The sequence below is a fragment of the Heptranchias perlo genome, unplaced genomic scaffold, assembly GCF_035084215.1.
Source record: "Heptranchias perlo isolate sHepPer1 unplaced genomic scaffold, sHepPer1.hap1 HAP1_SCAFFOLD_52, whole genome shotgun sequence".
NCBI lineage: Eukaryota > Metazoa > Chordata > Chondrichthyes > Hexanchiformes > Hexanchidae > Heptranchias > Heptranchias perlo.
Window position 1 is genome coordinate 5,987,775 of NW_027139537.1, and position 72,089 is coordinate 6,059,863.

At 46.6% G+C, this 72,089-nt stretch overlaps 1 protein-coding gene and 2 non-coding genes across 3 annotated transcripts; 2 read left to right on the top strand and 1 right to left on the bottom strand.

The window, feature by feature from the left end:
- Nucleotides 1-2,174: 2,174 nt before the first annotated feature.
- trnam-cau (transfer RNA methionine (anticodon CAU)) lies at nt 2,175-2,247 on the top strand. Its single transcript has one exon. It is a non-coding gene; the product is annotated as a tRNA-Met (tRNA).
- Nucleotides 2,248-12,766: 10,519 nt separating this feature from the next.
- On the bottom strand, nt 12,767-12,929 carry LOC137314582 (U1 spliceosomal RNA). The gene has a single exon (XR_010961239.1). It is a non-coding gene; the product is annotated as a U1 spliceosomal RNA (small nuclear RNA).
- Nucleotides 12,930-14,399: 1,470 nt separating this feature from the next.
- LOC137314571 (NACHT, LRR and PYD domains-containing protein 3-like) lies at nt 14,400-40,314 on the top strand. The gene is made up of 9 exons (XM_067979889.1): nt 14,400-14,487; nt 21,224-21,319; nt 23,585-23,751; nt 24,068-24,410; nt 33,847-35,623; nt 37,164-37,250; nt 37,407-37,577; nt 37,721-37,888; nt 38,068-40,314. The coding sequence occupies exons 4-7, from the start codon at nt 24,365-24,367 to the stop codon at nt 37,528-37,530; spliced, it is 2,034 nt and encodes a 677-aa protein (XP_067835990.1). The 5' UTR covers nt 14,400-14,487; nt 21,224-21,319; nt 23,585-23,751; nt 24,068-24,364; the 3' UTR covers nt 37,531-37,577; nt 37,721-37,888; nt 38,068-40,314.
- The last annotated feature ends 31,775 nt before the right edge of the window (nt 40,315-72,089 follow it).

Consider the following 72,089-nt stretch of genomic DNA (forward strand, 5'->3'; position numbering starts at 1 on the left):
CCGTCTTTTGCTCCGATCAGCAGTCGGTCCACAGACTGATGGGCATCTGTGAACGATTCGAACTGGCCTCGGGGTCCAGAGTGAACTACGGTAAGGGTGAGGCCATGTTCTATGGCAGGTGGGAGACCCGATCCTTTGTCCCTTTCACCGTCAGGTCCGACTACCTGGTTCAGGGGGGCCCCAGGTCTCCAGCAAGCAATGGGAGGAGCGGGTCGTCAAGGCGAAACAGAAGCTTGTTACGTTGGGGGGCTCAATAACGGGCAGGAACCTGGTGATAAAGTGTGAGGTACTCGCGGTGTTGCTCTACGTGGCCCAGGTCTGGCCCATTCCCCACCGCTCGGTCGCCACAGTCACCCGAGCTATCTTCCACTTTGTCTGGAGGTCCAAGGTAGAATGTGTCCACAGGGACACCATGTACAAGTCCCCAGGCAAAGGGGGCAGAAGCGTCCCCAATGCTGCCCTGATCCTGATGGATATTTTTGTGTGTGGCTGCCTCAGGATGTGTGTAGAGCCCTGTTACACAAACACCAAGTGTCACTACGTGCTCAGTTTCTACCTGTCCAATACACTGAGAAAACTGGGTCTGGCCATGCTGGCCGAGCAGACGCAGGAGGTCCCGTCCAGCTAGACAGTCCCCCACCACTGTCCCAGGTGGAGAATTTCCTGAGGAGGAACCACTTCGACCACAAGGCCGTCAGACAGTGGTCGACGAGGAACGTTCTGGGGGTCCTGCAGGAAAATGAGAGGGTGGATCCATTCGGGCAGTTCAACGACCAGACGGTCGATGCCATTTGGCAGAACATCTCGTCGCTGGAACTGACCAACAGGCACCAGGATGTGGCCTGGATGGTGGTGAGAAGGGACCTCCCAGTGCGGTCCTTCCAACACGCACGGAATCTCAGCACCACCTCGAGCTGCCTTCAAAGCTGCAACAGGGATGAGACCGTTGTCCGTCTTCTGGTGGACTGGACCTTCACGCAGAATGTGTGGAGAGAGATGCGTTTGTCTCTGTCCCAGTTCATCCCCAACACCTCGGTAACACAGGACGCTGTGCTCCATGGGTTGTTCCCCAGGACGTACACTGAGACAGATATCGACTGCTGCTGGAAGACCATCAACTCGGTGAAGGAGGCCCTTTGGTCCACTCGAAACCTACAGGTTTTCCAGCTGAAGGAGCTGTCCACGAGCGAGTGTTGCCGACTGGCACACTCCAAGGTCCAGGGGAATGTGCTGCGGGATGCACTGAGGCACGGTGCGGCCTACACAAGGGCTCTATGGGGAAAGAGCACCGTGTAAAGCCATCCCACCTTTTATTACACAGAATGTATGACAAGAAATGCACTCTGCATTGTATCGAAATAATGGGATCAGAGTGTGTGCGATCTGTTTTGTATTGTTTAGAATTGAAATTGCGATTTTTACCCTGAACTGTATGCATCCTTAAATTTTATGAAATAAAGTATATTTTGAAAATAAAAAAAAATTGCTGCTCAACGGCACTCCTCTGAGCAGCGAGAGACCTGTCTGACTGTCTGAGAGAAGTCTTTTTTGCCTGAAAGTGAGTCCGGTTTGACGTGTTGTTGCACAAAGGCACTCCCTGCTGGTGAGCAGAGGAAAATGCTCGAGCAAATCAGCCATGTTCGGACAGACACAGAAAGCTTTCAGGTTTGAGAAAGGAAAAGCGCCAATATTTTAACCAGTAAGCAATCTGTAAAGTTAAGAAAGCGGCCTTGAGCTCAACACCATTCGCTCCAAAAGCAAGTTTGCTACTTTGCGCCGGAATTAAACCAGCGATTTAAGAGTAATTTTGCTTTCAAGATTTAATCTCTACAAGTTTTCCGCATTACCAGCTGAGCTATCGAAGGGAAGCAGCAAAGGTGATTGTTCACCGTGCGCCTTTTGACACTCCCGGACTCGTGGAGTTGCGTGGGCATGATCGAGACTGACTCGGTACCTGCTCATACCGCAGCGCTTTGAGAGTGTGAGCTGCTCCTTACTCTCCACAACCTGGGTTAGTGGAGCAATGGAGAACGTGTCTGGCCAGAATTCAGAAGATTGTTGGTTCGATTTCCACCTGGATGGAGAGTTTTTTGCAAACTGCCGATTAGTTTATGATTTTACAACTTGCAAACTGTCCTACTTGGTAGTGCTGCCTGGATATGTATGGATCAAGTGCCTTCTTAGCGCAGCAGGCAGCGCGTCAGTCTCATAATCTGAAGGTCCTGAGTTCAATCCTCAGAGAAGGCATCTTTAAGCTTTTTTTTCCATCTTTGCTCAAGACCAAAATCAAGAATTTTTGCTGCCTGCAGCACACCAAAAGATTTGCTGCCCCTTGACCCCTCTGTACCGTAGCACGCAGTGAAGCTTAAGAAGTACATGGACCATGGGCTCGCTGAAAACTGACACCACTTTTGTTTCTGGACAATTGACCCAAGTCAAAAGGTGAGTGGAGAATACAAGAAACGATCCTGCTATCTCTCACATGCTCAGCGAGCACTCTATCAGAATCATAGAAAGGTTACAGCACGGAATGAGGCCATTTGGCCTATCGAGTCCACACCAGCTCTATGCAAGAGCAATCCAGCTTGTCCCACTCCCCCGCCCCATCCCCGGAGCCCTGCAAATGTTTTCCTTTCCATGATTGAATCACCCCCTCGGGCAGTCCATTCCAGATCCTAACCACTCGCTGCGTAAAAAAGTTTTTCCTCCTGTCACATTTGGTTCTTTTGTCAATCAACTTTAATCTATGTCCTCTGGTCCTTGACCCTTCCGCCAATGGGAACAGTTTTTCTCTATCTACTCTGTCTAAATCATTCATGATTTTGAATACCTCTATCAAATCTGCTCGCAAAAGTTTCTGTTCCAAGGAGAACAATCCCAGCTTCTCCAGTCTATCCATGAAACTAAAATCCCTCATCCCTGGAATCATTCGAGTAAATCTCTTCTGCACCCTCTGCAAGGCCTTCACATCTTTCCTAAAGTGCGGTGCCCAGGAGTGGATACAATACTCCAGTTATGGCCGAACCAGTGTTTCATAAAGGTTCATCATGACTTCCATACTTTTGTACTCTATGCCTCTATTTATAAAGCCATGGATCGCGTATGGTTTTGAACTGCTTTTTCAACCTGCACTGTCACCTTCAATGATTTGTGCACATACACACCCAGATCTCTCTGTTCCTGTACCCATTTTAGAATTGTGCCCTCTAGTTTATATTGTCTCTCCTCGTTATTCCCACCGAAATGCATCAATTCGCATTTTTCTACGTTAATGTTCATCTGCCACGTGTCCGCCCATGACAACAGCGTGTCTATATCCTCTTGAAGTCTATCACTATTCTTCTTACTGTTTACTACCCTTCCACTGTGGGAGAACCTTCACCACACGGACTGCAGCGGTTCAAGAAGGCGGCTCACCACCACCTTCTCAAGGGCGATGAGGGATGGCCAGCGATGCCCACATCCCATGAACGAATAAAAAACAATTTCGTGTCCTCTGCAAATTTGGAAATTGTGCCCTGTACACCCAAGTCCAAGTCATTAATATATATCAAGAAAAGCAGTGGTCCCAGCACTGACCGCTGAGGAACACCACTATATACTTCCCTCCAGTCCGAAAAAACAACCGTTCACCACGACTCTCTGTTTCCTGTCCCGCAGCTAATTCTGTATCCATGTTTCTACTGCCCCCTTTATTCCATATTTGTGGTTGTTTATTGTAAATTGCCCTTCACAGTAGCTGCTTCGCACTCGCCTCCAAGCGGCTCCACGACCAGCAGAGAAATCTTGCCTTGGGTTGGCCCCCTCCCTGAATACAATCAATACTTTACTCCAATCGGCTGTATCGAACATCAGCAAGTGAGCAACAGCAGAACTGGAAGCCACAGCAATCGTGAATGATGCTGAGAAGAGCCCGAGCCTGCGGAAGGCAGACGAGGTCACCGGAAAGGAACAGCGGCCCCGAGTTTGAGGGAGCAGCGAAGGCCCTGTCTGTCTGTCTGACTGACTGACAGAAGTCTTTTGCCTGAAAGCGGTTTGAAGTGTTGTTACGCAAAGGCACTCCCTGCCGGTGAGCAGAGGCAAATGCTCGAGCAAAACAGCCGTTTTCGGGCAGACACAGAAAGCTTGAATGTTTGAGAACGGAAAAGAGGTGCCCTGTGCCTCAGCGCCAACATGTTAAGCAGTCCGCTGTCTGTAAAATTATGAGAACGGCCATGAGCTAATTGCTGCTTATTCCAAAAGCACGTTCACTACTTCGAACCAGCGACACTAAGGATGATTTTGATCTACTTTTGTATTAAACACTTCGATTCGACCAGCTGAGCTATCCATGGGAAGCAGTTAAGGTTTTTCCCTTTGGTGATTGTTCACTGTGCGCCTTTTGACACTCCTGGGCTCATGGAATCGTGTGGGCATGACCGAGATCGACTCGGTACCTGCTCATACCGCAGCGCTTTGGGAGTGTGAGCTCCTACTTACCTTGTATCAGTTGGGCCAGTGGAGCAATGGACAACATGCCTGTTTACTGATAAGCCCATTGTAGATTCGGTTCCCATTTCACACGAAGGTTTCTGTAAACTTTTTTTATTACATTACTACATAAAATTTAAGAATACACAGAGTTAAAATTAAATTTCACAATTTCGAAGCAATACAATACAATAAAGACCGTGTCTCACGGTATGGCCCGTCCAGTTAAAGGGGCCACACCATGAGATCTCACGGTGTGACATGTCCAGTTAAAGGGCCTCACCCTGTGATCATAAGACCAAAATAGATGGGAGTAGGAGTTGGCCATTCGGCCCCTCGACCCCGTTCCGCCATTTAATGAGATCATGGCTGATCTGATTTTTACCTCAACTCCACTTTCCCGCCTTTTCCCCATATCCTTTGACTCCCTTGCTGACCAAAAATTTGTCTGACTCAGCCTTGAATGTATTCAATGGCTCAGCCTCCACAGCTTTTTGGGGTAAAGAATTCCAAAGATTCATGACCCTCTGGGAGAAGAAATTCCTCCTCATTTCCGTCTTAAACGTGCGAACCCTTATTCTGAGACTATGGCCCCTAGTTTTAGATTCCTCCATGAGGGGTTCCATCCTCTCAGCATCTACCCTATCGAGTCCCCTCAGAATCTTGTATTTTTCGGTTAGGTCTCCTCTCATTCTTCTAAACTCCAACGAGTATAGACCCAACCTGTACAATCTTTCCTCATGAGACAACCCATCCATACCTGGAATCAACCAGGTGAACCTTCTACAGGCATTTGGAGAGGCAGGGAGTGATTAGGAACAGTCGGCATGGTTTTGTGAGAGGAAAATCATATCTCACGAATTTGATTGAGTTTTTTGAAGGAGTAACCAAGAAGATAGATGAGGGCTGTGCAGTAGATGTGGTCTACATGGACTTTAGCAAAGCCTTTGACAAGGTACCGCATGGTAGGTTGTTACATAAGGTTAAATCTCACGGGATCCAAGGTGAGGTAGCCAATTGGATACAAAATTGGCTTGACGACAGAAGACAGAGGGTGGTTGTAGAGGGTTGTTTTTCAAACTGGAGGACTGTGACCAGCGGTGTGCCTCAGGGATCGGTGCTGGGTCCGCTGTTATTTGTTATTTATATTAATGATTTGGATGAGAATTTAGGAGGCATGGTTAGTAAGTTTGCAGATGACACCAAGATTGGTGGCATTGTGGACAGTGAAGAAGGTTATCTGGGATTGCAACGGGATCTTGATAAATTGGGCCAGTGGGCCGATGAATGGCAGATGGAGTTTAATTTAGATAAATGTGAGGTGATGCATTTTGGGAGATCGAATCAGGCCAGGACCTACTCCGTTAATGGTGGGGCGTCGGGGAGAGTTATAGAACAAAGAGATCTAGGAGTACAGGTTCATAGCTCCTTGAAAGTGGAGTCACAGGTGTATAGGATGGTGAAGAAGGCATTCGGCATGCTTGGTTTCATTGGTCAGAACATTGAATACAGGAGTTGGGATGTCTGGTTGAAGTTGTACAAGACATTAGTAAGGCCACACTTGGAATACTGTGTACAGTTCTGGTCACCCTATTATAGAAAGGATATTATTAAACTAGAAAGAGTGCAGAACAGATTTACTAGGATGCTACCGGGACTTGATGGATTGACTTATAGGGAGAGGTTAGATAGACTGGGACTTTTTCCCCTGGAGAGTAGGAGGTTAAGGGGTGATCTTATAGAAGTCTATAAAATAATGAGGGGCATAGATAAGGTAGATAGTCAAAATCTTTTCCCAAAAGTAGGGGAGGCTATAACGAGGGGACATAGATTTAAGCTGAGAGGGGAGAGATATAAAAGGATCCAGAGGGGCAATTTTTTCACTCAAAGGGTGGTGAGTGTCTGGAATGAGCTGCCAGAGGCAGTAGTAGAGGCGGGTACAATTTTGTGTTTTAAAAAGCATTTGGACAGTTACATGGGTTAGATAGGTATAGAGGGATATGGGCCAAGTGCAGGCAATTGGGACTAGCTTAGTGGTATAAACTGGGCGACATGGACATGTTGGGCCGAAGGGCCTGTTTCCATGTTGTAAACATCTATGATTCTCTGAACTGCCTCCAATGCAAGTATGTCCTTCCTTAAATAAGGGCACCAGTACTGTATGCTGTCCTCCAGGTGCGGTCTCACCAGCACCCTGTACAGTTTTAGCATGACTTCCCTGCTTTTACACTCCGCTCCCACATAAATAAAGGCCAATATTCCGTTTGTCTTCCGGATTACCTGCTGCACCTACATGTTGACTTTTTGTGTTTCATGTACGAGGACACCCAGATCCCTCTGTACTGCAGCATTTTGTAGTATTTCTCCATTCAATTAATATTTGCTTTTTTATTTTTCCTCTCAAAGTGGATGTCTTCACATTTTGCCACGTTATATTCCATCTGCCAAATGTTTGCCCATTCACTTAACCTGACAATATCCTTTTGCAGACACTTTGTGCCCTCATCGCAACTTGCTTTTCCACCTATCTTTGTATCATCAGCAAACTTGGCCACAAGATACTCTGTTCCTTCATCTAAGTCATTGATATATATTGTAAATAGTTGAGGCCCCAGCACGGAGCCCTGTGGCACCCCACTAGTTACAGATTGTTATTTGGAAAATGACCCTTTTATCCTGACTCTTTGTTTTCTGTTAGTTAGCAAATCCTCTATCCATGCCAGTATATTACCCCAACACCATGAGCTCTTATCGTGTGCAGTCATCTTTTATATGGTACCTTATCGAACGTCTTTTGGAAATCCAAATATACTGCATCCATTGGTTCCCCCTTATCCACCCTGAGCATTACTTCCTGGTGGTGGATGGGGTGCCAATCAAGCGGGCTGCTTTGTCCTGGATGGTGTCGAGCTTCTTGAGTGTTGTTGGAGCTGCACTCATCCAGGCAAGTGGAGAGTATTCCATCAAACTCTTGACTTGTGCCTTGGAGATGGTGGAAAGGCTTTGGGGAGTCAGGAGTTGAGTCACTCGCCGCAGAATACCCAGCCTCTGACCTGCTCTTGTAGCCACAGTATTTATGTGGCTGGTCCAGTTAAGTTTCTGGTCAATGGCGACCCCCAGGATGTTAATGGTGGGGGATTCGGCGATGGTAATGCCGTTGAATGCCAATGGTAAGATAGTTAGACTCTCTCTTGTTGGAGATGGTCATTGCCTGGCACTTGTCTGGCGCGAATTTTACTTGCCACTTATGAGCCCAAGCCTGGATGTTGTCCAGGTCTTGCTGCATGCGGGCACGGACTTCATTATCTGAGGGGTTGCGAATGGAACTGAAAACTGTGCAATCATGAGCGAACATCCCCATTTCAGAACTTATGATGGAGGGAAGGTCATTGATGAAGCAGCTGAAGATCGTTGGGCCTAGGACACTGCCCTGAGGAACTCCTGCAGCAATGTCCTGGGGCTGAGATGATTGGTCTCCAACAACCACTACCATCTTCCTTCTTGCTAGGTGTGACTCCAGCCGATGGCGAGTTTTCCCCCTGATTCCCGTTGACTTCAATTTTACTCGGGCTCCTTGGTGGCACACTCGGTCAAATGCTGCCTTGATGTCAAGGGCAGTCACTCTTACCTCACCTCTGGAATTCAGCTCTTATGTCCATGTTTGTACCAAGGCTGTAATGAGGTCTGGAGCCGAGTGATCCTGGCGGAACCGAAACTGAGCATCAGTGAGCAGGTTATTTGTGAGTAAGTGCCGCTAGATAGCACCGTCGATGAAACCTTCCATCACTTTGCTGAAGATCAGTGGTCGAAATTTCGCTTTCCCCATGAGTGACCTGTGTTCGATTCGCGGCCAATGCACTCTCAATTTCATTTTAGATCTTTAATTCGCCAGCACCACTCAACCCCGCTTATAGCTGAAATTCACCATTTATTTAGGGCTGCAAGTAGTGTGGCCACTGTTTTCGGCCAGAATGGAGATGATTGGGTAATTCCCCCATCTTTCACTGCTGTAACTGACTGGGATTAATTTTACACACATAATTTGGATTATGTAACTATCCTCCCCGCATTGCATTTTACAAACATACAAACATACGAACAAGAACTAACAGCAAAAGATACTCTGGTGCATCCAGCCTGTCTCATGCAATTCTCATACCTTGTGTTTCACACTAAATAGAATCCCCACTCCACCCAAAACTACGCCATCTCCTGCGAGAGGCGAAAAAACAAATGAAAACTCAGGCCAATCTGGGGGGAGGGGGAATCTTGGAGTTTCCTCTCGACCCTTAGGAGATCGAAACTGGAGTAGGAGGTTATTCTGGCTCTGGATAATTCTATGCATTACCTACCTTTTGCATGCGATGATCTTCCCCAGCCTGAAAGAGGTCCAGCTCTCGATTGAAATATTGCTGGAGAAATAATCAATTTATATTATGTAACTATCCTCCACTCATTGCATTTTACTGGATCAATAATCAATATATATTATGTAACTATCCCCCACTCACTGCATTTTACTGGATCAATAATCAATTTGTATTGTGCAACTATCATCCACTCACATACTGCATTCTTCTGGCGAAATAATGAGTTTGTATTCTGTAAATCTCCTTTTAAAGTCCGACGTTATGTATTTGTTTGTCTATATTAGGAAGTGTATGCATACTTTGTTTAAAATTGTTGTAGATTTACAGTAAAGTAGTAAAATATCTGGCAATTTCTGAAGCAAGTAGAGTTTGTTGAAATATCAGAGGTTTTTGCAAACATGCTGAGAAGGTGGGAGTTGCAGAATCGAAGTTCTACAGCGTCACCTCTGGTGGACAGGTGTAATTTCAGCATTTCACATTTACAGAGGCAGTTTTTTATTGTAAAAATTAATACAATATAGGAATTTCTAATGGAAAGAGGTGACGCAGAAGTGTAAGTACTTTTTAAAAACAATATTAGGTGCAGGCATATGATTTATAATGTATTAGTAATTGAACTCGCTGGGCTTTGTTGTAAGGTGTCAGTAGTGGCCCAGTTGATAGCCTCCTTAACTCTGATATTGGACATTGTAGTTTCGACTCGCACTCCAGAGACTTCAGCACAAAATCTAGGCTTACTGGATTAGTCCAGTGCAGAACTAATGGAGTTTGGTACTCTGAGAGGATCTGTCTTTCAGATAAGACATTAAACAGAGGCTCCATATTCTCTCACAGGTGGACGTGAAATAGTCTAATGCACTATTGGAAAAAAAGCAGGCGAGTTCAACCGAGTGTCCTGGTCAATGTTTATCCCTCAACCAACATCACCAGTACAGATGATCTGCTTATTATTACATTGCTGTTTATGGGACCTTGCTCTGTGAAAATCGGCTGCTGTGTTCCTACATTACAACAGTGATTACCCTTCAAAAAACACTCCATTGGCTGCAAATCGCTTCCGGACCTGCTTTGATCGTGAAGGGCGCTTTATAAATTAAAGATATTCCTCTTTTATTGTTAAATAGCAAAACCTTTGCCAAATTGTGAAATAAAGATGTCGAGTTGGTTGGTGCATAGATTTTCCTGTACAGTACAGCAGAAGTAGGCCATACGGCCCCTGGACCCTGCTCCTCCATTAAATAAGATCATGGCTGAACTTTTACCTTAATTCCACTTTCCCACCGTATCCACATATCACTTGATTCCCTCAGTGTCCAAAAATCGATCGATGTCAGTCTTGAATATACTCAACAACTGAGCATCAACAGCCCTCTGGGGGGCAGAAAATTCCAAAGATTCACAACCCGCTGAGTAATTGTTTTCCTCTTCTCGGTCCTAAATGGCCGACCCCTCATCTTGAGACTATGACCCCGAGTTCTGGAGTCTCCAGCCAGGGAGAGCAGCCTCTCTGCATCTACCTTGTCAAGCCTTCTAAGAATTTTATACGTTTCAATTAGATCACCACTCATTGTTCTAAAATCCAGAGAACATGAGCCCATTCTACTCAATCTCTCCTCATAGGACAACCCTCTCATCCCAGGAATCAATCCAGTGAACCTTCGTTGCACGCCCTCTAAGGCAAGTATATCCTTCCTTAGGTAAGGAGACCAAAACTGTGCACAGTACTCCAGATGTGGTCTCACCAAAGTCCTATATATTTGCAGCAAGACCTCCTTATTCGTGTACTCCAACCCCCTTGAAATATTGGATAACATAGCATTTCCCTTCCTAATTGCTTGCTGTACCTGCATGTTAACTTTCTTTGATTCGTGTACAAAGAAACCCAAATCCCCCTGACTACAACATTTCTTAGTCTCTCACCATTTAAAAAAATATTCTGCTTTTCTATTCTTGCTACCAAAGTGAATAACCTCACATTTCCCCACATTATACTCTATTTGCCACCTTCTCGCCCATTCACTTAACCTGTCTATATCCCTTTGAAGCCTCTTTGCGTCCTCCTCACCACTTACTTTCCCACCTTTGTATCGTCAACAAGTTTGGATACATTATTCTCGGTCCCCTCCTATAAGTCATTGATATAGATTGTAAACAGCTGAGGCTCCAGCACTGATCATTGCGGCACCCGTCTCATTACTACCTGCCAACCCGAAAATGACCCATTTATTCCTTACTCCTTTTTTCCAGTCCGTTAACCAATCGTCAATCCATGCTAATATATTACCTCCAATCCTATGAGCCCTAATCTTGTGTAACAATCTCTTGTGTGGCTCCTTTCTCCTGTCCCAGTGGTTTCTGGACCATCAATAGATTACCGGAAGCCCCAATAGATATCTGGAACACCAATAGATTTCTCCCATCCCAATGGTTTACTCCAGCTTTTTTATTTCAAAAAAATGTACTTTATTAATAAAATTTGCAGCAATGCATACAGTACAGTTGTCATATCACATTCCAAACGTACACAATACAGATTATACAATTTGCAGGTTACATCAAGTACGGTTCAATGAACACATTGTACATAATTACAGTTCATCACACTATGGGGTGTCTCATTGCATTATACTCAACACAGATTGTTGATTACAGATTCATTACAGGTACATTACAGATTCATTACAGGTACATTACAGCAATTTGAATTTTACATTCTGCACAGGGTTTTTTTTCCCCTGATTTCAGCCCCTCGGTATACAATGGCGGGAAGGCTATAAACGGTTGCCTTTCCCCACAGAGCCTTTGCGGTGGCCGCACCCATCCTCAGTGCGTCCCTGAGCACGTCGTCCTGGACCTTGGAACGTGCCAGTCTGCAACACTCGGTCGAGGACAGCTCCATGCACTGGATGACCAGCAGGTTTCGGGCAGACCAAAGGGCGTCTTTCACCAAGTTAATGGACTTCCAGCAGCAGTTGATGTGTCTCTCGGTGTGCTTCCCCGGGAACAGCCCGTAGAGCACAGAGTCCTGTGTTACGGAGCTGCTCGGGACGAACTTGGACAGATACCACTGCATCTCTCTCCAGACCTTCTTTGCAAAGGCGCATTCCAGAATGAGATGGGTGACGGTTTGGTCTGCACCGCAGCCTCCTCGGGGACAATGTGCAGTGGCGCTGAGAGACCGGGAGTGCAAGAAGGATCTGAAAGGAAGGGCCCTTCTTGGTGTTTGTTTGAAAGTTCTGGCGATGTTTTTATTTATATATTTCAAAAATATTCTTTATTCATAAAAATTGTAAAGGTAAACAGAACAATGCAACTATCACAATACAACTACAGGTCATATATGATAAATACAGTTCATGACACTGCAGGGTGCCTCATTGCACTTGCAATCAGTATAGATTACAGTTACATTACAGCAATTACAGTCATTACAAGGAGTTTTTTTTGGTTTCCAGTCCCTCGGCCTACGATGGCGAGAGTGTCCTAAACTGTGGCCTTTCCCCATCGAGCTTTTGCGGTGGCTGCATCTCAGCGCCCAGTCCTGGAAATGCTTTAATATCTAAGGGTTACTAGGTATTTTACAGAAAAGAACGACGAAAACCACTGTTAATCGGCCAGCAAGTCCTTCGAGGTGATAGCTCAGATTGTAAACAATTTTACAACACCAAGTTATAGTCCAACAAATTTATTTTAAATTCCACAAGCTTTCGGAGGCTTCACCTGACGAAGGAGGAAGCCTCCGAAAGCTTGTGGGATTAAAAATAAAATCGTTGGATTATAAATTGGTGTTGTAAAATTGTTTACAATTGTTAACCCCAGTCCATCACGGGCATCTCCCCATCACAGCTCAGATAGGCAGTGATTCGAAGTTGCCATTAAAGTCACCGTTCTGGGAGCACACATTATTTCTGTTTTTAGTCATAAACCAGGGGAGAGCGCGAACGCAGTCCCCACTACCACAAATTTTGCAGTCGAGTATCCCGCATTTGGGGACATCGCAGGCGTCAGCACACCCGGAGTGCAATGGGTTAGCCTCATCCTGGGAGAACCTCCTTCCTGATCAAGGTCTCTCCCCTGCCAGGTAAGTATGCTCGAATGGTGTTGCAAATTTCCATCCAACGGCAGTCAACACTCTTTCACATTAGGGCAAATAAGAATTTTAAACGTTCATTTTCCATTTTTATAAGGAATGTTTACTGGAAATGTAAGAATCATTGTTTTTCCATCATTTCTTTGGTTAAATATGGTCGTTTTTGCAGATTCAACAGTATTCGCTGCCTCATTTGCATATCACCCATAAAAGGAAAGAGCGCCCCCCATTCGCCGGATGGAACGGAGCATTCCTGAATGGCTCTGCCCATTTACAGCTCATCTCTTGTTTCTTTACTCGTCCACCACCACCCTCCTTGCCTTGAATCATCATCATCATCCCTCTTGTCATTTAATCACTCCTGCCCTCCCACTCAATCTCAGACCTTGCCTTTTGTTCTTTCCTCCCCTATTTTGCCTGGCTCTGAAGTTGCTTAAAAACTGTTAAATCTTTTCAATTCTTCCAGTTCTGACGAAATATCATCGACCTCAAACGTTAACCTTGTTTTTTTCATAAAATTTGCAGCAATACAGTTGTCATATCACAATCCAAACGTGCACAATACAGATTATACAATTTGCAGGTGACATCAAATACTAGAACACATTGTACATAATTACAGTTTATGACAGTCTAGGGTGCCTCATTGCATTACACTCAATACAGGTGATTGATTACAGATTCATTACAGGTACATTACAGATTAATTACAGGTACATTACATCAATTTGAATTTTACATTCTGCCTGAGGGGGTTTTTAAGGGCATAAGAAATAGAAGCAGGAGTAGGCCATACGGCCACTCGATCCTGCTCCTCCATTCAATATGATCATGGCTGATCTTCTACATCAGCTCCCACTTTCCCGCCCTATCCCCATATCCCTTGATTCCCTGAGTGTCCACAGATGCTGGTTGACTGAATCTTTCCAGTATTTTCTGTTTTTATTCCTGAAGCTGAAATCACGGTTACTGTGCATATGGGAAATTTTTAAATTTCAAAAATGTACTTTATTCATAAAATTTGTGAAGGTACAAATAGTACAATCCGAATAATACAATGACAGATCAGATCTGATAAACACAGTTCATCACACTCTGGGGAGTCTCATTACTGACAATGGTCACATGACATCGCCGTCTTGAGCTCGGATCACATGTCGGTCCGCAGATTGACGAGTTTCTGACGTCACACACGCCCTGTTGCCTGGTTACTGACGTCACGCGCGCTCCCGGCCCGCGCTGATTCGGTTTAACGGCCGCGCAGTTTTCAAATCAGCCGCCACGTGACCATAGCCGCCGTCCGCCCCCCGCCTCGCGGTCAGTGAGTCGAGTTTGGGGCGTGGGCCGAGCTCCGATTGGTCAGCAGGGATGTCAATCAGCGGGTTCCGATCCAATCGCAGGGGCGGACTCTGGGAAGAGGGCGTTAATTGACGGTGAATGTCCGCAGTGCGCATGCCCCGACCCCGGATGGCGCGAAGTCGGCGGAGAAGAAGGTGGTTTGGAGGGAAAATGGCGGCGGAGGGTAGCGAGTGAAATGGAGAGAGAGAGAGACAGAGGGTGAGTGTGCGGGACTGGGGGCCGCTCCGAGGGACCCTTCACCCCCCGCGGACGGCCCGAGCCGCCGCCCTGTGGATGGATGGATTGAGGGGCGGGCGGGTGAGGGGAGCCTGCGATCGGTCTCGGTGATCTCCCTCCTCCCTCCTCCCTCCGGAGATGGAGGGGCGCGGGGAGATCTGTGGATCGGAGATTAGATCAGCCCGGGTCCCGGGACTGAGAGCCGGAGCTCCTTTAATCAAAACCCCGGCCCCGGGGATTGAATAAACTCCCGGGAAAAACAATCAGAGAGAAGAAGGAACTGAGGGGGGGGGGTCTCAGTATTTGATGAACTGAGGGGGGGGGTCTCAGTATTTGATGAACTGAGGGGGGGTCTCAGTATTTGATGAACTGAGGGGGGGTCTCAGTATTTGATGAAATGAGGGGGGGGGTCTCAGTATTTGATGAAATGAGGGGGGGGGTCTCAGTATTTGATGAACTGAGGGGGGGGGTCTCAGTATTTGATGAACTGAGGGGGGGTCTCAGTATTTGATGAACTGAGGGGGGGTCTCAGTATTTGATGAACTGAGGGGGGGGGGTCTCAGTATTTGATGAACTGAGGGGGGGGGTCTCAGTATTTGATGAACTGAGGGGGGGTCTCAGTATTTGATGAACTGAGGGGGGGTCTCAGTATTTGATGAACTGAGGGGGGGTCTCAGTATTTGATGAACTGAGGGGGGGTCTCAGTATTTGATGAACTGAGGGGGGGTCTCAGTATTTGATGAACTGAGGGGGGGGGGTCTCAGTATTTGATGAACTGAGGGGGGGTCTCAGTATTTGATGAACTGAGGGGGGTCTCAGTATTTGATGAACTGAGGGGAGGGGGGGTCTCAGTATTTGATGAACTGAGGGGGGGGTCTCAGTATTTGATGAACTGAGGGGGGGGTCTCAGTATTTGATGAACTGAGGGGGGGTCTCAGTATTTGATGAACTGAGGGGGGGTCTCAGTATTTGATGAACTGAGGGGGGGTCTCAGTATTTGATGAACTGAGGGGGGTCTCAGTATTTGATGAACTGAGGGGAGGGGGGGTCTCAGTATTTGATGAACTGAGGGGGGTCTCAGTATTTGATGAACTGAGGGGGGGGTCTCAGTATTTGATGAACTGAGGGGGGGTCTCAGTATTTGATGAACTGAGGGGGGGTCTCAGTATTTGATGAAATGAGGGGGGGTCTCAGTATTTGATGAACTGAGGGGGGGGGTCTCAGTATTTGATGAACTGAGGGGGGTCTCAGTATTTGATGAACTGAGGGGGGGGGTCTCAGTATTTGATGAACTGAGGGGGGTCTCAGTATTTGATGAACTGAGGGGAGGGGGGGTCTCAGTATTTGATGAACTGAGGGGGGTCTCAGTATTTGATGAACTGAGGGGGGGGTCTCAGTATTTGATGAACTGAGGGGAGGGGGGGTCTCAGTATTTGATGAACTGAGGGGGGGTCTCAGTATTTGATGAACTGAGGGGGGGGGTCTCAGTATTTGGTGAACTGAGGGGGGGGGTCTCAGTATTTGATGAACTGAGGGGGGGGTCTCAGTATTTGATGAACTGAGTGGGGGGGGTCTCAGTATTTGATGAACTGAGGGGGGGGGGTCTCAGTATTTGATGAACTGAGGGGGGGGTCTCAGTATTTGATGAACTGAGGGGAGGGGGGGTCTCAGTATTTGATGAACTGAGGGGGGGTCTCAGTATTTGATGAACTGAGGGGGGGGTCTCAGTATTTGATGAACTGAGGGGGGGGTCTCAGTATTTGATGAACTGAGGGGGGGGTCTCAGTATTTGATGAACTGAGGGGAGGGGGGGTCTCAGTATTTGATGAACTGAGGGGGGGTCTCAGTATTTGATGAACTGAGGGGGGGTCTCAGTATTTGGTGAACTGAGGGGGGGGGTCTCAGTATTTGATGAACTGAGGGGGGGGGGTCTCAGTATTTGATGAACTGAGGGGGGGGTCTCAGTATTTGATGAACTGAGGGGGGGGTCTCAGTATTTGATGAACTGAGGGGGGGGTCTCAGTATTTGATGAACTGAGGGGAGGGGGGGTCTCAGTATTTGATGAACTGAGGGGAGGGGTCTCAGTATTTGATGAACTGAGGAGGGGGGGTCTCAGTATTTGATGAACTGAGGGGGGGGGGTCTCAGTATTTGATGAACTGAGGGGGGGTCTCAGTATTTGATGAACTGAGGGGGGGGTCTCAGTATTTGATGAACTGATGGGGGGTCTCAGTATTTGATGAACTGATGGGGGGGGTCTCAGTATTTGATGAACTGATGGGGGGGGTCTCAGTATTTGATGAACTGAGTGGGGGGGGGTCTCAGTATTTGATGAACTGAGGGGGGGGGTCTCAGTATTTGATGAACTGAGGGGGGGGTCTCAGTGTTTGATGAACTGAGGGGGGGGTCTCAGTATTTGATGAACTGAGGGGGGGGTCTCAGTATTTGATGAACTGAGGGGGGGGGGGTCTCAGTATTTGATGAACTGAGGGGGGGGGGGTCTCAGTATTTGATGAACTGAGGGGGGGGTCTCAGTATTTGATGAACTGAGGGGGGGTCTCAGTATTTGATGAACTGAGGGGGGGGGTCTCAGTATTTGATGAACTGAGGGGGGGGGTCTCAGTATTTGATGAACTGAGGGGGGGTCTCAGTATTTGATGAACTGAGGGGGGGTCTCAGTATTTGATGAACTGAGTGGGGGGGGGGTCTCTATTTGTTGAACTGACTGGGCGTTTCGGTATTTGGTGAACTGACGGGGGGGTTTCGGTATTTGGTGAACTGAGGGGGGGGTCTCAGTATTTGGTGAACTGACGGGGGGGTTTCGGTATTTGGTGAACTGACGGGGGGGGTTTCGGTATTTGGTGAACTGAGGGGGGGTTTCGGTATTTGGTGAACTGAGGGGGGGGTTTCGGTATTTGGTGAACTGACGGGGGGGTTTCGGTATTTGGTGAACTGACGGGGGGGGGTTTCGGTATTTGGTGAACTGAGGGGGGGTTTCTCTATTTGATGAACTGAGGGGGGTCTGTGTTTTTGGTGAACTGAGAGATACTGATGAAACACAGTGAACAGTTCCGTTTTGTGGGAACTCACTTCCTCAAACTTTGGGTCGATCTGAGGAGGTGTTTTCTGATCCTTTGCCCCCCAGACACCACTTGCTGAGTCTGATCTAACCTGTCATATGGACACGTGTCTTCTGGCAATTTAACTTGTTCAGTCCCAGTCTGTGTTGGATTTTACAAGTTGTTGATGGTTAAAGGTTGGGTTTCATCATCCTGCCGCTTGTCCCCAACACAAAATACACGCGGATACTAAGTCACTCACTGATATACATAGGCATCCTCCCTCCCACACACTCACTGATATACAGAGGCATCCTCCCTCCCACACACTCACTGATATACAGAGGCATCCTCTCTCTCTCACGCACTTACTGATATACAGAGGCAGCCTCTCACAAACTCACTGATATACAGAGGCATCCTCTCTCTCACACACTCACTGATATACAGAGGCGTCCTCTCTCTCACACACACACTCACTGATATACAGAGGCATCCTCTCTCTCTCACACACTCACTGATATACAGAGGCATCCTCTCTCTCTCACAAACTCACTGATATACAGAGGCATCCTCTCTCTCACAAACTCACTGATATACAGAGGCATCCTCTCTCTCTCACGCACTTACTGATATACAGAGGCAGCCTCTCTCTCACACACTCACTGATATACAGAGGCATCCTCTCTCTCACACACACACTCACTGATATACAGAGGCATCCTCTCTCTCTCACACACTCACTGATATACAGAGGCATCCTCTCTCTCTCACAAACTCACTGATATACAGAGGCATCCTCTCTCTCACAAACTCACTGATATACAGAGGCATCCTCTCTCTCTCACGCACTTACTGATATACAGAGGCAGCCTCTCTCTCACAAACTCACTGATATACAGAGGCATCCTCTCTCTCACACACTCACTGATATACAGAGGCGTCCTCTCTCTCCCACACACACTCACTGATATACAGAGGCATCCTCTCTCTCTCACACACTCACTGATATACAGAGGCGTCCTCTCTCTCACACACACTCACTGATATACAGAGGCATCCTCTCTCTCACACACTCACTGATATACAGAGGCATCCTCTCTCTCACACACTCACTGATATACAGAGGCATCCTCTCTCTCTCACACACTCACTGATATGCAGAGGCATCCTCTCTCTCTCACACACTCACTGATATGCAGAGGCATCCTCTCTCTCTCACACACTGTGATACAGAGGCGTCCTCTCTCTCACACACACACTCACTGTGATACAGAGGCATCCTCTCTCTCACACACACACACTCACTGCGATACAGAGGCATCCTCTCTCTCTCACACACACTCACTGCGATACAGAGGCATCATCTCTCTCACACACACACACACTGCGATACAGAGGCATCCTCCCTCTCACAAACTCACTGATATACAGAGGCATCCTCTCTCTCACACACACACTCACTGCGATACAGAGGCATCCTCTCTCTCACACACTCACTGATATACAGAGGCATCCTCCCTCTCACAAACTCACTGATATACAGAGGCATCCTCTCTCTCACACACACACTCACTGCGATACAGAGGCATCCTCTCTCACACACACACACTCACTGTGATACAGAGGCATCCTCTCTCTCACGCACTCACTGATATACAGAGGCATCCTCTCTCTCTCACGCACTTACTGATATACAGAGACGTCCTCTCTCTCACACACTCACTGATATACAGAGACGTCCTCTCTCTCACACACACACTCACTGATATACAGAGGCGTCCTCTCTCTCACACACACACTCACTGCGATACAGAGGCGTCCTCTCTCTCACACACACACTCACTGCGATACAGAGGCGTCCTCTCTCTCACACACACACTCACTGCGATACAGAGGCATCCTCTCTCTCACACACTCACTCATATACAGCGGCATCCTCTCTCTCACACACTCACTGATATACAGAGGCATCCTCTCTCTCACACACTCACTGATATACAGAGGCATCCTCTCTCTCACACACTCACTGATATACAGAGGCATCCTCTCTCTCACACACTCACTGATATACAGAGGAATCCTCTCTCGCTCACACACTCACTGATATACAGTGGCATCCTCTCTCTCACACATAATTCATATATAGTTTGGAGAAATTACTGATCCGAAACTTATTCACTCTTACATTTCCACAGTGGGGAAAAGAAAGGACACTGACTGATAGTTTGATTGGAAGCACGTTCGTGAGACACACACAGGTGATTGGATAACAGCAGTGAAATCTACCACTTGAATATTTATGGTGTTTATTGAGATTGTGAGACCCCTGGCGACATTCTGTAGATAAATGCTGTGCATCACCTAAATGTTTAAAGTTACATGATTCATAACATCATACATTAATGTTAATATTAGAACAGTGGTAAATCTCCTCACCTCCGACAGTGCACATTAATGTTAATATTAGAACAGTGGTAAATCTCCTCACCTCCTACAGTGCTCATTAGTATTAATATTAGAACAGTGGGAAATCTCCTCACCTCCTACAGTGCTCCTTCGTGTTAATATTAGAACAGTGGTAAATCTCCTCACCTCCTACAGTGCTCAGTTGTCATGTGCTGACAACATGAGTGATGTGGTAAATATATTCTAATAGAAGCACCAACCAGGACACATCTCCATGAACACACGGACAATATCGCTGCCCACAGCGACCAGAGGAATTAAACCCAGCTCTATCTATCTTTCTATCTATCTATATATCGATCTTTGATAGATATATAGTTAGATAATCTATCCATCTATATATATATATATATATATCTATCTATACAGAGGCATCCTCTCACAAACTCACTGATATACAGAGGCCCTATCTATTTATCTATCTATCTATCTTGTATAGATAGATAGATACATAATCTGTGTCCATTCATTCTTTTTGAAGATGTTGGACCTTCTCCCCTGTTTGAACCTTCAGCCATGGTGGTGACAGACGTTACCAGATTCTGATGCTCTGTAATAAATATAATATCTATCTATCTATCTATCTTGTATCGATAGATAGATAGATAGATAATCTATCTATGGATAGATAGATAGATAATCTATCTATGGATTTGTTCCGTATTCCTAGTACATCCTCTATACAAGATAGATAGATAATCTATCTATCTATCTTGTATAGAGGATGTACTAGGAATACGGAACAAATCCAAAATATTAAACACTTCTGTGAATACAATAATACAATAGCACCAGAATGTAAAACTGGGTGAAGGGCTATTTCATTCATCAGTGATGATCCTGCTTCATATTTCCTTCCAGAATGTTCACTACCTCAGGTTGTAAGCTGGTACTGTGTGAGTAAATTGCACCAATGGGCGCTCCCAGTGCAGAGTCTCGGCCGACGGGAACTGGGTTGTGGAGATCAGCGGGACTCACTGGATTTCACTGGGCAGCTGTCTGTGTCACACCTGATGTGGAGCATTGATCATAACACTTGAGAAATGCTCGATCCCAGAAATAACGGCTCTTGTACTGATGGGGTTGGGGGGGAGGAGGAGGGACTTGGTTTCATATTTAAGAAGGCAACGCTCTCCTACTCATTTTAATATTTCTGTCTGACACTCTTATTAATATTATATTTATTACAGAGCAGCAGAATCTGGGAACGTCTGTCACCACCATGGCTGAAGGTTCAAACAGGGGAGAAGGTCCAACATCTTCAAAAAGAATGAGAATAGACACAGGTAGGTTCAGAAAATTCATCAAAATATAATTTCTGTCCTGACAAAGGGTCCAGATCACGAGCAGGAACCTGCAGCTCACACAGGAAGAGGTAACAGTACAGATACTGTGTAGATAGAGGGAAGTGAGTGACCATCTAGAGGGACAGTGCAGTCACAGGTGGAGGGATCTCTTGAGTACTGGAACTGTCCAATTGTTACCTGGTGTTGGGGACTGTAAGGTGGATAGAGACAGTGACTCAGAGGATCGTCTTCCTGAGTAACAGTGAGAGACCGGGGAGCAGGGGGACACCCCGAGTGGGGCTGGGGGTGAGAGGTCGGTGGGTCACAGAAATAGTACAGTGATAGTGGTGGGAGATTTTATAGTCAGGGTATAGCCCAGAGCTGGTCCCGAATAGTAAGTTGCTGCCCTGGTGTCAGAGGGAAGAACATCCTGGAACAGGTGGGACCATCTCTGAAGGAAAGGAGAGCGCTGAATAGTCATGGTCGGAACCAATAACACGGATAGGGATACGTTTATAGAGGGACTATTAAGACTGAGGCTCTAGACTATAAAACAAGGCCTCCAGGTGGTGATCTCCGGATTGTTTTACATGAGGCCACTTGAGCGAAATATGAGGCAGGTGTGGCTGCAGGGCTGGAGCAGGAGGGAAGGGTTCACGGTCCTGGGGACTAGAGTGAGTTCAGGGAGAAGGGAAGGGACAGTCACGGTCTGAACCGGCCAACAATGGTTTTACAGACTGGGTGAATGGAGCAGGAGGGAAGGGTTCACAGTCTTGGGAACGAGAGTGAGTTCAGGGAGAAGGGAAGGGACGGTCACGGTCTGAACCGACCAACAATGGTTTCACAGACTGGGTGAATGGAGCCGTGGGAGTGTTTCAGCAGATATGACTGGAGGATGGGAAATATCCAGGTCTGAGACTAGAGAGTGGAATTAATAAAACTGTTGGAGCAGAACAGAAGATGTATGAAATATTGAAAAGTTATCAGCAGGAAAAAAGGAAGATGGTTTTGAAAGAGAGAGATAAAGTCACTTGGTATTAAAAAGAAAAGCAAATAAACGGAAACGGGTCAACATTCCAAAAAATCGGAGTTGGGATTGTGTGTTATGTCTGGGAATATACAAATCATTCGAAACATATTTGGAAAGTCAGAAGTGTAAGAGATGTGATCTAGTATCTGTAAGACAGGGCCTGAGTTTTCACAGGGCTCAGAGCGAAATGTTTCTGATTAAAACATTTTGAGGGGAGAGAAAAATAGCTCTGGACGCCAGTATTAATAAAAGGTTCTAAGACAGAACGAGAACAAAAACAACTTGTATTTATATAGCGCCTTCAATGTAGTAAAACGATACAGAGTGTGATTATCAAACAAAATTTGACACCGAGTCAAATAAGGAGATATTAGGACAGGTGACCAAAAGCTTGGGTAAAGAGGCAGGTTTTAAGGAGCATCTTAAAGGAGAAGAGAGAGAAGGAGAGGTTTCAAACTTAAGGATGTTCCACGGAGTGATGTTAAGAGAGAATCCGTATGAACGCAGTTAAGCAATAGGAAGGGAAATAGCACAATTTTCAGTGGGTTTTGCAGGCCAACAAGCAGTGGAGGTGAAATAGAGGGGGAACTGGGCGAAACTGGTTGTGGATGAAGTTTTGGGGAGATAAAAAATATTTCCTTTAGTTTCTAAAAATGGAAGTGAAAATGTTGGTGTACGAGAGGAGGATGTGGGCCCAGAGTTAGAGATAACTGTAGAGAGGATTTGAATCAGAGAAACATCGCCGAGGTGGATAAATCATTGGGCCGAGAGATAACACACCCGAGGCTGTTAAAGGAATTCAGAGAGGAGATAGGAGAGACTCTGATCATAATTTCTCAATCCTCATTTGTTATTAAAAATATCCAGGTGGACTGAAGGAGCCCAAGTAATGTCTCTGATAAAATAGGGAGAGAGGGTCAACGGATAACTGGAGACCAATTAGTCTCCGTCAGCAGTGGGCAAACTCCTTGAATCTGTAATTCCAGGTCGAATTAGTGAACATTTAGAGATTCAGGGGAGGCTGGAACTGATTCGCTGCAGACAAGTCGTATTTGACAAATTTAATACAGCTTTGTTGAGAGGTGACTTGATAGGTCGATGGAATGTATATGAGTTTTCAGAAGGTGTTTGATAATGTGTCCACAGGAGGCTTCAGCCGTTTGGTATAAGAGGAAATGTAGCTGCCTGGATAGAAAGTCGATAATATGTTTAGTTTTCTCCATTTATGTTCACAGATCCGAACACTGCAATCACTGAGTTCCTGACAAAGTGTGACGATTACCTGCTGTTCCAGTTGACGAAATTCTACCGGGACAGACTAGAACAGGCGATTGAAGGAGGGGTGGACGGAGTCAGCTCGTTGTTAACATACGAGAGGCATTTCAGTGGACAGGAACATCGGGTAAGTGGGAGGGACACAGAATGAGTTTGGATTATTTAAACATCACAGAATTAACAGGATATCAGATCGTGGAAACACAAAATTTTAAAGAACAGAAACAGGCCAAATAAGAAAGAAATGGGTCAAACTGAAAATACAGTGAATCTGATACAATGATACGAAGAGTTGAAAATACCCAGTGGATCGGTCGGTGTCTGTACAAAGGACAGGGGAACGGTTCGGGTATAACTCTTGTGTGGACCGAAAACAAAAGGGAAACAGTTTCTGTGGAAATGCGAAAAGGAGGGACCAATATATTAATTATTATTCTTTACAGAAAGTCGTTGATCTCGTGGAGAAGGGAAACAGGGCGGACAGTTCCAAACTTGTCCTAAATCTGGTGATGGAGAAAGGCTCTCGGGCCCGAAGGGTGATGTGGGAATCCTTTGTGAAAATGCACCATGCGGTACCAAAGTTGGACAAAATACTGAAAGAGATGCAGGAACTTGGTACAGTAAAATCACACACTGAATTCAATTTCAGATTGAAACACCACAGAATTTACTGTAATATTACACAGATCAGATTTCATGAAAGCTCATTGATTTAAACAGTTCCTGATCCTTTTGATTATATGAACATCGGACGAGGTTTATCTGAAATACCCAGTCACCTGAAAGGTAAGTGATGAAGTGGAGATTTTAAACCGTTTATTTCACTTCTGAGAATCAGAATGTTTGACTGTAGTCATTTGCTTAGAGATTGTCACAATCTGGGAATCATAAGTTCAAAAGGTGGAGGGAACAGAAATTAACCTCGTTTGGATTCGACATCAATACTCAACTATTCTGCGAAGATTCAAGTTACAATTGACAAGATTTTTGACACATCCTGTAAATATGCGGAGTTTGCATTTTTTCACTTTATCAGGCTGCTGATCGCTATCATTTGTTAAATCCCCATACACACCTGGCAGGATCCTGATACACTGAATCCCCATACACACCTGGCATGATCCTGATACACTGTGAATCCCCATACACACCTGGCAGGATCCTGATACATTGTGAATCCCCATACACATCTGGCAGGATCCCGATACACTGTGAATCCCCATACACATCTGGCAGGATCCTGATACACTGTGAGTCCCCATACACACCTGGAAGGGTCCTGATACACTGTGAATCCCCATACACAACTGGCAGGATCCTGATATACTGTGAATCCCCATACACACCTGGCAGGATCCTGATACACAGCGAATCCCCATACACACCTGGCAGGATCCTGATATACTGTGAATCCCCATACACACCTGGCAGGATCCTGATATACTGTGAATCCCCATACACACCTGGCAGGATCCTGATATACTGTGAATCCCCATACACACCTGGCAGGATCCTGATACATTGTGAATCCCCATACACATCTGGCAGGATCCCGATACACTGTGAATCCCCATACACATCTGGCAGGATCCTGATACACTGTGAATCCCCATACACACCTGGAAGGGTCCTGATACACTGTGAATCCCCAGACACATCTGGCAGGATCCTGATACATTGCGAATCCCCATACACACCTGGCAGGATCCTGATATACTGTGAATCCCCTTACACACCTGGCAGGATCCTGATATACTGTGAATCCCCATACACACCTGGCAGGATCCTGATACGCTGTGAATCCCCATACACACCTGGCAGGGTCCTGATACACTGTGAATCCCCATACACACCTGGTAGGATCCTGATACACTGTGAATTCCCACACACACCTGGCAGGATCCTGATACACTGCGAATCCCCATACACACCTGGCAGGATCCTGATATACTGTGAATCCCCATACACACCTGGCAGGATCCTGATATACTATGAATCCCCATACACACCTGGCAGGATCCTGATACATTGTGAATCCCCATACACAACTGGCAGGATCCTGATATACTGTGAATCCCCATACACACCTGGCAGGATCCTGATACACTGTGAATCCCCATACACACCTGGCAGGATCCTGATATACTGTGAATCCCCATACACACCTGGCAGGATCCTGATATACTGTGAATCCCCATACACACCTGGCAGGATCCTGATATACTGTGAATCCCCATACACACCTGGCAGGATCCTGATATACTGTGAATCCCCATACACACCTGGCAGGATCCTGATATACTGTGAATCCCCATACACACCTGGCAGGATCCTGATATACTATGAATCCCCATACACACCTGGCAGGATCCTGATACATTGTGAATCCCCATACACAACTGGCAGGATCCTGATATACTGTGAATCCCCATACACACCTGGCAGGATCCTGATACACTGTGAATCCCCATACACACCTGGCAGGATCCTGATATACTGTGAATCCCCATACACACCTGGCAGGATCCTGATATACTGTGAATCCCCATACACACCTGGCCGGATCCTGATACACAGTGAATCCCCACACACACCTGGCAGGATCCTGATATACAGTGAATCCCCATACACACCTGGCAGGATCCTGATACACTGTGAATCCACATACACACCTGGCAGGGTAGCTCTGCTGCACAGGCTGGGAGGAAAAAGAGTGGCAGAGCTATAGTGATAGGGGACTCAATTGTAAGGGGAATAGACAGGCGTTTCTGCGGCCGCAACCGAGACTCCAGGATGGTGTGTTGCCTCCCTGGTGCAAGGATCAAGGATGTCTCGGAGCGGCTACAGAACATTTTGGAGGGGGAGGGCGAACAGCCAGCTGTCGTGGTGCACATAGGCACCAACGATATAGGTAAAAAAGGGGATGAGGTCCTAAAAGCAGAATATAGGGAGTTAGGAGGTAAATTAAAAAATAGGACCTCAAAGGTAGTAATCTCAGGATTGCTGCCAGTGCCACGTGCTAGTCAGAGTAGAAATAGGAGGATATTTCAAATGAATACGTGGCTAGAGGAATGGTGCAAGGGGGAGGGATTCAAATTCCTGGGACACTGGAAACGGTTCTGGGGGAGGTGGGACCAGTACAAACCGGACGGTCTGCACCTGGGCAGGGCCGGGACCGCTGTCCTAGGAGGAGTGTTTGCTAGTGCTGTTGGGGAGGGTTTAAACTAAAGTGGCAGGGGGTTGGGAACCTGAGCAGGGAGAGAGAGGAAAGCGTAACAGGAAGGGACAGAAGGTATGGAGTAATAGGTAAAGTGTTAAAAAAGGAAAAAGCAGGAACTAAGCGTCACAAAACAGATTTGAAAGTTCTTTATCTGAATGCACGTAGCATTCGTAATAAAATGGATGAGTTAACGGCACAAATAACTACGTATGGGTATGATCTTGTGGCCATTACAGAAACATGGCTGCAGGGTGACAACGACTGGGAATTAAATATGCCAGGGTATTTAACAATCAGGAAGGACAGGCAGGAAGGAAGGGGAGGTGGGGTGGCTATGTTAATAAAGGAAGGAATCACTGTAATACAGAGAAATGATATTGGGACAAAGCATCAAGATAATGAAACAGTTTGGGTGGAGATAAGGAATAATAAGGGAAAAAAAACATTAGTGGGCGTAGTACATAGGCCTCCTAATAGTTGCAACTCTGCTGGAAGAAGTATTAATCAGGAGATAGTCGGGGCATGTAATAAGGGAACAGCCATAATTATGGGGGATTTTAATTATCATATTAACTGGACAAATCAAATTGGGCAGAGCAGCCTTGAGGACGAGTTCATTGAGTGCATCAGGGATGGATTTCTTGAGCAGTATGTAACTGATCCTACAAGGGGGCAGGCAACCTTGGACCTGGTCCCGTGTAATGAGTCAGGATTAATTAATAATGTCCTAGTTAAGGATCCCCTTGGAACGAGCGACCACAACATGGTTGAATTCCATATCCAATTAGAGGGTGAGAAGGTTGATTCTCAAACAAGCGTACTGAGCTTGAATAAAGGAGACTATGATGGTATGAGAGCGGAATTGATTAAAGTGGACTGGGAAAATAGATTAAAGGGTAAGACGGTACATGAGCAGTGGTGTTCATTTAGGGAGTTATTTTACAACTTTCAAAATAAATATATTCCACTGAGGAAAAATGGGTGTAAAAGAAATGACAGCCACCCGTGGCTAAGTAAAGAAATCAAGGATAGTATCCGACTAAAAACAAGGACATATAAGGTAGCCAAACTTAGTGGGAGGATAGAAGATTGGGAATTCTTCAAAAGACAGCAAAAAGTAACTAAAGGATTGATTAAGAAAGGGAAGTTAGATTATGAAAAGAAATTAGCAAAAAATATAAAAACAGATAGCAAGAGTTTCTATAGTTATATAAAAAGAAAAAGGGTGGCTAAGGCAAACATAGGTCCCTTAGAGGATGAGACCGGGAAATTAATGGTGGGAAACATGGAGATGGCAAAAATGCTGAACAAATATTTTGTTTCAGTCTTTACAGTAGAGGACACTAAGAATATCCCAACACTGGACAAACAGGGGACTCTCGGGGGGGAGGAGCTAAATACGATTAAAATCACTCAAGAGATGGTACTCAGTAAATTAATGGGACTCAAGGCGGATAAATCCCCTGGACCTGATGGCTTCCATCCTCGGGTCTTGAGGGAAGTGGCAGTAGGGATTGTGGATGCTTTGGTGATAGTTTTCCAAAATTCCCTGGACTCAGGAGAGGTCCCGGCAGATTGGAAAACTGCTAATGTAACACCGTTATTTAAAAAGGGTAGTAGGCAGAAGGCTGGAAATTATAGGCCAGTTAGCTTAACATCTGTGGTGGGTAAAATTTTGGAGTCTATTATTAAGGAGACAGTAACGGAACATTTAGATAAGCATAATTTAATAGGACAAAGTCAGCATGGCTTTATGAAGGGGAAGTCATGTCTGACAAATTTGCTTGAGTTCTTCGAGGATATAACGTATAGGGTGGATAAAGGGGAACCAGTGGACGTAGTGTATTTAGACTTCCAGAAGGCATTCGACAAGGTGCCACATAAAAGATTATTACTTAAGATAAAAAATCACGGGATTGGGGGTAATATTCTGGCATGGGTGGAGGATTGGTTATCGAACAGGAAGCAGAGAGTTGGGATAAATGGTTCATTATCGGACTGGCAACCAGTAACCAGTGGTGTTCCACAGGGGTCGGTGCTGGGTCCCCAACTCTTTACAATCTATATTAACGATTTGGAGGAGGGGACCGAGTGCAACATATCAAAATTTGCAGATGATACAAAGATGGGAGGGAAAGTAGAGAGTGAGGAGGACATAAAAAACCTGCAAGGGGATATAGACAGGCTGGGTGAGTGGGCGGAGATTTGGCAGATGCAATATAATATTGGAAAATGTGAGGTTATGCACTTTGGCAGGAAAAATCAGAGAGCAAGTTATTTTCTTAATGGCGAGAGACTGGAAAGTACTGCAGTACAAAGGGATCTGGGGGTCCTAGTGCAAGAAAATCAAAAAGTTGGTATGCAGGTGCAGCAGGTGATCAAGAAAGCCAACGGAATGTTGGCTTTTATTGCTAGGGGGATAGAATATAAAAACAAGGAGGTATTGCTGCAGTTATATAAGGTATTGGTGAGACCGCACCTGGAATACTGCATACAGTTTTGGTCTCCATACTTAAGAAAAGACATACTTGCTCTCGAGGCAGTACAAAGAAGGTTCACTCGGTTAATCCCGGGGATGAGGGGGCGGACATATGAGGAGAGGTTGAGTAGATTGGGACTCTACTCATTGGAGTTCAGAAGAATGAGAGGCGATCTTATTGAAACATATAAGATTGTGAAGGGTCTTGATCGGGTGGATGCAGTAAGGATGTTCCCAAAGATGGGTGAAACTAGAACTAGGGGGCATAATCTTAGAATAAGGGGCTGCTCTTTCAAAACTGAGATGAGGAAAAACTTCTTCACTCAGAGGGTGGTAGGTCTGTGGAATTTGCTGCCCCAGGAAGCTGTGGAAGCTACATCATTAGATAAATTTAAAACAGAAATAGACAGTTTCCTAGAAGTAAAGGGAATTAGGGGTTATGGGGAGCGGGCAGGAAATTGGACATGAAGCTGAGTTCGGATCGGTCAATGCCCTGTGGGTGGCGGAGAGGGCCCAGGGGCTATGTGGCCGGGTCCTGCTCCGACTTCTTGTGTTCTTTAGATTTGTGGTTGGGATCAGATCAGCCATGATCTTATTGAATGGCGGAGCAGGCTCGAGGGGCCGATTGGCCTACTCCTGCTCCAATTTCTTATGTTCTTATGATCCTGATATACTGTGAATCCTCATACACACCTGGCAGGATCCTGATATACTGTGAATCCCCATATACACCTGGCAGGATCCTGATATGCTGTGAATCCCCATACACACCTGGCAGGATCCCGATACACTGTGAATACCCACACACACCTGGCAGGATCCTGATATACTATGAATCCCCACACACAACTCCAATGTGCCCCACAGATGCTTTGGGCTCACAATTAATGCGCAGTGCTTTGAGCCAGACGTCACGGTTTATCTGCGCCACTAGAAAGCTGCTCACAATCACCTGTGGGGAAAGAGGTGAGAAATGCAAAATGTTAAAAATGTTATCATTTCACAGACGTCAAAGTGTTCGATCTGATCTGAGAAGATGTACAGATGTTCACACAATAGATCATTCATCCGTGGAGAAATGTGAGGGAAAGGCAATGTTCAGGGTAATTCGGAAGTTATGGGCTAGCTTCCTAATGGTCGTGAAAGAGAGAACCTTATTCTGCTCAAAAAATAGTCCTTTTACTCAGAGGTGTTTCGATCCAATGTAATTTCCCAAACCTGCATTGTATGAAATTCAGACCAAAATAAAACAACGGAGTATAATTACTGGGAAAACAGTTGAAATGAACTGTGAATCTTTTCTGCTCTAACATTAAACTGAGTGATGTGGGCAGTAGTATTTTTAATTCTAATCGGTGATATGACAGGACTGTTATAAAAGCACATTTGATGTTGGTGTAAAACGGCTGAAAAAATGTTCGCAATTTCTGAAACACAATATAACAGGAGAATGATTAGAGACAGGAAAAGGCCATTTGGCCCAAAGATGCTTGTCCCTGTTCGAGAGATGACCCGACCTACCCCTCCTCTCAGTGTACCCACAGAAACACGTTCAATTGCCTCTTGACCCCACTTACACTGCCCCTTTAATGTCCTTGCCAGGCTCTCTGGCCCCTTGGGTGAGAAAATTACCCTGATTTCCCTTCCCCGTTATTAATTTTGTTGATTGTGAGCCTGTTTCCTGTTTCTGTTGAGTATATTCAAGACTGAGATCGATAGATTTTTGGACACTAAGGGAATCAATGTATATGTGGACAGGGTGGGCAAGTGGATTTAAGGTAGATCAGCCATGACCTTAATGAATGGCGGCGGAGGCTCGAGGGGCCGTATGGCCTACACCTGCTTCTATTTCTTATGTTCTTACTAATGTTGGGAATTCCATTGAAACATTTCAATCCTGAATTCGCTTGCACAAACAAAATACACCAAACCCTCTCACCACTCCCTCAACCTAAAGTCCGAGTACCTTCCATCATCATTCTGATTCTCCTCTGTACCTACAGAATGGCAGTAATCATTACCTGTGAAAAAGTGATTATAGAAATGTACGTAACACCCCAGATAACCTGCCCGAGTCCTGAATCAACAGCATCTTAACTCCTGCCTATTCAATCTAACCTTCTCCCAATACACACAACACCCCAGATAACCTGCACCAGTCCTGAATCAACAGCATCTTAACTCCTGCCTATTCAATCTAACCTTCTCCCAATACACACAACACCCCAGATAACCTGCACCAGTCCTGAATCAACAGCATCTTAACTCCTGCCTATTCAATCTAACCTTCTCCCAATACACACAACACCCCAGATAACCTGCACCAGTCCTGAATCAACAGCAACTTAACTCCTGCCTATTCAATCTAACCTTCTCCCAATACACACAACACCCCAGATAACCTGCACCAGTCCTGAATCAATAGCAACTTAACTCCTGCCTATTCAATCTAACCTTCTCCCAATACACACAACACCCCAGATAACCTGCACCAGTCCTGAATCAACAGCAACTTAACTCCTGCCTATTCAATCTTAACCTTCTCCCAATACACACAACACCCCAGATAACCTGCACCAGTCCTGAATCAATAGCATCTTAACTCCTGCCTATTCAATCTAACCTTCTCCCAATACACACAACACCCCAGATAACCTGCACCAGTCCTGAAACAACAGCAACTTAACTCCTGCCTATTCAATCTAACCTTCTCCCAATACACACAACACCCCAGATAACCTGCACCAGTCCTGAATCAACAGCAACTTAACTCCTGCCTATTCAATCTAACCTTCTCCCAATACACACAACACCCCAGATAACCTGCCCGAGTCCTGAATCAACAGCAACTTAACTCCTGCCTATTCAATCTAACCTTCTCCCAATACACACAACACCCCAGATAACCTGCCCGAGTCCTGAATCAACAGCAACTTAACTCCTGCCTATTCAATCTAACCTTCTCCCAATACACACAACACCCCAGATAACCTGCCCGAGTCCTGAATCAACAGCAACTTAACTCCTGCCTATTCAATCTAACCTTCTCCCAATGCACACAACACCCCAGATAACCTGCACCAGTCCTGAAACAACAGAAACTTAACTCCTGCCTATTCAATCTAACCTTCTCCCAATACACACAACACCCCAGATAATCTGCACCAGTCCTGAATCAACAGCAACTTAACTCCTGCCTATTCAATCTAACCTTCTCCCAATACACACAACACCCCAGATAACCTGCACCAGTCCTGAATCAACAGCAACTTAACTCCTGCCTATTCAATCTAACCTTCTCCCAATACACACAACACCCCAGATAACCTGCACCAGTCCTGAATCAACAGCAACTTAACTCCTGCCTATTCAATCTAACCTTCTCCCAATACACACAACACCCCAGATAACCTGCACCAGTCCTGAATCAATAGCAACTTAACTCCTGCCTATTCAATCTAACCTTCTCCCAATACACACAACACCCCAGATAACCTGCACCAGTCCTGAATCAATAGCAACTTAACTCCTGCCTATTCAATCTAACCTTCTCCCAATACGCACAACACCCCAGATAACCTGCACCAGTCCTGAATCAATAGCAACTTAACTCCTGCCTATTCAATCTAACCTTCTCCCAATACACACAACACCCCAGATAACCTGCACCAGTCCTGAATCAATAGCAACTTAACTCCTGCCTATTCAATCTAACCTTCTCCCAATACACACAACACCCCAGATAACCTGCACCAGTCCTGAAACAATAGCAGTTTAACTTCTGTCATCGTCTTATTCCTCTCTGTGGCTTCACACTTGCAATAATATTCCTCCAGTGACTACAAGTGCCCACAATACCCCAGCTAACCTGTCCAGGACCTGATACACTAACAGTGGAACTTCTGTCCATTCCCAGTCTGTCCCTCTCCCAGTGCCCACAATATCCCAGATAACCTGCCCGAGGTCTGATACAATAACAGTGGGACTTCTGTCAATTCACAGTCTGTCCCTCTCCCAGTACACAAAATACCCCAGATAACCTGCCCGAGGTCTGATACAATAACAGTGGAACTTATGCCCATTCACAGTCTGTCCCTCTCCCAATGCACACTATAACCTATTTCCCATTTCCGCAGAGGGTCAGCACCACTGACAGTTTCATAAATTATTCCACTAGAACTTCAAGTTTCGTATACCAGAATCACCTTTGGATTTGTATTGTGATGTCCATGGTACAGGGCAGGGCTGATAGTATTAATCATCAGAGGGAAAATATCACCTTCATCGAAATCTCCATGTTCAGTAAATATTAGAATCAAGTGAGGATTTGAAACTTTTCTCCGCCGTGATTCACTTTCAAGCGAGGTTTTCAGTAACTGAGTTTAATTTCCTGCTCGCACCTCCATTGAAGCTGTGAATTCAATCTCGCAACATTTTACTGAATAGTAAAGTGATATTGAGGATTTGTTTTTATGTCAAAGTAGCTAACATTGAGAACCACTTTCTGTCTGTTCTAATTGAAGATGTTCAACAGAAACACAAGGAAACACTCCGGGTCCAAACTGAAACACTGAGAGTGAACACGATCCTAATAAAGGAGAAGGTTAAGATTTTCCAGCTGGTCACTCTATACACTGAACTAACGGTCATTTCTACTGTTCGAGATCGGACACTTGTAGAACATGAACTGCTGGCAAGAGGCCGAGACCATGAAGAATGGAGAGAGAAACATCTCCGGAGAGAACTGGAAAAAATCCGAACTGATCAATTGTTCCACAGCAGTTTTTCCCAGAGAAAATCCAAATCTGGGAGTTCAGCAGCAGTGAGCGGAGTCGCGGGGATTGGAAAAACAACAATGGTACAAAAGATTGTTTATGACTGGGCGACTGGGAAAATATACCCACACTTTCAATTTGTTTTCAGTTTTAAATTCCGGGATTTGAACGCTATTAACTGTCGAATAAACCTGAGGAATCTGATACTGGATCTGTATCCTTACTTTGGGAATATTCTGGGAGAGCTCTGGAAGAACCCAGAGGGATTACTGTTTATATTCGATGGTTTAGATGAATTCAAGGAGAGAATCGATTTTGATAACAATCGGATAAATACAGAGGCTGATTACATCTGCACAGATCCTGAAGACTGGTGTGAAGTGTCTGACATTGTGTACAGTTTAATACAGCACAAGCTGCTCCCAGGATGTTCAGTGCTCGTGACCAGCCGCCCCACTGCATTACATTTATTGGAAAAGGCTGAGATCAGTGTCTGGGCTGAAATCCTGGGATTTGTTGGTGAAGAACGGAAGGAATATTTCAACAAGTTTTTTGAAGATCAGGCGGTGGCAGCAGCTGTTTTCAAACATGTGAAGGAGAACGAGATCCTGTACACCATGTGTTACAACCCTTCCTACTGCTGGATCCTCGGTCTGTCACTGGGTCCCTTCTTCACACAAAGAGACAGAAAACAGCAGCGAGTTCCCAGGACCATCACCCAACTATATTCCTACTATATTTACAACATTCTGAAAAACCATGGCCGAGAGATTGAATCCCCCCGTGATGTGTTACTGAAGATCGGTGAGATGGCCTTCACAGGAGTCTCCGAGAAGAAGATTGTGTTTAGAAATGGAGATTTGATCAAGTACAATCTGCAACCTTCCCAGTTCCTGTCTGGGTTCATGGTGGAACTTTTGGAGAGAGATGATTCTGCCCAGAGTGTGGTTTACACATTCCCGCACCTCACCATCCAAGAGTTTGTAGCCGCACTCGCACAATTCCTGACTCCAGATCCTGGGGACATCCGGAAACTCCTCAGTGAAGCCTACAGCAAGGACGATGGGAGATTTGAGATATTTCTCCGTTTTTTTGTTGGTCTCTCCTCCTCACAGTCAGCTCGGCCCCTGGAGGAGTTTCTGGGTCCATTTCTTCATCAAACAATCTGTGGAGTGATTGACTGGGTGAAGGCGAAGGTTGAAGGACAGATTGGAAACATAACGAATAAATTTGGAGACACAGAGAATGAAACCGGTGAAAGGGACCTCCTGAACACATTCCACTACCTGTTTGAGTCTCAAAATCAAACACTGGCTCGGGTCACAGTGGGATCTGTGGAAATACTTAAATTTGGACATCTAACTTCATGGAAAGCATTGCGACTGACCCTGATTGACTGTGCGGTGCTGTCTCATGTCATTGGACTCTGTGATACAATAAAACACCTCGATCTGGAGAACTGCTCCATTCAGTGTGAAGGACTCCAGCGGCTGGGACCCGCACTGCACAAATGCCAGGTGTTGAGGTAACTGTTTATTTGTCTCTATCTGTTAGGCCAACAGTCACGGATTGTATTGTTGCTCCGTAATGAAGCGGAACAAATAGTTCAGTTAAACCAGAGAGAAGCAGATTCAACACAAATATGACAAATGATAAGAGGATCGGTTTGTAATTCCCTAAGGACTGGAGAATCTAAAATGGATCCTTGTAAACAAGTGGGGATTTTACAGTCTTTATCGGATAAGTAAATACAGGTCACTGAAAGAGTCTGATAATTTAATTGCAATAAATGATATTTATTGCTGTTTGTCTCACTGCCTGAGATACGTCCATTGAAGAGACTCCTTCTCACTGTTACTTACACGTAGACCGACACTAACTGCAGCAGTCTGTGTGTTGGAGCATCCCACCCTCTGACCGAGGGGTGGGGGACAAGTGACAGTCACTGGACTGTCAACGTGTGTAGGAGAGGGAAGCAGAAACACCGCACATTCAGTAACAAAGAGCAAAACACAGCTTTCGGGCAGACAACCGCCAGTGGGCGAGCTGAGCTTTCCCCGCAGGACGTCGGTCCGTTATCTTAACTCATCAATGACACAGCCCTTCACACTCTCCAATACATCCACCATCTCTTCACCCAGCTGGCAGCACTCGTGCATCTGAGTCAGAAGGTCGTGGATTCAGGCCCCTTGCTCGTTAATCCAGGCCAACACTTCAGTGGGATTTGGGAACGAAAATCTGCCAGTAAAAAGGTTCCAATCTAATCGGTTGTGAGGTATTAGTCCAGGAGTACAGACACACACGGCCAACGGTGGGGCCTCACACACAGCGAGAGGCTCCTGGGTTAACCAGGGGACAGTGAACCCGGGAATTTCCCATAATCTGCCCCCCTGTGTGTGAGGCCCGACTCGGGGAGGGAACTTCAGAAAATTCCCCAAAAACTGTCGGGCCTGTTAAACCTGAAATAAATGTCGAGACGGTTTAATGGGAATAAAGTGAGAGATTCCCCTCCTTATAAACTAGGAGTACAGGGACATTTAAAACTTGTAACGGGACAGAATTAACTGTCCTTATCACATAAAATCCTGTGGGACGGATTTTACAGCAGCCGTTAGTGCCGTTTCACAATATAACTCACCCTGAGATATTATACAGATTAATATAAGACTGCATAACTTGTAGGTAATCAACGCTTTATCATTTAATTCGGCGTAAATCACCCCATTCCCATAAAATCTGGGATTTCAGAAGCAACAGAAATGAGACAAGTTTCCCCAAACATGACGGGACCGGTCACTGACCTCCAGGAGGGTAATTCTGATCATCAGGGAATGAGACCGGACTGAGGGACATTTAAAGGCTTCACACAGACAGCACTTTATTTAATAAATACATTTACTGACAGTCCCTGAATATGAGGCGTTGGGCAGAGTGAGATTCATTGTCAGTGACAGGGAAATCTGGTTATTAATTTCCTGAAGTTTTTTCCTGTGGCGTCAGAGAAATTTTGTCAGATCGGGGATTGAATTCAGTTTGTTTCTCACTCTTTGTCTGCTTGTGTTTAGACTGGGGGGAAATAAACTGGGAGATTCAGGAGTGAAACTACTGTCTGCGGCTCTGAGGAACCCGGACTGTAAAATACAGAAACTGGAGTAAGTATCAGACTGTGTGAGATTGTGTTTTTAATAACTGGATGTCTAACACTGAATATTATCAGTATAAGTAATAATAATATAAAAAAATACTGAGAATTTACTCTGATTCCTGTTATCTCTGCTTGTCTCTGTCTCTATCTCTCTGATCTCCAGGTTATGGGGTAACGATCTCACAGATTCTTGTATCAAGGATCTCTCCTCCGCTCTCAGGACAAACCGGTCACTGATGGGTCTGAACCTGAATTTTAATAAACTGGGAGATTCAGGAGTGAAATGACTGTCTGTGGCTCTGAGGAACCCGGACTGTAAAATACAGGAACTGGGGTAAGTATCAGACTGTGTGGGATTGTGTTTATAATAACTGGATGTCTAACACTGTACAATAATGTCAGTATAAGAAACAATAATTCAAATAAACACTGGGGATTTACCCTGATTCCTGTTATTTCTCTCCCTCTCATCCCCAGTCTGGATGGTGTCGATCTCACAGATTCTTGTACCAAGGATCTCTCCTCCGCTCTCAGTACAAACTCGTCACTGACGGTTCTCTCCCTGAGATCAAACTCCTTCACAGACCAATCTGTCCCCGCTCTCCGCTCCCTCATACTGAACCGCAGGAGTCTGGAGCGGATCAGGTGAGTGTTTGTGTTCATGTTTAATGTAATAAATAAAATATCACTGGGATTCAGTCCCTTTTATGGGTAATATTTGTCTGTAATTATTATTGAAATATTAACCGCAGTCTCCCTGTTATTTACACTGTTGTTCAATCTGTTTATTTCCTCTTTAATCTTTAATCTTTAATGTGTTTCAGGCTGGAGTGGAATCAGTTCAGTCCAAACGGAAAGAGACACCTGGAGTCACTGCGGGAATCCAGACCCGGACTGAGAGTGGGAGTGTGAACATTTCAATTGATAACCATTCCTTGTCTCATTATATGAACATTTCAATTTATAACCATTCCTGGTCTCATTATATGAACATTTCAATTTATAACCATTCCTGGTCTCATTATATGAACATTTCAATTTATAACCATTCCTGGTCTCATTATATGAACATTTCAATTTATAACCATTCCTTGTCTCATTATATGAACATTTCAATTTATAACCATTCCTGGTCTCATTATATGAACATTTCAATTCATAACCATTCCTGGTCTCATTATATGAACATTTTTGGCCGATTCTCTGTCCCTCCCCTTTAACCGGCCGCGCTCCAGGTTTAAATCCAAACGGCCCTTTAACGGTTTCCAGCTCGAGCTGAGCGAGCGTCGTCTCCCATTGTGACGTCAGAGGCCCAGCGACAGGGTCACGAGACTCAGTCACCCGGTCCCCCAGCGCTGATTCTGCCGGATATCCGGGACTGGATGGTCCCCAATGGGGCACTGGGTCAATGTACAGAGAGGAAGGGCCCAGGGTGGGGCTCAGTCTGGGCTGCAGTGGGACATTGGGTCAATGTACAGACAGGAAGGGCCCAGGGTGGGGCTCAGTCTGGGCTGCAGTGGGACACTGGGTCAATGTGCAGACAGGAAGGGCCCAGGGTGGGGCTCAGTCTGGGCTGCAGTGGGACACTGGGTCAATGTACAGACAGGAAGGGCCCAGGGTGGGGCTCAATCTGGGCTGCAGTGGGACATTGGGTCAATGTACAGACAGGAAGGGCCCAGGGTGGGGCTCAGTCTGGGCTGTAGTGGGACACTGGGTCAATGTACAGACAGGAAGGGCCCAGGGTGGTGCTCAGTCTGGGCTGCAGTGGGACACTGGGTCAATGTGCAGACAGGAAGGGCCCAGGGTGGGGCTCAGTCTGGGCTGCAGTGGGACACTGGGTCAATGTACAGACAGGAAGGGCCCAGGGTGGGGCTCAGTCTGGGCTGCAGTGGGACACTGGTCAATGTACAGACAGGAAGGGCCCAGGGTGGGGCTCAGTCTGGGCTGCAGTGGGACACTGGGTCAATGTACAGACAGGAAGGGCCCAGGATGGGGCTCAGTCTGGGCTGCAGTGGGACACTGGTCAATGTAAAGACAGGAAGGGCCCAGGGTGGGGCTCAGTCTGGGCTGCAGTGGGACACTGGCTCAATGTACAGACAGGAAGGGCCAAGTGTGGGGCTCAGTCTGGTCCCCAGCGGGGCACTGGGTCAATATACAGAATGGAAGGCCCAGGGTGGGGCTCAGTCTCGGCTGCAGCGGGACACTTGATCAATGTACAGACAGGAAGGGCCCACGGTGGTGCTCAGTCTTGGCTGCAGTGGGACACTGGGTCAATGTACAGACAGGAATTGCCCCGGGTCGGGCTCCGTCTGGGCTGCAGTGGGACACTGTATCAATGTGGAGACAGGAAGTGCCCAGGGTGGGGCTCAGTCTGGGCTGCAGTGGGACACTGGGTCAATGTACAGACAGGAAGGGCCCAGAGTGGGGCTCAGACTGGGCTGCAGTGGGACACTGGGTCAATGTACAGACAGGAAGGGCCCAGGGTGGGGCTCAGACTGGGCTGCAGTGGGATACCGGGTCAACATTGGTTCAATGTTGATCGGAACACCAGGGACTCCCCATCTCTTGTGTTATTGTTCCAGGATCTGTTCCGTCCACTGAAACAGACAGAGTGAGCTCTGGTTTCGCATCTCATCGGTGAAAGCAACAATCAATGGAAAATAAAATCAGTCAGACTGGAAAAAGAGCTGCCAATTTGCTATCGCCCGTTTTGCTCTAATGCCCGAGGTGAATTTATTCACTGATCTGTTGCCTAATCTGGCGATCGAATGGGGTTAAATTGTCAGATATCTGAATAGTGAATCCGAAATTAATCTCACCAATCCGTCGTCGTGTCAGACACTGATCTAAACTATAATGTGATAATCGGTGATCCAGCTCATGCTGAATTACAGTGACACTCTCAACTGCTTTTACAATCGGTTTTTCATTGTGTTAATTATCTGCATATTAATTAATTATTATTATCATTGTTCGGTGACCCTGTCCACAACTGTTTATATGTAATTCTTATTGGGATACTCAATGGTTAAATAATGATAATTATGAATTCCAAGTTAATAAATCACTGCTGTGCTTGATTTGCTGTCTGACTCCTTCTTCTTTGAAGATTTGGTAAGAAAGTGTTAATCCATTCATTCAGTATCTTGTGGGGATCCTAATTAATGGTCGGTGAGGTGAACTCATTCAATCTGAGCTGGGAGATCGAAGACAGTTCAGGGAGCAACATGAGGCATCATTCACTTCTAGACATGGGTCACAATCGAACAGGAACATGTTAAACCCAAGCCCCAAAACCAGGGCCCAGAGAGGAAATTAAACCCCAGGGCAATAAACAGACCGAACTCACGGGGGCCCTGTTTGGGTGCAGCCTGTGGAGGAGGCCTCGGTCGGTCCCTTCTGGGGGAGTCCTCATTCGGTCTTCTGTGGGGGAAACCATGGTCGGGCCCCTCTTGAGGAGACATCGGTCGGTGCCCTCTGCGGGAGGCCTCGATCAATCCCCTCTGGGGGAGGTCTCGGGAGGAGCCCTCGGTTGGCCCCCTCTGTGGGAGGACTCTGTCAGTCCCCTGTAGGGGAGGCAATAGGCACCCCAGATGGATCCTAGAGTTGCAGTCTTTATATTTAGACCGCCACCACAACAACTACTAGTGCAACAACAAATACTTATACACATAATATATATTATTTATGTGTATTTACACACGACCAGCACGGTGGCAGCTTGGACAAAACAACGGAAAATACGGCGGCCATCTTGGACAAAATGGCGGCAAGTAGGGTGGCCATTTTCGAAAAAATGGCGGAAAATACCACGCAGAATGTCCCCAGTGACCCCACAGTGACCCCACAGTGCACCCAGTCACCCCGGAATGATCCCAGCATGGCAGGCTTTATATTTAGACCACCACAACAACAACTACTACAATAACAACAACTTGTATTTATAATATATAACATATATATACTATGAATAAATTTATTTACACACGGCCAGCATGGTGGCATTTTGGACAAAATGGCGGCAAGTCCGGCGGCCATCTTGGACAAAATGGCGGAAACTACCACGCAGATTGTTGACAGTGATATGACAGTGACCCCAGAATGTCCGAGTGAACACACAGTGACTCCAGAGTGCAACTCGTCACATCAGAGTGATCCCAGAGTGCATCCACTCACCCAGACCTGACCCCAGAGTGCTCGCAGTATCCCAGAGTGAATCCAGTCACATCAGAGTGATCCCAGAGTGCACCCACTCACCCAGACCTGACCCCAGAGTGCTCGCAGTATCCCAGAGTGAATCCAGTCACATCAGAGTGATCCCAGAGTGCATCCACTCACCCAGACCTGACCCCAGAGTGCTCGCAGTATCCCAGAGTGAATCCAGTCACATCAGAGTGATCCCAGAGTGCACCAACTCACCCAGACCTGATCCCAGAGTGCTCGCAGTATCCCAGAGTGAGTCCAGTCACATCAGAGTGATCCCAGAGTGCATCCACTCACCCAGACCTGACCCCAGAGTGCTCGCAGTATCCCAGAGTGAATCCAGTCACATCAGAGTGATCCCAGAGTGCACCCACTCACCCAGACCTGATCCCAGAGTGCTCGCAGTATCCCAGAGTGAATCCAGTCACCACAGAGTGATCCCAGAGTGCACCCACTCACCCAGACCTGATCCCAGAGTGCTCGCAGTATCCCAGAGTGAATCCAGTCACATCAGAGTGATCCTAGAATTCACCCAGTCACGCGAGATTGATCCCAGAGCGCACTCAGTCACCTCAGAGTGATCCCAGCGTGCCAGTCTTTATATTTAGACCACGACCACAACTACACAAGTTGTATTTATAAGGTATGTATCATATATATATATTTGACATATATATGTGTATTTACACACGGCCAGCAGGCTGCAAATACGATGACCATCTTGGACAAAATGGCGGCAAGTAATGCGAGCGTCTTGGACAAAATGGCGGCCAGTACCGCTCAGAGCGTCCCCAGTGATCCCACAGTGACCCTACAGTGAATCCAGAGTACACCCATTGATCCCAGAGTGCAACGAGTGACACCAGAGTGATCCCAGAGTACACCCATTGATCCCAGAGTGCAACGAGTGACACCAGAGTGATCCCAGAGTACACCCATTGATCCCAGAGTGCAACGAGTGACACCAGAGTGATCCCAGAGTACACCCATTGATCCCAGAGTGCAACGAGTGACACCAGAGTGATGCCAGAGTACACCCATTGATCCCAGAGTGCAACGAGTGACACCAGAGTGATCCCAGAGTACACCCATTGATCCCAGAGTGCAACGAGTGACACCAGAGTGATCCCAGAGTACACCCATTGATCCCAGAGTGCAACGAGTGACACCAGAGTGATCCCAGAGTGCACCCATTGATCCCAGAGTGCAACGAGTGACACCAGAGTGATCCCAGAGTACACCCATTGATCCCAGAGTGCAACGAGTGACACCAGAGTGATCCCAGAGTACACCCATTGATCCCAGAGTGCAACGAGTGACACCAGAGTGATCCCAGAGTGCACCCATTGATCCCAGAGTGCAACGAGTGACACCAGAGTGATCCCAGAGTACACCCATTGATCCCAGAGTGCAACGAGTGACACCAGAGTGATCCCAGAGTACACCCATTGATCCCAGAGTGCAACGAGTGACACCAGAGTGATCCCAGAGTGCACCCATTGATCCCAGATTGCAACGAGTGACACCAGAGTGATCCCAGAGTACACCCATTGATCCCAGATTGCAACGAGTGACACCAGAGTGATCCCAGAGTGCACCCATTGATCCCAGAGTGCAACGAGTCACACCAGAGTGATCCCAGAGTACACCCATTGATCCCAGAGTGCAACGAGTGACACCAGAGTGATCCCAGAGTTCACCCATTGATCCCAGAGTGCAACGAGTCACACCAGAGTGATCCCAGAGTGCACCCATTGATCCCAGAGTGCAACGAGTGACACCAGAGTGATCCCAGAGTACACCCATTGATCCCAGATTGCAACGAGTGACACCAGAGTGATCCCAGAGTGCACCCAGGGATAACAGAATGCACCCAGTCACCTCGGAATGATCCCAGAGTAGCAGTCTTTATGTTTAGACCACCACCACAACAACTAGTACTATAAAACAAAAACCTGCATTTATAACATATATCTATATATATATATATATGTGTGTGTGTATTTACACACGGACCGCGTGACGGCAAGTACGGTAAGTATCTTGGACAAAATGGCGCCAAGCACCGTGGCCATCTTGGACAAAATTACGGCGAGTACGGCAGCCACCTTGGATGAAATGGCTGCAAGCACCTCAAGGCTGTTGGACAGGAACAGCAGGAGGCCATTCAGCACTTCGAGCCTGTTACACAGTAATAGGAGGCCAATCAGCCCCTCAAGCCTGTTAGGTCGGAACAGGATGAGGCTTTTCAGCCCTTGGAGCCTGTTATACAGGAACTGGAGGTCATTCAAACCCTCAAGCCGATGACACTGGAACAGGACGATGTCATTTAGCCCCTCAAGCCTGTTACACACGAACAGCAGGCCAATCTTCCACGCAAGCCTGTCAGATAGCAACAAGAGGAGGCCGTTCAAACCCTCGAGCCTGTTACTCAGGAAGAGGAGGCTAATCAGCCCAATTAGCCCTTGATGCAGGAACTGAAGGCCATGCAGCCACTCGAGCCTATTAGCTAGGAACTGGAGGAGGCCATTCAGCCCCTCAAGGCTGTTACATAGGAACAGGACTGGAGAATTCAGCTCCTTGAGCCTGTTCCGACATTCAGTTCGATCATGACTGATCTTTATCTTAACTCCATCTGCCGCCTTGGTTCCTTAATCCATAATACGCTTGGCGAACAAAAATTTATCAATCTCCGTTTTGAAATTTCGTATTGATCTCTACCTCAAATTTGTGGGAGAGAGTTCCAGATTTCCACTTGCCTTTGTGTGAAGAAGTCCTTCCTGACATCACCCCTGAACGGCCCAGCACTAATTTTAAGGTTATGCTCCATTGTTCTGGACTACCCCACCAGGAGAAGTAGTTTCTCTCCATCTACCCTATCAAATCCTTTAATCATCTTAAACACCTCAATTAGATCACCCCCTTAATCTTCTATATTCAGAGGAATACAAGCCGAGTCTATGCAACCTGTCCTCATAATTTAACCCTTTCAGACCCGATATCATTCCGGTGAATCTGCGCTGCAGCCCTTCCAAGGCCAATATATCTTTCCTAAGGTGCAGTGCCCAGAACTGAATGCAATCCTCCAGATGGGCTCTATCCAGAGCTCTCTACAGCTGTAACATAACTTCCACCCCTTTATATTCCAGCCCTCTTGAAATAAAGGCTGACATTCTATTAGCCTTTTAAATTATTATTGTAAATGTCCACCAGCTTTTAATGATTTCTGTACTTGGCCCCCTAAATCTCTCTGCTCCTCCACAGTTCCGAGCTCCTCACCATATAAAACATTCTCTGATCTATCTTTCTTAGATCCGAAATGGATGACCTCACATTTCCCCACATTAATCTCCATTTGCCACAGTTTTGCCCACTCACATAATCTCTCAAAGTCCTCGGAATGCTTGGTGCTTTTGTTTGGTTGGAGAATGCTTTATATCAGATCGTTATTGTAAAAAGATTAGAATTGATTTTTATTTTGTATTTTTTGAACAAGATCATTATTCCCCGATCAGTAAAATGTCTGTGTTTTTCAGATAGTGGCGACAGTTCAGAGATAGTTGCCTTTGTGCCTACTTTAATGAAGTGAAATTTTGCTGATTTAAAATCAGCTGTATTTCTAAGCTTGAAAAAGCAGCTCCTCTGTTTGGTGAGGCTTCACTCCCAATGTCTCAGTGTTTCCGCTTGTCCTGATATCAATGTAACATTTGAAGGGCTCCAGGTAATGAACAGTGAAACCCCTTCAGATTATCTCAGCCCACTCGTTCTATCCAGTGCTTAATAGTGCCTGCTCTTCAGAGGGTGACAGATTCACACTACACGAGGCCTTGTTTTAGACTTTAACTGCCAAACAAATTGATGAAACAGTAAGAGAATAAACAAATAGTAGCAATAAGACAACAGTTTTACTGTGAAGCTCAACCAGATCGTTATTGGAAAAGAAAATAATAAATAATTCACAAATACTATACGAAACTGTGACCGAACTTTTGAACATCCTGGTTCTTTGTTGTCTTTTTCTCACAAACTATGGAAGCTGTCGACTTGATTAATATTCTCAGAGATTCCAAACAGATTTACAAGTTTGAAAAAGACAGGCTGATAAATGCCTTCAAAACAGTGACTGGGAGCCAGTCATTTTAAGCAATGGTCTGTTTAATTCAAACGCAGCTGCCAATCAAAAATTTGACCCCGGAGGTTTGTATCTGAATCAAATGTTTGACTTTGTGATGTGCAGGCTGCCTTCAAGAGGTGCGAACCACTCACGCAATATCGGGGCACCCCTGCTGGTGAGAATCTGCTCAACAGCGCAGCCAGGCCTGACTGCTCGCAGGAATCAGGTAAATCACCAGGCAGCACCAATCTCACGGACTGTCTGCATCTCAACGACCGGGTGCAGGTTAATCACGTGGGGGTTAATCGACCCCCGCGCCCGGATTCGGAGGTTATCGAATTTAACCCCGTACATATCGTTATATATACATATATATATATATATATTGCACAGAACACAGAACGACACAGAAACAGGCCATTCAGCCCATCTGGATAAAGAAGTTCCTCTGAATTTCTTATTTGACAACAACTTCTGGAGTAGAAAATATAATACAATACATAATGTAATATTCTACGTATATATATTTAACATCGAATGTACAGTACAGCACAGTACAGTGTCCATTCGGCCCGACTACTATTTCTGCTTTACAACAGCTACTTTTTTTAACATAAAATACAACACAATATATCTTTATATAAATATTGCATAGAATTCCGCACGTCACCGAAACAGGCCATTCGGCCCATCTGGATAATTAAATATCCCACAGTGTTCCCACAGTGACCAAGTGATCCCACAGTGCACCCAGTGATAGTGCCCCATTGATCCACAGTGTCCCAGTGATCCTACAGTGATCGCAGCGTGACCCAGTGACCCTACAGTGCACCCAGTGATATTGCCGCAGTGATCCAAAGTGTCTCAGTGATCCCAATGTGCCCCAGTTCTCTCAAAGTGATCCCACTGATCCCACAGTGTCCCAGTGATCCCAAAATACCCCAGTGGACCTGCAGTGTCCCAGTTATCCCACAGCAACCTGTGACCCCACAGTGACCCAGACAAAACTCACGTGAGTCCCATTGGGTGCAGCCTGTGTTAAAGGCCTCGGTCAGTGCCCTGTGGAGAGAAAGCCTGCAGTTTGTGGTCAACCTACAGTTTGTGGCTTTTTCCAATCAGCTAAAGAGTTCAAACAAATTCATGACATGCAAAAGAGTCAAAGCAAAAAGCTTTTTAAAAAAACGAACGCACGGCAAGATCCCTCACTCAGTTACAGGGACAATCTCTCAGCAACATTCATTTACACAGAAACAAAGCCCAGTTTATAAAGGAGAAGAATCTAAGTAGTAAAAGATTGAGAGACAATCTTTATCGACAACAACTTGTATTTATATCTTACAGCAAATACGACAACATCAATTTGCATTATTACATATATATGTATTTGCACAATACAACTACTATTACAAAGCCTCCATAAAGGATGTGGGGAAAGAGCAAAGGGGGAAATGGGACTAATTCGACAGCCCTTTCAAAGAGCTGGCACAGGCACAGTGGGGCGAAAGGCCTCCTCTTGTGCCATAGTTACCATGAAACCTTAAATCTATGAACAACAACTTCAATGTCATGAACCTGAAACAAAATGGAAACCAGTCAGGCAGTCATCTTACTGAGGGGCAAGCTGGACATCATACTGAGGGGCAAGTCGACCATTTAACTGAGGGGCAAGTTGGCCAAATTACTGGGGGACAAGATGGTCATATTCAACAAATTGACCGCCATGAAGCTTAAACAAATTGGGCGCCTTGATCCTGAAACCTGATGGACACCAAAAAGGCAGCCATCTTACTGAGGGGCAAGATGAAGCTAGCTGTGGTGTGAGATATGGAGAGAGTTCATTTGCTGCTCCTGTTAAATCACTGTTGAACTATAGTTAAAGATACAAACGGAGTCAGAATGGCACTAGCTGGTGTTTAACACAAAGACAGCGGAGCAGTGAGGGAATGAAAGACCAAAATGTGAACATCTGCAAAAAAATGGATTAACATTTGGTTATTTGGACGTAATGCTTCTGGTGACAGAGAGACCAGACATTCAGAGGAAAAGTCAAATGAGCCATATTGTGCAGTGTCTGTAAGTCTAGCTTCTATTAAATAAATCAGAGTAAAATTGGACTCAATCTGAATGTAGTTCTGATCTAGGATTTGGTTAATTTCTCCATTATTCATATTTTTCTTTAAACTGAAACAATAACAGTATTTGTAACAGTAACAGAACAGGAGAGTGCTGCGGGACCCTGTCCAGTTTAGTAACACAGCAGAAGGAGTAAGAGTACATTGTGATTTATTACAGAATCCCAGCAGCTCACTGGGAAAGTTACACATGGTACAGATGGAGGAATAAAAAGGTGAAAAGTGATTTTACACTTTAATTTTGGGCAGTGCCTTTTTATCTCCAAAAGGTTAAAATTTATGTTTAAATAATGAGCTCTTTCTCCTAAAGAAACTTTAGGCACAAACCATGGCTTTATGAACAAAACAATCATTTATTATTCATAATACACTAGAAAAATTTACATTAGAATTTAATCAACATCTTGGGATTATACCCGATTTAGAATTGCTTTAACACCAATAAAACAACACATTCTGAATTCCCAAAATGCATAACCGTTTAGAAATCCAATGTCCATCTTCGGCTAAGCTGATAACGAAAGTTATATCCTTATGGTTGACTCAAGCTTGCCTGGAAGATTCCAGGCGTTTTGATGGATACCGTTGTAGTGTAGCCTGTCTCACTCTGGCATCCAGGTCATCTGCTTCACAGGCAATCTGTAAACCAGCATCGAGGCATCAAGCTGGGAGGTAGCGAGCAGTTAGGAAGATTCCAGGTGAGGTGGTGCTGCCAGGAAGCGAAAGGTGAGTTTGGAGCAGCAGTGGTGGATCTGCGTCTCTCCCCACTCAACTTCTGCCCAGCTTCTTTGTAACATAGAACCACACCTCTGGGACGTTAGCTTATCAAAAATAGGTTCCTACAAATACAACCCATGATTGATTGACACTTCACTTGTTTTCTCTCAGTGTCCACAACGTAGCCAAGTCAAGCCGGCAGGAGTTCATACCGTCTCCAGCCCTCCTGGAATCGTTCTTATTGCTATGGGGATCTATCGTCTGCTGTGTGATCTTTCACAACGTGTCAGTAACAATCCTTTTAACAGTCCTCCCTCCTTTTAATCGTCGTTTTCCTTCAGACATGCTGAAGCCGATTTAGTCTCAGGCTTTCGTTGATCAGATGATTTTTTACTGCACAGAGCAGCTGGGAAACTCCTGCAGTAAGTAATGGTCAGGGTCAGGTACACAAGGCTGAGTGACTTTAGTGTGCAGCCTCCTGGCATCACCTCTATCTTTGTTTCTCTCTGTGGATCTACTTTTCCCTTTTCCTTCTTTCTATCTGTCTCTTCCTCCTTCCCTTTCCATCTGTCTTTATTTCATTCTGTTTGCTTCTCACTCTCTCCAGCTCTCATTCTGTCTCCTTCTTTCTCTCTGTTTCTATTTGACTTCTCGAACTCTTCTTTGCATCTGTTTCTGTATTTCATTCCATCTTTCTCAGTCTCTGTTTTAATATTTGTATTTCTCCTCCTCTCTCCACTTTTCTATTTTCTTCCTCTTTTTCTCTTTCTCTTTGTCGTTTTATGTCTGACACTCTCCTGCACTGACTCTCCCTCAGTCTCTAGTTATTTCGAATTGATTTCTTCTGTCTATTTACTTCTCCTCTCCTATCACTTTGTAATTATTTAGCACTGCCTCTCTCGCTCATTTTATATCTATATATATATTATAAGTACATATATATATATATATATATATATATATGCTTTCTTTCTCTCTTTATCTGTCTCTCTTGTCTTAATAACTTACTCTTTATTTCTCTACGTCTCTGAGTAACTCTGTCTCTGCCCCTCTTTATTTCTGGTACATAATTGGTACATATATTTTGTCCTTATGTTCTCTCTCTGGCTGTCCTTCTCTCTGGCTCTCCTCTCTCTCCCTCTGCCTCTCTATCTATTTCTTTCTCTCCCTCTCTCTGCCCTCTCTCTCTCTCACTCTCTCTGTGTCTCTCTCTCCCTGCCTCTCTCTTTGTCTTTCTCCTGGTCTCTCTCTCTGTCTCTCTATGTGCCACTCTCTCTCTCTCTCTATCTCTCTCTTTCCCACGCTTCCCTCTCTCTATATCTCCCTCTCTGTCTCTCTGCCTCTCCTTCTTTCTCCCCCTCTCTCTCTCCCACTCTCTCTCCCTCTCTCGCCTTTCCCTGTCTCTCACTCCCTGTCTCTCCCCAACTCTCTTTGTCTCTGCCTCTCCCTCTCTCATTCTCTCTGTCTCCCTCTCTCTGTCTCTGTCTCTCTCTAATTGCCTCTCCCTTTCTCTCCCTCTTTCTAGCACCCTCACTCCCTCTTTCTCACTCTCTGTCTCTCGTTCTCCCCCTCCCCTCTCTCTCTATCTGTCCCTCTCTCTGTCTCCCCTCTCTCTCTCCCTTCCTCTCTCGCTCTCTCTCACCATTTATGTGAAGTACACACATCCTGATCAGATCCACAGAAGTGACTTTGATTTCCAGCTTTGCCCATTTTGCCTTGCGGTCAGTTAATTAAAGTCCAGCTGAGCTCTTTAGTGCTGTCATTTTGAACAACAATTCACGGATCATCTGCAAAGCAAATGCTGCCTCAATGGGTCAGATTATCAATAAAATATAATCTCAGAATCAGATTTAAGATCATTTCAGGACTCTGTGCTGCTAATATAAAATGTACTTTCCATCCCCCGGGAAGTGTAGGGGATGGAGAATGAAATGGGATTTAGTTCGAGTGCTTGAAACCCTTCAGCTCTTTCGATGATTTCACTAATTTAACAATTAGATTGAGTGGGTATTTCACCACGTTCTTCAGCTCCTCTCTGAATTTTGTCTGGGTCAGGACATAAATACACGTGTTTGTGCAGGAACTGAGGAGCTGCAGCATCATTGCTGTGTTTTGTGTGATAGAAACAGGGTCAGAGGCGGAATAATAATACCGAATGTCTGCAATTCGCAGATAAATGGAAAATACAACCCGTGTCAGCCACAACAGTATAAAACTGCCCGATATACTGAAGAGTAAAATGATGGATTTCTTTCGGATCTCCATCTCTGGATCACTCTGAATCTCTCCATTGCTGCGGCCCCGGAGTCCCCTGCGGACTCGACTGGACATTAAAATACGCCTGACCGTCAGAACATTGAGCACTAAAATCAGACAGAACGGGACACAAGGGGTTAAAATGATGTGAAACATCTCAAATACGGTCCATGCGGGGGAAGCACGGAAGCTCAGTTTAATATCACAAAACCAGGGAACATTATCAATTATATATACAGGTTCATATATAAAGTACACGGGGACACTCTCTGAACAGCCCAGCACACTCACTGTTCCCAGAACCACAGCCGCCGTTCTCTCGGTGCAATATTTAGTTTTCAGCTTCACACAACAAATGGCCACAAATCGATCAAAGGTGAAAGCGACTGTGAACCAGACAGAAACACCAATGGCTGCAAAACTCAAGAAGGCAATAAAACTGCACACGGGAGTAATGAACAGGAATGACACTGGGAGATACATCACATTAATCACCGTCAATATCGGATCAGCGATAACGACCATGAGATCGGCCACTGCCATTCCCACCAGGTAGACACTGATACATTTGGAGAGACCGCACTTTCCTCGGGACAGGATCACAATCGCCACCAAGTTAACTGTAAGAGAGAGAAAAGGAAGCAGAGAAATTATTGATCAGACCTGGAGCCAAAGCAGCAGATTGAGAGGATCTGGGGTGAAATTTCCAGCTCTGTTGCTGCATCGGAGGTTGGAAAGTGATTGATTGACCTGGGCAGCGCTTTCGGGCAGAGAGTTGTTTTTAAATACAATGATCAATAATGAATTGGGAGATGGATACAGAGAGTGAATAAAGTGAGCACCGGATCCACTGGAAGGGCTGAGTGAGGGTGCAGTGCCGGTGGGGAAGCGAGAAGGGGTTTTACACACCGGGAATCCAGCGGATTAAAGCCAGATTTGGGCTTCAGACTGACGGGACAAAGGGGGAAGTGTGGGGACTGTGAGGGGACAGGGGGAGGTACAGCTCGTTTATTTTTCTGGGTTAAGAGAGCCGACAGTGGCTGCCACTAAACGGGAAAGGCAGCTGGAGACCGAGCGAGTGAGTGAGATTGGGAGGGAGACAAGGAAAAGGACATGTAGGAGCTGGAGAGGAGTCAGGAGCAGATGGTTTGGGAAAGTGGACAAACTGAAGCAACGGATGAGGAGACAGAGGATTCAATGCAGTGAGAGGAGATCCTGGGATTAGCAGGGAGAGACTGCAGCAGAGTGTGAGAGGAAATCTAATCTATCGGTCCCACTAAAACAATCCAACTAATACATTCAACAGTTCATTTCTGTGGTTATTGATGTCAGGGAACCTGTGTCGTTACAAAATGTGTACAATAAATTTACTTTGTAATTCACTTGAAATTAAATTTAAAAGTATTAATTAAATCAACCTCGTTGTTTATTGAATTCACCTAACTTTAACGTACAGTATCCGAACAATTCATTACGATCAAGACATTTCTGATTATATTTTTTTCAGCAAATTTTAATTATGTTTCGTGTTAAGTTGGAAAACAAAGAACATTCACAAAAACAGACTGAGGACCTGACAGGGATATAAACATGAGGAGCGAGTCCCACAATAAAAACTCACCCAATCTGACCACATCATAATGACACATTCAAGTCATTTTTACTCTGTTTAATTGTACTGGAAGTTTCAGCAGTTCGTTCTGATGAATTATTCACACCACAGCCTCTCGCTTTCCCTCTCAGTCACCCTCTCTATCACTCACTCTACTCTCTTTCTCAAGTCCATTTTCATATCCGATTAAATCCTATCATCCTGTGCCTGCATTCTGTTCACCAGCCCCGTGTTCCACCGATCCTATTCTCAGTGTTAGTTTGTTAAATAATGAAGCCTCTGTGGAATAGTTTAATATTTCCACAGATCACCCAATCCTCCACCTGTTCACCAACACTGTTCACTTCATCTACAAATCATGGAATAAACGGAATCGAATCCCTCTCCCAGACAGATCTCACAATAATTGAGATTCCTTCTCCAGTAATTATAGGGTCTAGGGATCGATGGCGGGACTGTTCAATTTACAAAACGCCAACATCATACTTATAAACTACAGGTAAATAGAAGGGCTGCTGATTCCAACAGGGACAGTGCAAATTGAGACCACAAAACATCAAAACATTTCATTTTACAGTGAAGTCCAGTGACAGTCAGTGAATTCATCCACAGTGAAGCAGAGAAGGAGATGTGAAAGAGTCAGCAGTAAATTCAGATCAGTAACCAGACATCTGAAGCGGCGTCAGATACACACATAATGAAATAATATTTCATAACAGTGATCACCAATAAATACATTGAAATCCCAGTTAAACTGAAGCATGTTATTGAGGAGGGAGGACATTCCGCTGCCTCCTTGTAACACTGAGACCGTGAGCTGTCTCATTATCAATCACTGAAAACACATTGATGAAAACATATTCCAGGACAGCTTCGTTCCACAACAAGAAACTTTTATCATCTCCTGATGGTCTGATACCAACTCTTAGCCCAATACATTCAGTACAGAGAATAATGCAGTAACAGTGCCAGGGTTGGATAGACAAATTCATGACAGATATAATGCAGCGCCTCAATACCGAAAGAGCAGAGACTTAACACATTCCATCATTCAACCAATAGAACAGAACAAGTGACTGTGTGAAATATGCAGGGACAAAAAACAATTTGCCAAGTACAGCAGCAGAGTTAACACCGATTTGCACCTTTAACAGATGAGATAACAGTTTACCTGGAACTCCAATGGCCACAAGAACAGGATAATAAATACGCATTATCTGATGGATTACTGGATCTTCCATTTCTGTGAGAAGCACTGACTTCTGTTACCCTGGAAACCACAGCTCCAGCAGGCACTCTGAGCTGATCCATTCCAACAAGCCCTGATTTATACAGGGGAGAAGTCTCCACTGACACGGTTATACTCCTGATCATTGCTATTAGTTACAGTCAGTTTAACAAACACATTATATCAGCAGCTTTGACTCCGCTGTAAATAATGTGGTGAATAAAACACAAACATCTCAAATCCCACGATATTACTTAATCAGACCTCTCTCAGGAATAAAGTTTAAATCTGTTCTCATACAGGACTGATCCAATAATAATAAACGGCTTCATTTACAGCTTTTATGTAACTATATTGACCATGTTCACTCCTGGTGTTTCATTTATAATTTAGACAGATGTCTCCGCAGTGTAGACTGAACCCAGGGACACGAGCAGACCCGTTTCACTCTGTTCCTGCAGTTTCCCAGTTAAAATATGAATTGTGAGTCTCTGACACGAGGACAGTTAAAGGGCAGGTTGAGGATTGCAGCCTAGAAATGACTGTGGGTGATATTGGGGGACCGACACCTTGGACAAAATGGAGGACAGCGCGGCCAACATTTCGGAAAAAAGGCGGCTGTGCCGCTGCCATCTTGCTCAGATGGCGGCAAGTAGCCAACAGAGATCCCGCAGTGAACCCAGAATGATGACAGGGTGCACCCAATCAGCCCAGAGTGATGCCAGAGTGGCGGTCTTGATGTTCAGACCACCACTACAACAACAAGAACTACCACAACAATGTCCCAGTGACCCCCCCAGTGTCCCCTGAATGTCCCAGTGGCCCCCCGGCCAGTGTCCCCTGAATATCCCAGTGATTCCAGTGTGCACCCAGTGATCCCAGAGTAACCCAGACATTACTCACGTGCTCCCCATCGGGTCCAGGCTGTGGTGAAGGTCTCAGTCAGTCCGTCCCCAGCGGAGAGAACGATTCTTGGCCCAGGATTTCTCCCACTCCTCCTCCTCCTCACAAAATGTCTCTTTCTGGATCATCTCCTTGAAGCATTTCATCAAAAAGATTCCTGAGGGGAGAGAGAGGGAATTGATTAAAATACAAAAGCAAGGGATTAAAAAGGCACAGCAAGAGCCCAGAACTCCCTCCCTCCCTCTCCCTCTCTCACTCTCTCCCTCTCTCTCTCCACCCTCTTCCTCTCTCTCTCCACCCTCTCTCTGTCTCCACCCTCTCCCCATCTCTCTCACTCTCTCCCTCTCACCCCTATCCCTGTCTCTCCCTCTCACCCCCTCTCCCTCTCTCCCTCTCTCTCCCTCCCTCTCTCTCTCCCTCTCCCTCCCTCTCTCTCTCCCTCTCCCTCCCTACCACTCTCTCTTCCTCTCCCTCTCCCCCTCTCCCCCACTCTCTCTCTCACCCTCTATCTTTCTCACCCTCTCTCTATCCCTCTCCCCCCTTCTCGCTCCCTCTCCCTCGCTCTCCCTCTCCCTCTTCCCCCCTCTCCCTCTCCGCCCCTCTCTCTCTCCCTCTGCCCCTCTCTCTCTCTCTCTCCCTCTCCCCCTCTCTCTCCCTCTTCCCCTCTCTCTCTCTCTCACCCTCACTCTTTCTCTCCCTTTCCCTTTCTACCCCTCTCCCCCTCTCGCTCTCTATCTCTCTCACACTCTCTCTCTCCCTCTCCTCCCCTCTCTCTCTCCCTCTCCCCCTCTCTCGTTCCCTCTCCACCTCTTCCCCCTCTCTCTCTCACCCTCTATCTTTCTCCCCCTCTCTCTTTCCGTCTCCCCCTCTCTCTCTCCCTCTCCCCCGCCCTCTCTCTCTCTCTCTCCCCCCTCTCTCCCACCCTCTACCCCCTCTCTCTCTCTCACCCTCTCTCTTCCTCCCCCTCTCTCTCTCTCACCCTCTCTCTTCCTCTCCCTCTCCCTCTCTCCCTCTCCCTCTCCCTCTCTCACCCTCTCTCTCTCCCTCTCCCCCTCTCTCTCTCTCTCTCCCTCTGCCCCCTCTCTCTCTCTCTCTCCCCCCTCACTCCCTCTCTCTCTCCCCCCTCTCTCCCCCCTCTCTACCTCCCTCTCCCCCCTCTATCTCTCTCTCACCCTCTCTCTCCCTCTCCCTCTCTCAGCCTCTCTCTCTCCCTCTCCCCCCTCTCTATATCTCACCCACTCTCTTTCTCTCCCTCTCCCTCTCTCTCCCTCTCCCCTCTCTCTCACCCTCTATCTTTCTCCCCCTCTCTCTCTCCCTCTCCCTCTCTCTCTCTCTCTCACCCTCTCCCCCTCTCTCTTTCTCCCTCTCCCTCTCTCCCTCCTCTCCCTCTCTCTCTCCATCTCCCCGCTCTCTCTCTCCCTCTCCCCGCTCTCGATCTCCCTCTCCCGCTCTCTCTCCCTCTCCCCCTCTCTTTCCCTAATACAGGTCAGCAGCTTGGTTCTCCCCTGACCAGTGCCGCACTGTCTGGCTGCCTGTCTGTGCTGCTCAGTGTTTGCTGCAGGGTCCAAACCTCCCCTGGGTTTGTTTGTAAACATTGTTGGAGACGGAGTGAAATACAGTGAAGTGTTTATAAACACTGAAAGCTGATAGACCAGGGGAGGCCTCACAGTATTGGAGACGGAGTGAAATACAGTGAAGTGTTTATAAACACTGAAAGCTGATACACCAGGGGAGGCCTCACAGTGTTGGCGACGGAGAGAAATACAGAGAAGTGCGTTTAAAGACTGAAAGGTAATCCCTGGCCTGTGCTGATTCACTGATAGTTTACTGGGTAAAGGCCCTGATCCCTGGACTGTGCTGATTCACTGATAGTTTACTGGGTAAAGGCCCTGATCCCTGGTCTGTGCTGATTCACTGATAGTTTACTGGGTAAAGGGCCTGATCCATGGTCTGTGCTGATTCACTGATAGTTTACTGGGTAAAGGCCCTGATCCCTGGTCTGTGCTGATTCACTGATAGTTTACTGGGTAAAGGCCCTGATCCCTGGACTGTGCTGATTCACTGATAGTTTACTGGGTAAAGGCCCTGATCCCTGGTCTGTGCTGATTCACTGATAGTTTACTGGGTAAAGGGCCTGATCCATGGTCTGTGCTGATTCACTGATAGTTTACTGGGTAAAGGCCCTGATCCCTGGTCTGTGCTGATTCTCTGATAGTTTACTGGGTAAAGGCCCTGATCCCTGGTCTGTGCTGATTCACTGATAGTTTACTGGGTAAAGGCCCTGATCCCTGGTCTGTGCTGATTCTCTTGATAGTTTAATGGGTAAAGGCCCTGATCCCTGGTCTGTGCTGATTCACTGATAGTTTACTGGGTAAAGGCCCTGATCCCTGGTCTGTGCTGAATCTCTGATAGTTTACTGGGTAAAGGCCCTGATCCCTGGTCTGTGCTGATTCACTAATAGTTTACTGGGTAAAGGCCCTGATCCCCGGTCTGTGCAGATTCTCTGACAGTTTACTGGGTAAAGGGTCTGATCCATGGTCTGTGCTGATTCACTGATAGTTTACTGGGTAAAGGCCCTGATCCCTGGTCTGTGCTGATTCTCTGATAGTTTACTGGGTAAAGGCCCTGATCCATGGTCTGTGCTGATTCACTGATATTTTAATGGGTAAAGGCACTGATCCCTGGTCTGTGCTGATTCACTGATAGTTTACAGGGTAAAGGCCCTGATCCCTGGTCTGTGCTGATTCTCTTGATAGTTTAATGGGTAAAGGCCCTGATCCCTGGTCTGTGCTGATTCACTGATAGTTTACTGGGTAAAGGCCCTGATCCCTGGTCTGTGCTGATTCTCTGATAGTTTACTGGGTAAAGGCCCTGATCCATGGTCTGTGCTGATTCACTGATAGTTTACTGGGTAAAGGCCCTGATCCCTGGTCTGTGCTGATTATCTGATAGTTTACTGGGTAAAGGCTCTGATCCCTGGTCTGTGCTGATTCACTGATAGTTTACTGGGTAAAGGCCCTGATCCCTGGTCTGTGCTGATTCTCTGATAGTTTACTGGGTAAAGGCCTGATCCCCGGTCTGTGCTGATTCACTGATAGTTCACTGGGTAAAGGCCCTGATCCCTGGTCTGTGCTGATTCACTGATAGTTTACTGGGTAAAGGCTCTGATCGCTGGTCTGTGCTGATTCTCTGACAGTTTACTGGGTAAAGGCCCTGATCCCTGGTCTGTGCTGATTCACTGATAGTTTACTGGGTAAAGGCTCTGATCCCTGGTCTGTGCTGATTCCCTGATAGTTTACTGGGGAACGGCACTGATCCCTGGTCTGTGCTGATTCACTGATAGTTCACTGGGTAAAGGCCCTGATCCCTGGTCTGTGCTGATTCACTGATAGTTCACTGGGTAAAGGCCCTGATCCCTGGTCTGTGCTGATTCACTGATAGTTTACAGGGTAAAGGCCCTGATCCCTGGTCTGTGCTGATTCACTGATAGTTTACTGGGTAAAGGCCCTGATCCCTGGTCTGTGCTGATTTTCTGATAGTTTACTGGGTAAAGGCCCTGATTCCCCGTCTGTGCTGATTCACTGATAGTTTACTGGGTAAAGGCCCTGATCCCCGGTCTGTGCTGATTCACTGATAGTTTACTGGGTAAAGGCCCTGATCCCTGGTCTGTGCTGATTCTCTGATAGTTTACTGGGTAAAGGCCCTGATCCCTGGCCTGTGCTGATTCACTGATACTTTTCTGGGTAAAGGCCCTGATCTCTGGTCTGTGCTGATTCTCTGATAGTTTACTGGGTAAAGGCCCTGATCCCTGGTCTGTGCTGATTCTCTGATAGTTTACTGGGTAAAGGCCCTGATCCCTGGTCTGTGCTGATTCTCTGATAGTTTACTGGGTAAAGGCCCTGATCCCTGGTCTGTGCTGATTCACTGATAGTTTACTGGGTAAAGGCCCTGATCCCTGGTCTGTGCTGATTCTCTGATAGTTTACTGGGTAAAGGCCCTGATCCCTGGTCTGTGCTGATTCACTGATAGTTCACTGGGTAAAGGCCCTGATCCCTGGTCTGTGCTGATTCTCTGATAGTTTACTGGGTAAATGCCCTGATCCCCGGTCTGTGCTGATTCTCTGATAGTTTACTGGGTAAAGGCCCTGATCCCCGGTCTGTGCTGATTCTCTGATAGTTCACTGGGTAAAGGCCCTGATCCCTGGTCTGTGCTGATTCTCTGATAGTTTACTGGGTAAAGGCCCTGATCCCTGGTCTGTGCTGATTCACTGATAGTTTACTGGGTAAAGGCCCTGATCCCTGGTCTGTGCTGATTCTCTGATAGTTTACTGGGTAAAGGCCCTGATCCCTGGTCTGTGCTGATTCTCTGATAGTTTACTGGGTAAAGGCCCTGACCCCTGGTCTGTGCTGATTCACTGATAGTTTACTGGGAATGGCCCTGATCCATGGTCTGTGCTGATTCACTGATAGATTACTGGGAATGGCCCTGATCCATGGTCTGTGCTGATTCACTGATAGTTTACTGGGTAAAGGCCCTGATCCCTGGTCTGTGCTGATTCACTGATAGTTCACTGGGTAAAGGCTCTGATCCCTGGTCTGTGCTGATTCTCTGACAGTTTACTGGGTAAAGGCCCTGATCCCTGGTCTGTGCTGATTCACTGATAGTTCACTGGGTAAAGGCCCTGATCCCTGGTCTGTGCTGATTCACTGATAGTTTACTGGGGAAAGGCTCTGATCCCTGGTCTGTGCTGATTCTCTGACAGTTTACTGGGTAAAGGCCCTGATCCCTGGTCTGTGCTGATTCACTGATAGTTTACTGGGTAAAGGCTCTGATCCCTGGTCTGTGCTGATTCTCTGACAGTTTACTGGGAATGGCCCTGATCCATGGTCTGTGATGATTCACTGACAGTTTACTGGGTAAAGGCCCTGATCCCTGGTCTGTGCTGATTCTCTGATAGTTTACTGGGTAAAGGCCCTGATCACTGGTCTGTGCTGATTCTCTGATAGTTTACTGGGGAACGGCACTGATCCCTGGTCTGTGCTGATTCACTGATAGTTCACTGGGTAAAGGCCCTGATCCCTGGTCTGTGCTGATTCACTGATAGTTCACTGGGTAAAGGCCCTGATCCCTGGTCTGTGCTGATTCACTGATAGTTTACAGGGTAAAGGCCCTGATCCCTGGTCTGTGCTGATTCACTGATAGTTTACTGGGTAAAGGCCCTGATCCCCGGTCTGTGCTGATTCACTGATAGTTTACTGGGTAAAGGCCCTGATCCCCGGTCTGAGCTGATTCACTGATAGTTTACTGGGTAAAGGCCCTGATCCCCGGTCTGTGTTGATTCACTGATAGTTAACAGGGTAAAGGCCCTGATCCCTGGTCTGTGCTGATTCACTGATAGTTTACTGGGTAAATGCCCTGATCCCCGGTCTGTGCTGATTCACTGATAGTTTACTGGGTAAAGGCCCTGATCCCCGGTCTGAGCTGATTCACTGATAGTTTACTGGGTAAAGGCCCTGATCCCCGGTCTGTGCTGATTCACTGATAGTTTGCTGGGTAAAGGCCCTGATCCCTGGTCTGTGCTGATTCACTGATAGTTTACTGGGTAAAGGCCCTGATCCCTGGTCTGTGCTGATTCACTGATAGTTTACTGGGTAAAGGCCCTGATCCCCGGTCTGTGCTGATTCTCTGATAGTTTACTGGGTAAAGGCCCTGATCCCTGGTCTGTGCTGATTCTCTGATAGTTTACTGGGTAAAGGCCCTGATCCCTGGTCTGTGCTGATTCACTGATAGTTTACTGGGTAAAGGCCCTGATCCCTGGTCTGTGATGATTCTCTGATAGTTTACTGGGTAAAGGCCCTGATCCCTGATCTGTGCTGATTCTCTGATAGTTTACTGGGTAAAGGCCCTGATCCCTGGTCTGTGCTGATTCACTGATAGTTTACTGGGTAAAGGCCCTGATCCCTGGTCTGTGCTGATTCTCTGATAGTTTACTGGGTAAAGGCCCTGATCCCTGGTCTGTGCTGATTCTCTGATAGTTTACTGGGTAAAGGCTCTGATCCCTGGTCTGTGCTGATTCTCTGACAGTTTACTGGGAATGGCCCTGATCCATGGTCTGTGCTGATTCACTGATAGTTTACTGGGTAAAGGCCCTGATCCCTGGTCTGTGTTGATTCACTGATAGTTCACTGGGTAAAGGCTCTGATCCCTGGTCTGTGCTGATTCTCTGACAGTTTACTGGGTAAAGGCCCTGATCCCTGTTCTGTGCTGATTCACTGATAGTTCACTGGGTAAAGGCCCTGATCCCTGGTCTGTGCTGATTCACTGATAGTTTACTGGGTAAAGGCTCTGATCCCTGGTCTGTGCTGATTCTCTGACAGTTTACTGGGTAAAGACCCTGATCCCTGGTCTGTGCTGATTCACTGATAGTTTACTGGGTAAAGGCTCTGATCCCTGGTCTGTGCTGATTCACTGACAGTTTACTGGGAATGGCCCTGATCCCTGGTCTGTGCTGATTCACTGATAGTTTACTGGGTAAAGGCCCTGATCACTGGTCTGTGCTGATTCTCTGACAGTTTACTGGGAATGGCCCTGATCCCTGGTCTGTGCTGATTCTCTGATAGTTTACTGGGTAAAGGCCCTGATCCCTTGTCAGTGCTGATTCACTGATAGTTTACAGGGTAAAGGCCCTGATCCCTGGTCAGTGCTGATTCACTGATAGTTTACTGGGTAAAGGCCCTGATCCGTGTTCTGTGCTGATTCACTGATAGTTTACTGGGTAAAGGCCCTGATCCCTGGTCAGTGCTGATTCACTAATAGTTTACAGGTTAAAGGCCCTGATCCCCGGTCTGTGCTGATTCTCTGATAGTTTACAGGGTGAAGGCCCTGATCCCTGTTCTGTGCTGATTCACTGGTAGTTTACTGGGTAAAGGCTGTGATCCCTGGTCTGTGCTGATTCTCTAATTAGTTGACTGGTTGAAGGCCCTGATCTCTGGTTTGTGCTGATTCTCTGATAGTTTACTGGGTAAAGGCCCTGATCACTGGTCTATGCTGATTCTCTGATAGTTCACTGGGTGAAGGCCGTGATCCCTGGTCTGTGCTGATTCTCTGATAGTTTACTGGGTAAAGGCCCTGATCCCTGGTCTGTGCTGATTCACTGATAGTTTACTGGGTAAAGGCCCTGATCCCTGGTCTGTGCTGATTCTCTGATAGTTTACTGGGTAAAGGCCCTGATCCCTGGTCTGTGCTGATTCTCTGATAGTTTACTGGGTAAAGGCCCTGATCCCTGGTCTGTGCTGATTCTCTGATAGTTTACTGGGTGAAGGCCGTGATCCCTCGTCTGTGCTGATTCTCTGATAGTTTACTGGGTAAAGGCCCTGATCCCTGGTCTGTGCTGATTCTCTGATAGTTTACTGGGTAAAGGTCGTGATCCCTGGTCTGTGCTGATTCTCTGATAGTTTACTGGGTAAAGGCCATGATCCCTGGTCGGTGCTGATTCACTGATAGTTTACTGGGTAAAGGCCCTGATCCCCGGTCTGTGCTGATTCACTGATAGTTTACTGGGTAAAGGCCCTGAACCCCGGTCTGTGCTGATACTCTGATAGTTTACTGGGTAAAGGCCCTGATCCCTGGTCAGTGCTGATTCATTGATAGTTTACTGGGTAAAGGCCCTGATCCCTGGTCTGTGCTGATTCACTGATAGTTTACTGGGTAAAGGCCCTGATCCATGGTCTGTGCTGATTTACTGATAGTTTACTGTGTCAGGGCCCTGATCCTTGGTCTGTGTTGATTCACTGATAGCTTACTGGGTAAAGGCTCTGATCCCTGGTCGGTGCTGATTCTCTGATAGTTTACTGGGTAAAGGCTCTGATCCCTGGTCTGTGCTGATTCACTGATAGTTTACTGGGTAAAGGCCTGATTCCCGGTCTGTGCTGATTCACTGATAGATTACTGGGTAAAGGCCCTGATCCGTGTTCTGTGCTGATTCACTGATAGTTTACTGGGTAAAGGCCCTGATCCCTTGTCAGTGCTGATTCACTAATAGTTTACAGGGTAAAGGCCCTGATCCCTGGTCAGTGCTGATTCACTGATAGTTTACTGGGTAAAGGCCCTGATCCGTGTTCTGTGCTGATTCACTGATAGTTTACTGGGTAAAGGCCCTGATCCCTGGTCAGTGCTGATTCACTAATAGTTTACAGGTTAAAGGCCCTGATCCCCGGTCTGTGCAGATTCTCTGACAGTTTACTGGGTAAAGGCCCTGATCCCTGGTCTGTGCTGATTCACTGATAGTTTATGGTGTAAAGGCTCTGAACCCTGGTCTGTGCTGATTCTCTGATAGTTTACTGGGAAAAGGCCCTGATCCCTGGACTGTGCTGATTCTCTGATAGTTTACTGGGTGAAGACCCTGATCCCTGGTCTGTGCTGATTCACTGATAGTTTACTGGGTAAAGGCCCTGATCCCTGGTCTGTGCTGATTCACTGATAGTTCACTGGGTAAAGGCCCTGATCCCTGGTCTGTGCTGATTCACTGATAGTTTACTGGGGAAAGGCTCTGATCCCTGGTCTGTGCTGATTCTCTGACAGTTTACTGGGTAAAGGCCCTGATCCCTGGTCTGTGCTGATTCACTGATAGTTTACTGGGTAAAGGCTCTGATCCCTGGTCTGTGCTGATTCTCTGACAGTTTACTGGGAATGGCCCTGATCCATGGTCTGTGCTGATTCACTGATAGTTTACTGGGTAAAGGCCCTGATCCCTGGTCTGTGCTGATTCTCTGATAGTTTACTGGGTAAAGGCCCTGATCACTGGTCTGTGCTGATTCTCTGATAGTTTACTGGGGAACGGCACTGATCCCTGGTCTGTGCTGATTCACTGATAGTTCACTGGGTAAAGGCCCTGATCCCTGGTCTGTGCTGATTCACTGATAGTTCACTGGGTAAAGGCCCTGATCCCTGGTCTGTGCTGATTCACTGATAGTTTACAGGGTAAAGGCCCTGATCCCTGGTCTGTGCTGATTCACTGATAGTTTACTGGGTAAAGGCCCTGATCCCCGGTCTGTGCTGATTCACTGATAGTTTACTGGGTAAAGGCCCTAATCCCCGGTCTGAGCTGATTCACTGATAGTTTACGGGGTAAAGGCCCTGATCCCCGGTCTGTGTTGATTCACTGATAGTTTACAGGGTATAGGCCCTGATCCCTGGTCTGTGCTGATTCACTGATAGTTTACTGGGTAAATGCCCTGATCCCCGGTCTGTGCTGATTCACTGATAGTTTACTGGGTAAAGGCCCTGATCCCCGGTCTGAGCTGATTCACTGATAGTTTACTGGGTAAAGGCCCTGATCCCCGGTCTGTGCTGATTCACTGATAGTTTACTGGGTAAAGGCCCTGATCCCTCGTCTGTGCTGATTCACTGATAGTTTACTGGGTAAAGGCCCTGATCCCCGGTCTGTGCTGATTCACTGATAGTTTACTGGGTAAAGGCCCTGATCCCCGGTCTGTGCTGATTCTCTGATAGTTTACTGGGTAAAGGCCTTGATCCCCGGTCTGTGCTGATTCTCTGATAGTTCACTGGGTAAAGGCCCTGATCCCTGGTCTGTGCTGATTCTCTGATAGTTTACTGGGTAAAGGCCCTGATCCCTGGTCTGTGCTGATTCACTGATAGTTTACTGGGTAAAGGCCCTGATCCCTGGTCTGTGCTGATTCTCTGATAGATTACTGGGTAAAGGCCCTGATCCCTGATCTGTGCTGATTCTCTGATAGTTTACTGGGTAAAGGCCCTGATCCCTGGTCTGTGCTGATTCACTGATAGTTTACTGGGTAAAGACCCTGATCCCTGGTCTGTGCTGATTCTCTGATAGTTTACTGGGTAAAGGCCCTGATCCCTGGTCTGTGCTGATTCTCTGATAGTTTACTGGGTAAAGGCTCTGATCCCTGGTCTGTGCTGATTCTCTGACAGTTTACTGGGAATGGCCCTGATCCATGGTCTGTGCTGATTCACTGATAGTTTACTGGGTAAAGGCCCTGATCCCTGGTCTGTGTTGATTCACTGATAGTTCACTGGGTAAAGGCTCTGATCCCTGGTCTGTGCTGATTCTCTGACAGTTTACTGGGTAAAGGCCCTGATCCCTGTTCTGTGCTGATTCACTGATAGTTCACTGGGTAAAGGCCCTGATCCCTGGTCTGTGCTGATTCACTGATAGTTTACTGGGTAAAGGCTCTGATCCCTGGTCTGTGCTGATTCTCTGACAGTTTACTGGGTAAAGACCCTGATCCCTGGTCTGTGCTGATTCACTGATAGTTTACTGGGTAAAGGCTCTGATCCCTGGTCTGTGCTGATTCTCTGACAGTTTACTGGGAATGGCCCTGATCCCTGGTCTGTGCTGATTCTCTGATAGTTTACTGGGTAAAGGCCCTGATCCCTTGTCAGTGCTGATTCACTAATATTTTACAGGGTAAAGGCCCTGATCCCTGGTCAGTGCTGATTCACTGATAGTTTACTGGGTGAAGGCCCTGATCCGTGTTCTGTGCTGATTCACTGATAGTTTACTGGGTAAAGGCCCTGATCCCTGGTCAGTGCTGATTCACTAATAGTTTACAGGTTAAAGGCCCTGATCCCCGGTCTGTGCTGATTCTCTGATAGTTTACAGGGGAAAGGCCCTGATCCCTGTTCTGTGCTGATTCACTGGTAGTTTACTGGGTAAAGGCTGTGATCCCTGGTCTGTGCTGATTCTCCAATTGGTTTACTGGTTGAAGGCCCTGATCTCTGGTTTGTGCTGATTCTCTGATAGTTTACTGGGTAAAGGCCCTGATCACTGGTCTATGCTGATTCTCTGATAGTTTACTGGGTGAAGGCCGTGATCCCTGGTCTGTGCTGATTCTCTGATAGTTTACTGGGTAAAGGCCGTGATCCCTGGTCTGTGCTGATTCTCTGATAGTTTACTGGGTAAAGGCCATGATCCCTGGTCTGTGCTGATTCACTGATAGTTTACTGGGTAAAGGCCCTGATCCCCGGTCTGTGCTGATTCACTGATAGTTTACTGGGTAAAGGCTCTGATCCCTGGTCTGTGCTGATACTCTAATAGTTTACTGGGTAAAGGCCCTGATCCCTGGTCAGTGCTGATTCATTGATAGTTTACTGGGTAAAGGCCCTGATCCCTGGTCTGTGCTGATTCACTGATAGATTACTGGGTAAAGGCCCTGATCCATGGTCTGTGCTGATTTACTGATAGTTTACTGTGTCAGGGCCCTGATCCTTGGTCTGTGCTGATTCACTGATAGCTTACTGGGTAAAGGCTCTGATCCCTGGTCGGTGCTGATTCTCTGATAGTTTACTGGGTAAAGGCCTGATTCCCGGTCTGTGCTGATTCACTGATAGATTACTGGGTAAAGGCCCTGATCCGTGTTCTGTGCTGATTCACTGATAGTTTACTGGGTAAAGGCCCTGATCCCTTGTCAGTGCTGATTCACTAATAGTTTACAGGGTAAAGGCCCTGATCCCTGGTCAGTGCTGATTCACTGATAGTTTACTGGGTAAAGGCCCTGATCCGTGTTCTGTGCTGATTCACTGATAGTTTCCTGGGTAAAGGCCCTGATCCCTGTTCTGTGCTGATTCACTGGTAGTTTACTGGGTAAAAGCCCTGATCCCTGGTCTGTGCTGATTCTCTGACATTTTACTGGGTAAAGGCCCTGATCCCTGGTCTGTGCTGATTCACTGATAGTTTATGGGGTAAAGGCTCTGAACCCTGGTCTGTGCTGATTCACTGATAGTTTACTGGGTAAAGGCCCTGATCCCTGGTCTGTGCTGATTCTCTGATAGTTTACTGGGAAAAGGCCCTGATCCCTGGACTGTGCTGATTCTCTGATAGTTTACTGGGTGAAGACCCTGATCCCTGGTCTGTGCTGATTCTCTGATAGTTTACTGGGAAAAGGCCCTGATCCCTGGACTGTGCTGATTCTCTGATAGTTTACTGGGTGAAGACCCTGATCCCTGGTCTGTGCTGAATCTCTGATAGTTTACTGGGTGAAGACCCTGATCCCTGGTCTGTGCTGATTCACTGATAGTTTACTGGGTAAAGGCCCTGATCCCTGGTCTGAACTGATTCTCTGATAGTTTACTGGGTAAAGGCCCTGATCCCTGATCTGTCCTGATTCTGATAGTTCACTGGGTAAAGGCCCTGATCCCTGGTCTTTGCTGATTCAGTGATAGTTTACTGGGTAAAGGCCCTGATCCCTGGTCTGTGCTGATTCACTGATAGTTTACTGGGTAAAGACCATGATCCCTGGTCTGTGCTGAATCTCTGATAGTTTACTGGGTAAAGACCCTAATCGCTGGTCTGTGCTGATTCTCTGATAGTTTACTGGGAAAAGGCCCTGATCCCTGGTCTGTGCTGATTCCCTGATAGTTCACTGGGTAAAGGCCCTGATCCCTGGTCTGTGCTGATTCACTGATAGTTTACTGGGTCAGGGCCCCGATCTCCGGTCTATGCTGATTCTCTGATAGTTTACTGGGTAAAGGCCCTGATCCCTGGTCTGTGCTCATTCACTGATAGTTTACTGGGTAAACACCCTGATCCCTGGTCTGTGCTGATTCTCTGATAGGTTACTGGGTAAAGGCCCTGATCCCTGGTCTGTGCTGATTCTCTGATAGTTTACTGGGTAAAGGCCCTGATCCCTGGTCTGTGCTGATTCTCTGATAGTTTACTGGGTAAAGGCCCTGATCCCTGGTCTGTTCTGATTCACTGATAGTTTTCTGGGTAAAGGCCCTGATCCTTGGTCTGTGCTGATTCACTGATAGTTTACTGGGTAAAGGCCCTGATCCATGGTCTGTGCTGATTTACTGATCGTTTACTGTGTCAGGGCCCTGATCCCTGGTCTGTGATGATTCACTGATTGTTTACTGGGCAAAGGCTCTGATCCCTGGTCGGTGCTGATTCTCTGATAGTTTACTGGGTAAAAGCCCTGATCCCTGGTCTGTGCTGATTCACTGATTGTTTACTGGGTAAAGGCCTGATTCCCGGTCTGTGCTGATTCTCTGATAGTTTACTGGGTAAAGGCCCTGATCCCTGGTATGTGCTGATTCTCTGATAGTTTACTGGGTAAAGGCCCTGATCCCCGGTCTGTACTGATTCACTGATAGTTTACTGGGTAAATGCCCTGATCCCTGGTCTGTGCTGATTCACTGATAGTTTACTGGGTAAATGCCCTGATCCCCGGTCTGTGCTGATTCTCTGATAGTTTACTGGGTAAATGCCCTGAGCCCCGGTCTGTGCTGATTCTCTGATAGTTTACTGGGTAAAGGCCCTGATCCCTGGTCTGTGCTGATTCTCTGATAGTTTTCTGGGAAAAGGCCCTGATCCTTGGTCTGTGCTGATTCACTGATAGTTTACTGGGTAAAGGCCCTGATCCCTGGTCTGTGCTGATTATCTGATAGTTTACTGGGTAAAGGCCCTGATCCCCGGTCTGTGCTGATTCACTGATAGTTTACTGGGTAAATGCCCTGATCCCTGGTCTGTGCTGATTCACTGATAGTTTACTGGATAAAGGCCCTGATCCCCGGTCTGTGCTGATTCTCGGTAGTTTAATGGGTAAAGGCCCTGATCCCCGGTATGTGCTGATTCACTGATAGTTTACTGGTAAAGGCCCTGATCCCTGGTCTGTACTGATTCTCTGATAGTTTACTGGGTAAAAGCCCTGATCCCTGGAATGTGCTGATTCTCTGATAGTTGACTGGGTAAAGGCCGTGATCCCTGGTCTGTGCTGATTCTCTGATAGTTAACTGGGTAAAGGCCCTGATCCCCGGTCTGTGCTGATTCTCTGATAGTTTACTGGGTAAAGGCCGTGATCCCTGGTCTGTGCTGATTCACTGATAGTTTACTGGGTAAAGGCCCTGATCCCTGGTATGTGCTGATTCACTGATAGTTTACTAGGTAAAGGCTCTGATCCCTGGTCTGTGCTGATACTCTGATAGTTTACTGGGTAAAGGCCCTGATCCCTGGTCAGTGCTGATTCATTGATAGTTTACTGGGTAAAGGCCCTGATCCCTGGTCTGTGCTGATTCACTGATAGTTTATTGGGTAAAGGCCCTGATCCATGGTCTGTGCTGATTTACTGCTAGTTTACAGGTTAAAGGCCCTGATGCCCGGTCTGTGCTGATTCTCTGATAGTTTACAGGGTAAAGGCCCTGATCCCTGTTCTGTGCTGATTCACTGGTAGTTTACTGGGTAAAGGCCCTGATCCTCGGTCTGTGCTGATTCTCTAATTAGTTTACTGGTTAAAGGCCCTGATCTCTGGTTTGTGCTGATTCTCTGATAGTTTACTGGGTGAAGGCCCTGATCACTGGTCTATGCTGATTCTCTGATAGTTTACTGGGTGAAGGCCGTGATCCCTGGTCTGTGCTGATTCTCTGATACTTTACAGGGTAAAGGCCCTGATCCCTGTTCTGTGCTGATTCACTGGTAGTTTACTGGGTAAAGGCTGTGATCCCTGGTCTGTGCTGATTCTCTAATTAGTTTGCTGGGTGAAGACCCTGATCCCTGGTCTGTGCTGAATCTCTGATAGTTTACTGGGTGAAGACCCTGATCCCTGGTCTGTGCTGATTCACTGATAGTTTATTGGGTAAACGCCCTGATCCCCGGTCTGTGCTGATTCTCTGATAGTTTGCTGGGTAAAGGCCATGATCCCTGATCTGTCCTGATTCTGATAGTTCACTGGGTAAAGGCCCTGATCCCTGGTCTTTGCTGATTCAGTGATAGTTTACTGGGTAAAGGCCCTGATCCCTGGTCTGTGCTGATTCACTGATAGTTTACTGGGTAAAGGCCCTGATCCCTGGTCTGTGCTGATTCTCTGATAGTTTACTGGGTAAAGGCCCTGATCCCTGGTCTGTGCTGATTCTCTGATAGTTTACTGGGTAATGGCCCTGATCCCTGGTCTGTGCTGATTCACTGATAGTTTACTGGGTAAAGACCATGATCCCTGGTCTGTGCTGATTCTCTGATAGTTTACTGGGTAAAGACCCTAATCGCTGGTCTGTGCTGATTCTCTGATAGTTTAGTGGGAAAAGGCCCTGATCCCTGGTCTGTGCTGATTCCCTGATAGTTCACTGGGTAAAGGCCCTGATCCCTGGTCTGTGCTGATTCTCTGATAGTTTACTGGGTAAAGGCCCTGATCCCCGGTCTGTGCTGATTCCCTGATAGTTTACTGGGTAAAGGCCCTGATCCCCGGGCTGTGCTGATTCTCTGATAGTTTACTGGGTAAAGGCCCTGATCCCCGGCCTGTGCTGATTATCTGATAGTTTACGAGGTAAAGGCCCGGATCCCCGGTCTGTGCTGATTCACTGATAGTTTACTGGGTGAAGGCCCCGATCTCCGGTCTATGCTGATTCTCTGATAGTTTACTGGGTAAAGGCCCTGATCCCTGGTCTGTGCTGATTCACTGACAGTTGACTGGGTAAAGGCCCTGATCCACGGTCTGTGCTGATTCACTGATAGTTTACTGGGTCAAGGCCCCGATCTCCGGTCTGTGCTGATTCTCTGATAGTTTACTGGGTAAAGGCCCTGATCCCTGGTCTGTGCTGATTCACTGATAGTTTACTGGGTAAAGGCCCTGATCCCTGGTCTGTGCTGATTCACTGATAGTTTACTGGGTAAAGGCCCTGATCCATGGTCTGTGCTGATTTACTGATCGTTTACTGTGTCAGGGCCCTGATCCTTGGTCTGTGCTGATTCACTGATAGTTTACTGGGTAAAGGCCCTGATCCCTGGTCTGTGCTGATTCACTGATAGTTTACTGGGCAAAGGCCCTGATCCCTGGTCTGTGCTGATTCTCTGATAGTTTTCTGGGAAAAGGCCCTGATCCTTGGTCTGTGCTGATTCTCTGATGGTTTACTGGGTAAAGGCCCTGATCCCTGGTCTGTGCTGATTCTCTGATAGTTTACTGGGTAAAAGCCCTGATCCCTGGAATGTGCTGATTCTCTGATAGTTTACTGGGTAAAGGCCGTGATCCCTGGTCTGTGCTGATTCTCTGATAGTTTACTGGGTAAAGGCCGTGATCCCTGGTCTGTGCTGATTCTCTGATAGTTTACTGGGTAAAGGCCATGATCCCTGGTCTGTGATGATTCACTGATAGTTTACTGGGTAAAGGCCCTGATCCCTGGTCTGTGCTGATTCACTGATAGTTTACTGGGTAAAGGCTCTGATCCCTGGTCTGTGCTGATACTCTGATAGTTTACTGGGTAAAGGCCCTGATCTCTGGTCAGTGCTGATTCATTGATAGTTTACTGGGTAAAGGCCCTGATCACTGGTCTGTGCTGATTCACTGATAGTTTACTGGGTAAAGGCCCTGATCCATGGTCTGTGCTGATTTACTGATAGTTTACTGTGTCAGGGCCCTGATCCTTGGTCTGTGCTGATTCACTGATAGCTTACTGGGTAAAGGCTCTGATCCCTGGTCGGTGCTGATTCTCTGATAGTTTACTGGGTCAAGGCTCTGATCCCCGGTCTGTGCTGATTCACTGATAGTTTACTGGGTAAAGGCCTGATTCCCGGTCTGTGCTGATTCACTGATAGATTACTGGGTAAAGGCCCTGATCCGTGTTCTGTGCTGATTCACTGATAGTTTGCTGGGTGAAGGCCCTGATCCCTTGTCAGTGCTGATTCACTAATAGTTTACAGGGTAAAGGCCCTGATCCCTGGTCAGTGCTGATTCACTGATAGTTTACTGGGTAAAGGCCCTGATCCGTGTTCTGTGCTGATTCACTGATAGTTTACTGGGTAAAGGCCCTGATCCCTGGTCAGTGCTGATTCACTGGTAGTTTACTGGGTAAAGGCTGTGATCCCTGGTCTGTGCTGATTCTCTCATTAGTTTACTGGTTAAAGGCCCTGATCTCTGGTTTGTGCTGATTCTCTGATAGTTTACTGGGTGAAGGCTGTGATCCCTGGTCTGTGCTGATTCTCTGATAGTTTACTGGGTAAAGGCCCTGATCCCTGGTCTGTGCTGATTCTCTGATAGTTTACTGGGTAAAGGCCCTGATCCCTGGTCTGTGCTGATTCTCTGATAGTTTACAGGGTGAAGGCCCTGATCCCTGGTTTGTGCTGATTCACTGATAGTTTGCTGGGTAAAGGCCCTGATCCCCGGTCTGTGCTGATTCTCTGATAGTTTACTGGGTAAAGGCCCTGATCCCTGGTCTGTGCTGATTCTCTGATAGTTTACTGGGTGAAGGCCCTGATCCTCGTTCTGTGCTGATTCCCTGATAGTTCACTGGGTAAAGGCCCTGATCCCTGGTCTGTGCTGATTCACTGATAGTTTACTGGGTCAACGCCCTGATCCCTGGTCTGTGCTGATTCTCTGACATTTTACTGGGTAAAGGCCCTGATACCTGGTCTGTGCTGATTCACTGATAGTTTATGGGGTAAAGGCTCTGATCCCTGGTCTGTGCTGATTCTCTGATAGTTTACTGGGTAAAGGCCCTGATCCCTGGTCTGTGCTGATTCACTGATCGTTTACTGGGAAAAGGCCCTGATCCCTGGACTGTGCTGATTCTCTGATAGTTTACTGGGTGAAGACCCTGAACCCTGGTCTGTGCTGATTCTCTGATAGTTTACTGGGTAAAGGCCCTGATCCCCGGTCTGTGCTGATTCACTGATAGTTTACTGGGAAAAGGCCCTGATCCCTGGACTGTGCTGATTCTCT

Coding starts and splice junctions, on each gene's coding strand:
- LOC137314571 (XM_067979889.1), top strand. CDS start 24,365: ATGAACATCGGACGAGGTTTATCTGAAATACCCAGTCACCTGAAAG. Junction 24,411..33,846: donor AATACCCAGTCACCTGAAAG/GTAAGTGATGAA, acceptor TTCTAATTGAAG/ATGTTCAACAGAAACACAAG. Junction 35,624..37,163: donor CACAAATGCCAGGTGTTGAG/GTAACTGTTTAT, acceptor GCTTGTGTTTAG/ACTGGGGGGAAATAAACTGG.